This window comes from Delphinapterus leucas, chromosome 11, assembly GCF_059928025.1.
Source record: "Delphinapterus leucas isolate spDelLeu-1000000601 "Yukka" chromosome 11, BTC_Dleu_Yukka2, whole genome shotgun sequence".
In the NCBI taxonomy this organism is placed as follows: domain Eukaryota; kingdom Metazoa; phylum Chordata; class Mammalia; order Artiodactyla; family Monodontidae; genus Delphinapterus; species Delphinapterus leucas.
Genome location: NC_143139.1, coordinates 6,825,042 through 6,893,832, shown reverse-complemented (window position 1 = coordinate 6,893,832; position 68,791 = coordinate 6,825,042). Strand labels below are relative to the sequence as shown.

The 68,791-nt window shown below is 48.7% G+C and overlaps 3 protein-coding genes across 28 annotated transcripts; 2 read left to right on the top strand and 1 right to left on the bottom strand.

The window, feature by feature from the left end:
* Window positions 1-13,346: 13,346 nt before the first annotated feature.
* On the bottom strand, window positions 13,347-19,747 carry COPS7A (COP9 signalosome subunit 7A). Of its 4 annotated transcripts, none has more exons than XM_022577427.2 (8): window positions 19,636-19,747; window positions 18,950-19,154; window positions 16,966-17,041; window positions 16,653-16,741; window positions 15,354-15,580; window positions 14,600-14,705; window positions 14,339-14,490; window positions 13,347-14,189 (listed from the first exon to the last, which is right to left on the bottom strand). In XM_022577427.2, exons 2-8 carry the CDS (start codon window positions 19,109-19,111, stop codon window positions 14,150-14,152), a joined length of 852 nt encoding a protein of 283 aa, XP_022433135.1. In that variant the 5' UTR covers window positions 19,112-19,154; window positions 19,636-19,747; the 3' UTR covers window positions 13,347-14,149. The 4 variants fall into 4 exon arrangements, with proteins under 4 accessions (XP_022433135.1, XP_022433138.1, XP_089776355.1 ...); XM_022577430.2 differs by having other exon boundaries at window positions 15,354-15,556; XM_089920229.1 differs by lacking the exon at window positions 19,636-19,747 and adding an exon at window positions 19,609-19,626.
* Window positions 19,748-35,963: 16,216 nt separating this feature from the next.
* PIANP (PILR alpha associated neural protein) lies at window positions 35,964-45,638 on the top strand. 3 transcript variants are annotated; one of them, XM_022577421.3, is made up of 6 exons: window positions 35,964-37,707; window positions 39,855-39,914; window positions 40,158-40,669; window positions 41,417-41,498; window positions 42,291-42,512; window positions 42,825-45,638. In XM_022577421.3, the coding sequence occupies exons 2-6, from the start codon at window positions 39,898-39,900 to the stop codon at window positions 42,844-42,846; spliced, it is 855 nt and encodes a 284-aa protein (XP_022433129.1). In that variant the 5' UTR covers window positions 35,964-37,707; window positions 39,855-39,897; the 3' UTR covers window positions 42,847-45,638. The 3 variants fall into 3 exon arrangements, with proteins under 3 accessions (XP_022433129.1, XP_089776353.1, XP_089776352.1); XM_089920227.1 differs by having other exon boundaries at window positions 39,855-40,669; XM_089920226.1 differs by lacking the exon at window positions 35,964-37,707 and having other exon boundaries at window positions 39,548-40,669.
* A 2,258-nt stretch (window positions 45,639-47,896) lies between these two features.
* On the top strand, window positions 47,897-67,259 carry ZNF384 (zinc finger protein 384). Of its 21 annotated transcripts, none has more exons than XM_089920213.1 (15): window positions 48,103-48,358; window positions 49,263-49,322; window positions 52,185-52,275; window positions 54,103-54,190; window positions 54,690-54,741; window positions 55,687-55,757; window positions 56,047-56,284; window positions 56,521-56,568; window positions 56,772-57,105; window positions 57,949-58,041; window positions 61,541-61,765; window positions 62,464-62,646; window positions 64,105-64,183; window positions 64,954-65,112; window positions 65,680-67,259. In XM_089920213.1, the coding sequence occupies exons 6-15, from the start codon at window positions 55,692-55,694 to the stop codon at window positions 66,043-66,045; spliced, it is 1,791 nt and encodes a 596-aa protein (XP_089776339.1). In that variant the 5' UTR covers window positions 48,103-48,358; window positions 49,263-49,322; window positions 52,185-52,275; window positions 54,103-54,190; window positions 54,690-54,741; window positions 55,687-55,691; the 3' UTR covers window positions 66,046-67,259. The 21 variants fall into 21 exon arrangements, with proteins under 21 accessions (XP_089776329.1, XP_089776328.1, XP_089776332.1 ...); XM_089920212.1 differs by having other exon boundaries at window positions 52,185-52,294; XM_089920215.1 differs by lacking the exon at window positions 48,103-48,358 and adding an exon at window positions 48,781-49,036 and having other exon boundaries at window positions 52,185-52,294.
* Window positions 67,260-68,791: the final 1,532 nt, after the last annotated feature.

The window sequence follows — 68,791 nt, the reverse complement described above, 5'->3', positions numbered from 1 at the left end:
CCCCACGCGGGTCTTCAGAGGGGAGGAACTCGGGTCAGCAGCGTTCTTCAAAACCTCCAGCCCCAGTTGTTGAGAACTTGAGCCCAGGGAAGGAGACCAGGGAAGAAAACTAGCCTGGAACCTGAGCAGCATTGGACGGGCCCGAGGCACTCAAATTTCTCAAGACGCTCCTCCCTGCTCGACCCGGCTCAGCAAATGGGTCGCTGTGTTCCTCCTGGGGACTCTTCAGTGATGGCAAGTGCTTGTGAGAGTCCGAGGGCGGTTTCTGCTTTATAAACATCTTCTGTCCTTGTCAGTGGGTAAATCAAAGGCAAAAACAGCCTGCTCGAGGCCCCAGGTCCTCTCAGGGAAGGGGATTTTCCCCACGTCCTTGATGGACAAACAGATTCAAGAGGATTTGTCCATCCTGATGATGTAGAAGGCATAAGGAGCAGAATATAGAAATCAGAAAGGGTCTGAGTGTCTATAGAGTTTATTTCTGGGACATTTGAAAAAACTCACAGCCAAAGAGTTTCCAAGGGATAGATATTAACAGTCTTTGTAAACTATGACATCACACAAATGTTTATTTTTGAATTTTATATATATGTATATACACACACATATATGTCAATGTGTGTATCCATCTATTTATTTGTATTTATATATTTATGTTGTTGTTGTTATATGCCTTACCATTTTGACTTCTGTATAAGGTCAGAAGTCTGGCTCCATGGCGCAGCCTGGGGGGTAAGCATCAATCTATAGCAACTCTGAATATTAAAGATGGTTATATGTTATGTTGATCAAGTCGGAAGCTACTTTTCTGAAAAGGGGACTGTTTGATTTGCCTTTAGACCAAATTGAAGAATTCATGTATTAGAGCAGCTCTAACTCATGTTATGCTGCAATGAATTAAAGATAAATTTAAATTTTAAAAAAACAAAAGAGGATTTTTCTAGTCTCTCAACAAGCAGAGACGAAGGTGAGCTTGGCCAGCAGGCACCGACGTCCTATCCAGGGCAGGTACTGAGTCAGTAAACAGGCCACTAACGATGCTCCACCAGTGTCAACGGAACCAACCCAGTGGCTAAGAGAATCCAGGAATCCCAGAAGTCAAACAGGCAGAGGGAATTCCTCTCCGCCTGGGTCCTGAACTGGGGATGATGGAGCTCAAAGCGCCCACAGCCCTCAGCTTCCGGTGTAACCTGTGCTCTGTCCAGATTGCACATGGCTCCTCCCTCTGGGTGTGGGAGGAGCTGTTGTCAGTCCCTTGAAGAGGCGGCTCAGCCCTGCCACCAGCCCAGTCATTTGTCCTTGGGCAGGTCCCTCCCTTCCCTGGACCTCAGCTGTGGGGTCCCTACTCACGACAGCTCAAGCCCAACCTCTCAACCTGGATTCCATTCCCAGTGCCCATGCTCCTGGGCACAGTTCGGAGTAGGGGCTGGAGCAGGACAGGGGCTGCCCTGGTTTCAATCCAGGTGAGTCATCCAGTGCTTCACAGGCTTTCCCATTTGGGTCCTGGCTTCAGACACAGAAACCAACCAGTTTTCACCCCTGATCCCTGCTCTTGGGCGAGGACCACCCTGCTACCCAGCACGTATTCGTAGGGCCCGTGACAGCATTTTTCAGCAAGGGTACGTGGTGGGGCATTGGGTGTTAGCAAAGTTGAGTGAGACGCTCTAGAACCAGCCCCCTGGCCCTTTCCTGACCTGTCTACCATGTGGGGTGAGAGCCGGGGAGTAGACACAGGAAAGGACTCTCAGGAAGAATGCTGACACTTTACTTCCAGGTCCGCGTCCGGAACGGCCCCGCCTCATTCACAATGCCCACCCACAACCCCCCTCCCGCTCAGTCCTCTGCCTGACAGGTGTCCAGGGCACATGGCCACACTCGGACTACTTCCCCCACCCCAGAAAATTACAGGTTGGGAGAGGCTGATACTTGGTGGGAGGCTGTGAATTAGAGGAGTGGAATTACGACTACAGACTGGTACAAGCAAGCCCGGGCCACGCCGCTTACCTCTGACCCTGACGAAGAGTCTTAATCTCTCAACGTCGGTTTCCTGCTTTGTAAAATGGGCCTTCTTCTAGGCTCTGGTGGCAGTGGGGACATGGATTCATCCCTCAGAATTATGAGGATTGGGTGAGTTAGTACAGAGGAAGCATTTGACACAGTGCACAGGATGGATGTCTGATTTCGCCCCCATTACCCTGCCCCTGTCCTGCACCTTCAGTGCTCTAGGGTGGCCCTCACGCCGGGTTCCATCCTCAGGACCCCTGAGATACCTTCAGACACAGCCTCGAAATGGTCTTACTGGCTTTGCATCAGCCTCCGTTCTCCCAGCTACCGACTATTATCTTTCACCCTTTCATGCTTCACAGACCAACATGTAGAAATGTTTGGGGCTGTGCTGACCCAGTCCTGCTTGCAGTTTGGGAGTTTTCCCCTCCTAGGGTAACAAGGCCTCAAGTCCTAGTAACACCCTTTACCCAATGCCCCCTTCCTCTGCCCAGTGCCCAAGTCCTATAACCAGGTTACCCAGAGAACCAGGAGCTGATCCACAAGAAGAACCCAGGGTCTGGTCTCCCAGCCCCCATATTTCAAGTCCATTTAACTCCACAGACCTGTCCTGCCTCGATGCCCTGAGTTTTAGGAATGGGTCATTCCCACGCTGAGGGAGAAGCAAGGGTCAAGGATTCCTTCTCCCAGGCCACTGCAGTGGGTCGGGGTAAGGAAAAGTTACCCTTAACCTCTCTCCCTCTTAGACATCAGTGGGTTCTTCAGACAGGAGAAGCGGGAGCCTGATGTGGCGGCACTAGGAGGGAGAGATGAAGACGGATAGGCACAGGAGGCACCAAGAGGTGAGAAACGAGCACGGAGATGGGGCACAGGGAGAGACCTGGTGTAGCTGCTCCCCAAAGGAGCCTCCCAACTCGCCTCTATCCCCAGCGAGAGGCTGCGGGGGGGCAGGGCGCTGGTGTGGCTTAAGGGAAGGGTACCTGAGGGGCCAGGGGTGCAGAGGCTGGCAGAGCTGTGGTAAGAAGGTGGGCCTGAAGCCCCTCTCTGCAGAGTGCTGACGGGCTCTGAGCCTTCCCAGCCTCAGTGTCTGGCCTTAAACAGTATCTCCAGGGAGACAGGGAGAAGCAGGGAGTCCTTCCCCTTCTGGGCTCCGCCCCGCTCCCCACACACACACCCCGCCCCGCTCTGGACCATCCCTGAGAGGAGCTGGGTCAGCAGTCAGGGTCGCTTGAGCTTTTTCTCTGCCTTTTGTGACTCTTCTTCCCTGAAGGCTTATCTTGAAGATGGGAATAGGGTGCTGCCCTGGTTTCTCCCAGTATCCATCCCACCCTCGTCATCTTCTCTGTCACCTGCCACCTGGATGACTTGCAGGTTCTGAACAATTATCCCCAAGATGTTAGTGTCTTCCAGCCGGGAGACCAACTAAGTGTCTGAAGGTGTGCAGCCAGGACATTTGGACACATGAAGCTGGAGAGAAGCGGGCATGAGAAAGGGCCGCAGAGGTGGGATTGAGTCTCTAAAAGAAGGAGCAGAAATACCCTGGGAAAGGTCAAGGTGACACTGATGTGGGAAATGGTCTGATGAAAGTAAACAAAGCTAGATTCTTAGAAAACCACTGGTGAGGGACTTCCCTGGCGGTCCAGTGGTTAAGACCGTGCGTCCACACGGGGGGCACAGGTTTGATCCCTGGTCAGGGAACTAAGATCCCGCATGCCCCACAGTACGCCACCCCCCCCGCCACTGGTGAACTTAAAGATATCCTAGATTTGGGGTGGGGGGGGATTCCCAATTCACAGGGAATGTGGCACAGAAGGACAGAAGCTGATTCTCAATACAGATAGAACTTAATTCAAGCAAACCCAGTATATGATATAAATAGCAATGTTAGAGTTGAAATAGACCTCTGAGATCGCCTTCTCTGGACGTTCCCCAAAGTGGCGGCAGATCAGAATTACCAGCCCAGACCCACTAAAGCAGAATCTCGAGGTTGGAGAGAATTCCAGTGCAGCTTAGCAACGATTACAGATACCATCCAAACCTGCTCCCATTTTATTGCTAAGTGACAGGTGACTTGTTGAACACCATACAGCTACCTAGCAGCACTCAAGAGCCAGGACTCAAAGTCCAGACTGACACAAATGATACTAATATGCTGTACAGCATGATTCACCATGGGGGCCCTTTAAATAGAAAGTTCCTGGATGATTTTTCTTTTTTTTTTTTTGGCCTCGTGGCCTGCAGGATCTTAGTTCCCTGACCAGGGATCCAACCTGCTGTGCCCCCTGCATTGGAAGTGCGGAGTCTTATCCACCGGACCTCCAGGGAAGTCCCCCCACTTGATGATCTTTTTAAATTTCAAATTTATATTAACATTTACCCAAGTAATAGCATAGTGTTTAGAACGATGGATGCCGGTAGCCCAGCATGTCCGTTTTTTTCAATATTTTTTTAACATACAATAAAACTTCTGTGTGTGTGTTCTTTGAGTTTGAACACGTGCAGATGTGTGTAAGCACCACCGCAATCAGGACCACAACAGTCCCATCACCCCCAGACCCCCTCCTGCTGCTCCTTTGCGGCCACCCCTCCCTCCAGCCCTAACCCCTGGCAACTGCTGATTTGCCCACCATTGCTATAGTTGCGCCATTTCCAGAATGTCACATAATGAAATCATACACAGGCATAGCTTGTTTTATTGTGCTTTGCTTTATTGTACTTCACAGATACTGCGTCTTTTACAAATTGGACATTTGTGGAAACCCAGCATCGAGCAAGGCTGTCGGTACCATTTTCCCAACAGAATTTGCTCATTTCATGTCTCTGTGTCACATTTTGGTAATTTTGGCAATATTTCAAACTTCCTCATTGTTATTATATTTGTGATGGTGATCAGTGATCTTTGATGTTACTATTGCAAAAATATTATGAGTTGCTGAAGGCTCAGATAATGGTTAGCATTTTTTAGCAATGAAGTATTTTTTTCTTAAGATTTGTTTTATTTACTTGTTTATTTATGGCTGTGCTGGGTCTTCGTGGCTGCGTGCAGGTTTTTCTCTAGTTGCGGCGAGCAGAGGCTACTCTTCGTTGCAGAGCACGGGCTCTAGGCGTGCGGGCTTCAGTAGTTGCAGCATGCGGCCTCAGTAGTTGCAGCTCGCGGGCTCTAGAGTGCGGGCTCAGTACTTGTGATGCATGGGCTTAGTTGCTCCGAAGCACGTGGGATCTTCCCGGAGCAGGAATCGAACCCCTGTCCCCTGCATTGGCAGGCAGATTCTTAACTCCTGGACCACCAGGGTAGTCCCCAGCAATGAAGTATTTTTCAATTAAGGTATGTACATTTTTTTAGACATAATGCCAGTGCACATATAATAGACTAGAGTATAAACATTACTTTTTTATGCACTGGGAAAACCAAAACATTCATGTGACTTGCTCTGGAACCAAACCAGCAATAAAGGTATTGCCTGTGGTACGTAAACTTTTGAGAGTGGCTCTTACACTCAGCGTAATGCCTTCTAGATGCACTCACGTTGTCGTGTGTATTAATAGCTCCCTCCTTTCTATTGATGAGTACTATTTTACTGTGTGTTTATAGTTTACCCATTCATCTGTCAAAGAACATTCCAGTTGTTTCCAGTTTTTGGCAATTACGAACAGGAGTGCCATAAACAATCATGTACACGTGTGTGAACATGTTTTAATTTCTTTAGGAGTGAAATGGCTTGGGATTGCTAGGTCACATGGGTAAGTACATATTTAACTTTGGGAGAAAATGCCAAACTGTTTCCCAGAGTGGCTGCATCATTTTGCATTCCCACCAGCAATGTAAGAGAGTTCCAGTTGCTTTATATCCTTGCGAGCATTTGGTATTGTCAGTTTTTATATTAGGGGTGTGGGTATTCTTTTATTCACAGTGAGATATTTATAGACATCTCACCATTGGTTTTAATTTGTACTTCCCTGATGATTAATGATGTTGAACATCCTTTCATGTGCTTATTTGTCATCATTATAGCCTCTTGGATGAAGGGTCTAAGTCCTTCAGTCATTTTTTTCAAAATTGGGTTATTTTCTTACGGTTGTTTTAAGGGATCTTTGTATATTCCAGTTAGAAGTCTTCTGTTAGATAGGGATATGCAAATATTTTCTCCCATTCTGTAGTTTATCTTTTCCTCCTCTTGGTGTGGTCTTTTTCAAAGCAAAAGTTCTGAATTTTTTTTTTTTTTTTGCGGTACGCCGGCCTCTCACTGTTGCGGCCTCTCCCATTGCGGAGCACAGGCTCCGGACGCGTAGGCCCAGCGGCCATGGCTCACGGGCCCAGCCGCTCCGCGGCATGTGGGATCTTCCCGGACCAGGGCACGAACCCGTGTCCCCTGCATCGGCAGGCAGACTCCCAACCACTGCGCCACCAGGGAAGCCAAAAGTTCTGAATTTTGATGAAGTCCAACTTACCACCTTTTTCTCTTACGAATCATATTTTTGGTGTCATATCTAAGAACACTTTGCCTAACTCCTGGTAACTAAGATTTTCTTCTGCTAGCTTCTGAGAGTTTTATAGTTGTACATTTATATTTACATCTCTCTTCTTGGTTGTGTTCTGGTAGCTTGTAACTTTGAGATTTGGTCCATTTCATCTGAGTTGTTGAATTTGTGTGTGGAATTATTCGTAGTATTCCCTTACTAACATTTTAATGTCTGTGGGGTGTGCAGTGATATCTCCTTTTATTCCTGATACTGGTTATTTGTATCTTCTCTCTTTTCTTTCTCTCTCTCTCTTTCTTTTCTTTTTGGTCACTATGGCTAGAGGTTTATCAATTTTATTGATCATTTCAAAGAATCAATTTTTTGTTTCATTGATTTTAAAAAAAATATTCATTTATTTATTTGGCTACATCAGGTCTTAGTTGGTGCGTGAGGGCTCTTCGTTGCAGCGTGTGGGCTTCTCTCTAGTTGTGGCATGTGGGCTCAGTAGTTGCGGTGTGTGGGCTTAGTTGCCCTGCAGCATGAGGGATCTTAGTTTCCCAACCAGGGATCAAACCCGCGTCTCCTGCATTGGAAGGTGGATTCTTAAACACTGGACCACCAGGGAAGTCCCAATTTTTTTCTTTTTTGGTTTTCATATTCATTATATTCTGCTCTTGTGTTTTCGTTCTACTTGCTTTCTGCTTATTTTTGCTCTTCTTTATGTACCTTCTCAAGGTAGAAGTGCAGATTGTTGACTTCAGACCTTCTTTACTAATACAAGAATTTGATACTATAATTTGTCCTATAATCACTGCTTTAGATGCATCTCATATTTTGATATTTTGTATTTTCCTTTTTGTTAAGTTCACAATATTTTCTAATTTCTCTTGAGACCACATCTTTGATCTCTGGGTTTAGAAGTGTGTTGTTTAGTTTCCAAGTGTTTGGCAATTTTCCTGTTATCCTTCTGTTATTGATATCTAGTTTTAATTACATTATGGTCAGAAAATATACTTTGTATGACCTTAAGTCTTTTAAATTTGCCGAGGTTTGTTTTATGACCCAGGATATAGTCTATCTTGGTATAATAAATGTTCCAAGTGCACTTGGGGGAAAAAAGGGTTTTCTGTTGTGTTGGGGGAGTGTTCTATAAATTTCAGTTAGTTCCTATTGGTTGATGGCATCATTCAGTTCTATATACTTCTAATATATTCACTGATTTTCTGTTTACTTGTTCTGTTGATTACTGGGAGAGCAGTTTTGACATTTCTCTTTTACTATAATTGTGGATTTGTTCATTTTCTCCTTAATATCTATCAGTTTTTGCTTCATGTATTTTGAAGCTCTGTAGTTAGATGCAGAGACATTTAGAATTATGTCTTCTTGGAAAACCAAAGTTTTTATCATTGTTCTTCAATGTTCTTCTTTATCCCTGGTAATTTTCTTTGCTCTGAAGTTAATTTGTCTGATATTACTACAGCCACTTCAAGTTTCTTTTGATTAGTATTTGCATTGTACATCTTTTCCCATCCTTTTACTTTTAATCCACCCATGTCATACTTAAAAATGGCTTTTTTGATGGCAACATATAGTTGTATCTTGGTTTTTTTAATCCATTTTGATAATTTCTGTCTTTTAATTGGTGTAGTTAGGCTACTTATATTTAATTATTATATTTGGATTTATTTCTATCAACTTATATGTATCTGTTTCGTCCTCTGTTTATTTTTATTTTTTTTAAGAGTTAATTTATTTTTTTTTCTTTTGCTGCACGTGGGCCTCTCACTGTTGCGGCCTCTCCCGTTGCGGAGCACAGGCTCCGAACGCTCAGGTTCAGCGGCCATGGCTCACGGGCCTAGTCGCTCCGCGGCATGTGGGATCTTCCCGGACCGGGGCACGAACCCGTCCCCTGCATCGGCAGGCGGACTCTCAACCACTGAGCCACCAGGGAAGTCCAAGATTTAATTATTTATTTACTTTTGGCTGCATTGGGTCTTTGTTGCTGCACGCAGGCTTTCTCTAATTGTGGCGAGTGGCGGCTGCTCTTTGTTGCGGGGCGAGGGCTTCTCCTTGCGGTGGCTTCTCTTGTTGCAGAGCACGGGCTCTAGGCGCTCGGGCTTCAGTAGTTGTGGCTCACGGGCTCTAGGCGCTCGGGCTTCAGTAGTTGTGGCTCACGGGCTTAGTTGCTCCATGGCATGTGGGATCATCCCAGACCAGGGCTCAAACCCTGTCCCCTGCATTGGCAGGTGGATTCTTTTTTTTTTTTTTTTTTTTTTTTTTTGCGGTACGCGGGCCTCTCACTGTTGTAGCCTCTCCCGTTGCGGAGCACAGGCTCCGGACGCGCAGGCTCAGCAGCCATGGCTCACGGGCCCAGCCGCTCCGCGGCATGCGGGATCTTCCCGGACCGGGGCACGAATCCGTGTCCCCTGCATCGGCAGGGAGACTCAACCACTGCGCCACCAGGGCAGCCCCTGGTCCTCTGTTTATAATTCCACTATGTCTACATTCCAGCCTTCTTTTGGTTTACTTGGATACCATTTAGTATTCCACTTTAGTGATTTTTTCACTAATTTTTAAGTGGTTGCTCTAGGGCAGGATTGGCAAGGTTTTTCTGTAAAGGGCCAGATAGTAAATATGTTTGGGCTCCGCAGGCCACACAATATCTGTTACAACACACAATTCCGACACCATAGTGTGGAAGCAGCCACAGATGATATGTAAATGAATGAAGTGTAAGTATGTTCCAATAAAACTTTATTTACAAAAACAGGTAGTGGGCTGGATTTGGCCTGTGGACTATGGTGTACTAACCCCTGCTCTAGGGATTATAAAATGCATATGTTCACAGTTCACTGAGAATGTGTATCTCACCAATTCCTTTTAAGTGTAGAAACTTGACCATCACCCAGGTCCCTTTGCTTTCATTCCTTTGTGTTGTAGCTGTCACACGTGTTACACCTAAGAGACTGAAAACCCCATTCAGTTAAGCTGTTTAGGTGAGATTCATGCTCACTCTGCAGGTGAGCCCGGGAGTTCCCACAGAGCTCAGTGGGGCCGTTCTCTTGGTTTCCCTCCTTTCTGCAATATCCTGACACTCTCTGGTTCTCTGGGGCTTCCCTTCCCAATCTTCTGGCCCAAAGTTGGGCTAGAAACTAAAGTTTCTCTACTCTGCTGGGCATTTCTCACTGTGTGTCTGGGCCAAGCATCAAGAGAACAAAGAAAGAAAAAAGCAGAGGGGGTTTGCCTCACACTTTTGGGACCAGAGCTCCTGTGGTCAGAGAGAAGGGTTCTCCTCCCTAGAGTTAAGTGCCTGCCAGGCCACTGTTGCTGTCATTGTGCTGCCGCCACCATGGTATTCCCTGGGGCTGGAGGTGGGAGAAGGGAAGAAGAAAAACAGGGGATTTCCCCACTCACTGACCCTTAGGAGTCCCTTTCTGCTCCCTAGATGTGCAATAGAAGACTCCAAAGGGAGCTCTTTCAGTTCACACCTCATGTACACTTCTAGGTTTGGGGCTGTCTTTGAGTCTAATCTGGGCAACACTGGAGGGGGGGAGGGAATGGTAAACCCACCACCCGTTTAGCAGAACTTTGAATTCGCGTGGCTTGCAGGACCCCAGTTCCCCGACCGGGGATTGAACCCAGGCCCTCGGCAGTGAAAGCATAAGTCCCAACCACTGGACTGCCAGGGAATTCCCTACTTTGTTTACTATTTACCATAGATCTCGGATAACTGCTCCATGCATTCTGTCCAGCAGCGTGAGAGAGACAGGGTGGTGTGTGCCTACTCCACTTATGATCTGTGTGACCCTAGGCAGGTTACATAACCTCTCTGTACCACTTCTGTCATCTTTAGAAGGGGATAATGGTGATATTAATCTCAGAATGTTGTTGTGTGTATTAAATGAGTTTATATACCTTAAGCACTCAGAACAGTGCTTGATCACAGTAAGCACTTAATATTATTTATTAGTAATAAATAATATTATTTATTATTAGAAATTATCATAGAAATATTGGAAAATAGAGACAGGCAAAAAGACAAAAATCACCCAAAATCCCAATGCCCAGAAGTATAACATATGCATTATGGTTTGTATTATTTCAGATTTTTCAGTCAAGATATATTTACCAATTGATTGGACAGATGAACAATACGTAAAAGTATAGGACTGGATTCCCCACGCATGCCCCACATTACACATTTCATATTAGGGGAGCTGCAGTAGTCCACAGGATGAAACCTTTCTGCTTCTAGGCCTTCATCCCACTTTTCTTCCCACTCAGATTGCTCATCCTCCCTCCCCTTTATCAGGTTAACTGCTACTTGGGTTTCTAATTTCAATTTAAAGGTCACATCCTGGGAGGAGGCTTTCCTGACCCCAGGCAAGTAGATCCCCTGGTAAGCGCTTTCATGTCACCCTATACTTCTTAGTACTTATCACACTTCTTTTAATTATATAACAATATACTTAAGAACCTCAGAGACAGGACAAGTCCTCTCTCGCGCCCTGTACTCAAAAGTTTCACCTTTGCTCATCATTCTCTTCCAGATGGTGACCCAGGGCCTCTTCACCCGTCCTCCAAGGCCCTGCAGAAGAAGCCTTTTCAGCTGATCTAAGGTGGCACTAATCTGGGCAAGTCTGCTTATATAAATGGGACATCACAGCTCAGAGCTGAGTCAATGAGGGTAGTGAAGTCCCATTTCCAGTCCAATCCCAGAGATTCTAATTCAGTGGGAACTGGGGTCCAGGAATATGCATTTTCAAAAGCTCCCCTGATAATTCTGATGCCGGTGGACCAAAGAAACACTGCCTGAGGTAGGAAACTTCTGACATGCCTTCCAATGATCCCTGCCTTCTGATAGTCACTAGGCTGAACCTGGTGACTAGTAAAATTGATGGGATGTTTCTTCCGTGATTAGGTTACAAAAGACTGATTTCACCTTGCTGATATCTTCTCTCTGGCTCTTGCTCTGATGAACGGGGCTGCCTCTGACATACGGTCAGCCAGGGAATGAAGTCCTTAGACTGACCACCTAAAGCTGATGCATCCTGCTGACAATCACTGGGTGTGCCCGGAAGTAAGTCCTTCCTACTGGAACCCTGAGATGAGACGCCCTCGCTAACACTGTGCTGTAGCCTCGGGAGGGACCCTGAAAACTCAGCAGAGAACTTAGTTGTGCCGATTCCCGGACCATAGAAACTGAGATAATAAATGTGTGTTGTTTTAAGCCACTAAGTTTCAGGGTAATTTGTTACACAGCAAGAGAACTCATACACTGCCTAGACTTGCCCCGCTGAACTCCCTTCTCTCCACCCATGTTGGAAGTTGAACCTAAGCAGAGAATTTCTAACCCCTCTTTAACAGGATCGCGTGAAACATTGACTATAGACATTGCCTTTGCTCTTCTTGTGCATAAAGGTGCGCCCCAGTCATGTTTTTTAGCTATGGAGACTTTGTCTTTACCTTCTAAGTGGCACCTGTTTCATGTGCACGAACTCTGAATTCACAGGAAGCCAAGTTCTCTTCCTCTTCCTCCCTACCATAGTGGTCCAGCCCTGAGCTCCTCTGAGATTGCTGTACAGTAGGGATCAGCATGTGAGAATGTGCAAGTGCCCTAGGCTTGGTTATGCACGGAATCCCTAAATCCTGAACCAAATTCCATGGTCAAAAGCAGCCCCCAAATACTCCACTCCCCCATCTCCAAGCCTTGGGAGCCAAGAGCCCTGTCTTTGTAAATCAAAGACAAATTGCATGTTCATGTCCCTGGGGCTGTGAACGGCGCCTCTCCCTCTTTGGGTGGAGGACCAGGCAGTCCCAGCCCAGCCCACACCAGACTGTAGAGACACCCACGGAAGGCCGGCACTAGACAGATCAGGGCAGTTGTGGAGTCAGGGCTGGAAGCAGCTTACAGGCAAATGAGATACTAAAGTTCAAGAGAAAAATGGGGCCTAGGCAGGGAAAGGGGGCACAGGCTCGAAGCACCAGCAGTTAGTGACTTCTGCACAGTGGACGGTGTGGGAGGAAGAAGGGGTTTATTTCAGAGACTTAGACTCAAGATGCAACAGGCTCAACAGGCTAGCCTAGGCCAAAGCTAAAGCGAGAGGCCAACAGTGTCAATTCCCGAGACAGGGCCCACTGGACTGGTCCCATTAAGTCTCCGCTGTCCTGCAAGATAACTGGCTCACCCGGACCACTTTTAACCGAAAACTCGGGATCTACCCCCACTTCCAATTCTACAACTGACACCTTTAGGACCAGTAAACAGTAGTCTGTCCTACATCTCCACCTAGAGGACAGCACAAGCTCGGGAGGGCAACTCGGTCAACACTGGGACCCTCAGGAGGCAATCGCCTCTCATGCACGGGCGGGGGCGGGGGGGGGGTAGCTGTCCCTTACACTAGAGCTTCCCAATTCTAGGGCGTGCACAGCAGTGCGCTGAGCCAAGGAGACTAATCCTCCCAGCATGCTGCTTGGACGCTCTGCCTTGGACGGGGACAGGAGCCCGACTGCTGCTTCTTACTGAGGTGGGAGAGTCCTGTGTGGTACTGATGCAAAAACTGAAGTTTACTATCAACTCTTCCGCCTACAATACTATAAGGTGGAAGGAAACAGGCTGAACTCAAGCTCCTTGAGAGCAGGGACAGTGCCCATCGCTTTGGACCTCCAGAGCCTACCACATGCTGGTGCTCGGTGAGCATCCCCTGCTTCTTAAAGAATGCCGAGATGCTGAGCCAATCTGGCCAGAGTCAAACGGCCCACGATCTAGGTCTCCAGTACCTGGTTCTTTTGTTTTTCCGGCACTTTGCTTTAGAGTGGACTGGGAATGAGCCTTCTTCCCATCCACAAACACCAAAGACAGAAGACACCCAGTTCAGGGCGTGTTTGTAGATAGACTTCTCATAGATTTATTTCTGTGTCATGTTATATATAGATATACGTATATATACTCTTTTTATACAATCTATATCCCCTGCCCTTCCACACAAAACTCAGAGAAGGAAGTGTAAATCCTTCCAGGATTGCCATCAGGCTTTCTAAGACAGCCAGGGCCAAGAAAGGACCATCTCACAACAGCTCAAGAAACAGCTGCCCTGAGGCTCTGGGGTCATCGAAGCAGCAGCGCTCCCAGGACCCAAGGGGAGGAGAGGACAGGAAACAACTGCAGTGACAGGATTCTAGGATGTGAGTGTCCAGTGACTCCTAGAAGGGCTCCCAGAACTCTCAGGGTGGGAATAAAGGTGGGAGCCCTATGGCTCTTCAGATGCTGCCCAAACAGGCGGCTGGGCAGGAGGCTGGGCATGCAGGGCTGGGGCGGAGGAAGGGGAAGGGATCACGTGTGGGTTATGCTGGAGACACGGCAGCCCCACCCACTCAGTGACGTATAATAAACAGGGACAGACGCTGACTCCTAAAGAAATAGGGGAGGGAGCGTGGCAGGAAGAGGGGACAATGGGACACACAAGAAAGTTACGTGAAACAAAAAGTACCAACAAAAACACGACTTGTACTTGCCTCCCCCCAGAGACAGTGTGGTCTATGCCTGGGGGTGTGGGAGAGAAGAAGGGAGGTGACGGGTCATGAACTAGGTTATCAGCTGGCCAGGGGCACAGGAAGGCTCTCTGAGGACTCCTAAGGGGCAGGCAGGCAGCTAGGACCCCACATCCCGGAAGAAACGACAGTCCCTTCAGTTCGACTTGGACCAAATCTTGGCGCTCCCTCGGAGCCTGGCAAGGGGAAGAGAGAGAGAGAGGCTGCAGGGAACCCCCTCAGCGCCGCAAGCTCCCCCGTTCCCGACCCCCACGCAGGTGACTGGAGGAACGAGGAAGCAGCAGCAGGGCCCCCAGACGCCGGCGGCTCCGCCGCAGCCGCTCACCCCTTGCCCTTCGAGGCTTTCTTGCTGGGCTGGCGCTGGTTGCTGCCTGGAGCCGGTTCCCTCAGCTCCGTCAGGTGCTGCTCGGGCTCCTGAGACGTGGCCGCGGCGGCGGCAGCTGTTGTGACTTTAATGGTTTTTTTCAGGTTGGCGACCTACGAGGATGAAAGGAGTGGGGAGGACGAGGAAGGTTCCAGAACCTGCCAGCCCCTGCCCACGTGGTCTGCCTGCGGCCGTCACTGCCCGGGACGCCCGCCTGCTCACCTCGCTCTCAATGTGCTGCTTCAGGCCCAGCTGCTGCTCCTTGTGCTGGTTGGCGCGGCTCACCTGCTCCTCGATGCCTGACAGCACCACCTCGCAGCCCACACACCTGCGGGAACGAGGGTCAGCAGAGGAGGGCTGTGATCAGGCTCACGAAAGAGAGACTCGCAGACACCCCCAAGCCCGGCCATCCAGACCGCTGTCTGAGTCAGAAGCCTTGCCAGGGCACCGGGGAGCCACCTGCGACAATATTCCCAGGAGCCAGCAGGACACTCAGGTAAGATACGGGAGGAGAGAGAAGTGCCCGGAGTGATGTGCAAGATGGGAGTAGGAACTAAAACCAAAACAGGGTGGGGGAGGCAAAGAGGAAAAAGAGGAGGTGTCTTAACAAGCTCAAGTCAGACAAGAACACAGAAAACAGAAGCGGGAGAGGCCCGTGGCCTGTGGACAGGGCTGCTCACTGACCAGGGGGCTGCATGCAGCCGGAGACACGTGATCCACACCGCAGGGGGTGCGCTCAAGAGTACCACCCCCTCCCTCCCCCGGTTACTGCATCGAGGACGCGCCTCCCGCCTCCTGCCCCCCAGGCCCTCCTCCACTCTTTTTCTCCCTCAGAAGCCTCTGGAGGAACGAGCTCACTCCCCTTCATCCTCTTGGGTTCCACCTCTGCCTCCCGGCCCAACTCGCCCCCCTCCAAAGCATCCCTCCCTTTCTTGGGGCGAGCAGGGAAGGGACGGCGCCGGGACACAGGTCTCACCACTCCTGCAGGGTTCGGGCGATGGCACTGAGGTCCTGGCGCTGGATGTCCCGCCCGATGCTGTAGTCCACCTCCAGCCGCTGGTTGCGCTGGTCCAGGGAGCCGCGCAGCACGTCGGCGTACACGGCCTCGATGACGAGGTCTTCCAGCTGCCGCACGTTCCGCAGGGCCAGGGCCTCCAGCAGCTCTGCATATGGGATGCACTGGGGCCCGAGGGCGGGCTGGGGCTGTGAGGTTCCGCAGCAGAGAAGGGCTTCCAAGGTCCTTCTTCCCTCCTTCCCCCCCGGCTACCCTCCGCGCCTACTCCTAAATCGTTTCCTCTAAGAGCCTGGTTCTAAGGTAAAATAAATAAAAGTACTCCCACCTGAGAAATAACGTGAGAAGAACAATCTTACATAAAAGACATATGCTCCCCTACTCCCTTCCCTCCCCCACCCCAGGGTGACATCTGCCCGGATGTCCATCCTCTGGCCCAGCTCAGGACACAACACGGACCTGGTCAAGATGAGCTTGACATAATGGGAGGATGTGGTGTGGGAGAGGTCTGGAGCTACTCTGTTTACCATTTATACTCTGTCTACCTCCAAAGAGGCACCTTGCAGCAGACAGCCCGGTTTAAGTAAAACCATGAGCACACCGAGGGTCAGTAACAACTGGGAGACGCAGGCGGGCGGAGGCGGAGAGTTAACAAAAACAGAACCCAACTGGATATACAAAGACACTTCTGGCTTATGTATTTCTTTCTTTCTTTTGTTTTTTTTGGTCACGCCGCGCAGCTTGCGGGATCTTAGTTCCCCGATCAGGGATTGTTGAACCCGGGCCACCTCAGTGAAAGCGCCGAGTCCTAACCAGTGGACCGCCAGGGAATACCCTGGGTTCTGTGTTTCTTATTTTAGCAAACAGAAGCTGGCACCTCCCCAGAAGAGAGAGCTTCGTTCCAGCTCTGGATGCCGCGGCTGTCTGCAGAGGACTTTACGGCGGGGGGAAGAGGGGGCCGCTGAACGACAGTGAGCGGTATCCTAGTTGCTATTCTGACCCCAAACATAAAAGGTGTTTTAATTAGAACTTAAGTTGGTTGAAAAAGAAAAACAAAATAGAAAACTAGGAGAATAATATTCAGCCCCAAAGGCCGTAGGTAACAGAGTTCAGACACAGACCCTGGAGGGGCACGGGGCGAGGCAGGAAAAAGCAACACGGTGGTCAAAGGCTGTCCAAGTGCCATTCCCTTCAGATGGACCCTCGAGAAGGGAGATACAGAAGGGCTCTCTGTGCCTCAGGACTGGGGGGACTGTCACTCACCTTGACTTTGGCAGCCAGGGTGACGACTGACAGGTGTCGAAGCTTATTCTTCTGAGCCTCTGTGAGTGGGGGAAGATTCCGGGCTTCAGCTAGAAAAAAAAAAGACAAAGAAATCCTGATTTCACATTTGTGGAAAGCCCTAGCCTCCTTCCCGTGCCTTTTTTTTTTTTTTTTTGAGTTTTCCATGCCAATTCAGGTCTTGACCCTGACCCTGTGTACTTAAGGGATCTAAGTCGGGTATCCCAGGAATTTCTTCTAAGTCCCTCGGTAAACTGCCCTTCCCCCACCTCCAGTCTCCAGCCCCTCCTGTTACCTAAGTAGTCAGCATACGTCCCATAAGCAAACACCGTGAGCAGCCGGAACGTGGAAGCAAAGTCACTCTCAGCCAGCTGTGAGAACATGATGGGAGAGAAGAAGTGACAGGAAGGGCCTCTCTCTCCACCTTCCCAGCCTTACCCAGTTTGAGCTCCACTTTGTGGCCCCAGTCTTCCCCTCCAACATTAGCTTCCCAGCTCACCGAAAGGAGCTCTCTGCCTCTCTGACCACTCTCCCCACAGGAAGGCCTCACTTCCGCCTCCAGGCCTTTGTTTACACTATCCCCCAATCCGCAATGTCCTCTTGCTCCATCTGCCTCCAATTCCTACCCTAAATTCAGAGTTGAAAACTTTCAGTGTTTAGTATCTAACACACGCACACCATGCACACCCCCCAAACACTGCAAACTGTGTTGTCTGGTCCTTAGAGTATATTTAGCATTTCTGAATTTGAATACCTTTAGGGGGTCTGCTGTACCCTCCAATTCACCAAAGACTTCTGCCTCAGCCTCACTCCCTTCACGGCTGCACGAACTGAGCAGGCACTGGGATTTGTGGCCTCTGCTTCAGACCGGCCTCACCCGGGAGCTTTCATCACCCAAGCCGGTCCACCCAGACCTCCTCTCCTACCACTGATCACCCACTTAGTCAATCGAAGCCCACCTAAGGTTGTTACCTAAGAATATCTTTCTTTTCAACAAGATTACAGATGTGGTCTCTGGTATCCCACTTAGGTCTAGCAGAGCTGTGCATGTAAGTTGGCTCTGCTGATAAATACTTGCTAAATAAATGATTTACACATGGATATCCATTCATCTTCTCGCTGCAACTGGAACGTAAGTTTCACAAGGGGAGCACTGTATCTTGTGCTTTTCTGGTATTCCCAGATGACTAGCAGAGTGCTGACAGGCACCCAAAACACACTTCTTTTCCTTCACCCTGATTCTCTTTAATTCCACTGCAGAGGAGAGCAGGGAAGGAAGGCAGCCAGTTTTCTTTGGACCAAAAGGATTCCATAAGGCTAAATTCATTGACTCAATCACTGGCACTCAAAAACCTAACTCATACCTGTCCACCTACCACTGTCATAACATCTCAGGGCTTCGGCTGGCGTCACCCATCTTGGCAACCTACTCACTGGGCTTTAAACTCTTAACTCTGCCACTTCCGTGTGAACAGTTCTCTCTGCTGTGTTCCTAGCATCTTGCCATGTGTCTTTGGGAAAAAGATAACTTCTACCTTATCAAACTTAAGTGAATTAGCATATGGTGCAAACGGGAGAGAACAGGTCATGCCAATTTCACATTCATTCATTCCTTCCACTTGTACCAGACTTTATACTTTCCCATAATCTCATCTGATTTCTACAATAGTGAGGGGCAGTATCAGGTCCTTTTTTTTTATGAGGTACGCGGGCCTCTCACTGTTGTGGCCTCTCCCGTTGCGGAGCACAGGCTCCGGACGCGCAGGCTCAGCAGCCATGGCTCACGGGCCCAGCCGCTCTGCGGCCTGTGGGATCTTCCCGGACCGGGGCACGAACCCGTGTCCCCTGCATCGGCAGGCGGACTCTCAACCACTGCGCCACCAGGGAAGCCCTCAGGTCCTTTTTTTTTTTTTTTTTTTTCCTCAGGTCCATTTTTAAAACACAATTTAGGCCCTAAAATAAAAGTGACCTGATCAAGGCAATATGATTATTAAGAGCTACGACACTGATGGAGACAGGCTAGAATCAGGTCTCCTATTCTGAATCACAGGCTCTTTTGCTTAAAAATGAAAAATACTGGGTTTTACAGATCATTCATCTCCAAAGGGGAATTAAGAGGTTTGCTTGCCTACTTACTTCTGCAAGCTGCCAGTTAATAATCACCATATTCTTGTTCAACTGAATGGTTATGGGGTTGCAGAATGAGCCCTGCCCACCCGTTCTCAAATTCAAACTTTAGCCCCAAGCCTCCCTGGGTGCTATCCAGGCCAAGAACCCACCTCTCTAACATTAGGCATATCCAGCAGTTCCCCAAACACGTAGACACCAGGGGCCTCCAGCACCTGGTGGATGAGAGTGGCCAGCGCTGCCCCCTTGGCCGACTTGGCCAGGAGCAGAAATTGCTCCTGGTTCTGCCCTGTCACCTTCACCTCGGCACTCATGGCTGCACTGAGCTGGGGGTACCTGGGCTCAGGAAGTCTGGAGCTGCAAGGAAAGAGGATGTGAAGCTGGAGGTTCCTGAACTGGGGAGGATGGAAAGCACAAGGCCTAGGACCTCTATTGCAGAGGCACTGAGCCACTTTTGCAACGAGGAATCAGAGATGGAGCAGTCTAACCCTTGGATCTAGGAATCCTAAATTCGGCCACTTCGATGGCAGCCTGGCTGACACAGGGTTGCCACGCCCACCTCCCCCATCTCTGGGCCTACCCCCAAGTCCCACCAGTGCACCCCACTGAACCCCAAGGCACAGGTCTTAGTGGGGGGAGGAATGTCACACAGTGTCCACCCCAACGACGACGCTCCCTCAAATCGCCACTGTGCCCCGCATGTGCCCCGAAGCACGTGACCTCACCCTCGGGATCCTTCCACGTGGCTCCGCCCCCTCCCTTAAAGAAGCCGCCCAGGGACCGTGGGCTCCCGCCGGCTGCCCCGTCGTACTCTGGGTCAGACCCTGCGGACAGCTACCTGGAAGCTTCGTCTTCCAGCGTACCGGGCGGGGCCACCGCTCCGTCACCTCCGGCAGCTGTTCCCAGCCTTTCCTGCCAACTCCCTGCAGGGCCGCTCTGGCCCCTAAACTCTATGGCTGGCTTCCGGCCGTACTTCCGCTCTTACGGGGCGGGCTTCGGGCGCGACATGCCCCGCCCTTTCCTCTGACTGCTGAAGCTCCCGTGAGCGAAGCAGGCGTTCTGCCCTCTGATTGGCTGTTGCAGAAAGAAGGACGGGCGCCTTTTCTTCGGCTTTTTTCAATAAAACTTTATTCTTGGAAGAGTGCTAGACGCTAAAAGCGGAGGGAACTCCAGGTCTCAGGCCGGTCCCGGCAGTTCTAAGCTGCTTGAGATCTGGACATCTGGCTGCACGGGGTGCCTGAGGCGAGATGAAAGCTGTGATCGTAAGAGAGGGGGAGGAGGAAAAAAGCCTGGTGGGATGAGGAGGTGAGAGGACGGGGACAATCAATAATAGAAGTTGAGCAGCAGAGATCACCTGGGTAGCGCAACCACTCATTTTTTTGGAGGATCTAGAGAAAAGAGTGGACACGGTAAAGGAAATAGTAATAGCTATAGCATGTATCGAATGCTTACTGTAGGTCAGGCATCTTTTAAAATTAAAAATGTATCCCGCTGAATCCTCGTAACTTTACAGCATCCCCACTGTGGCTCCAGAACACCACCTGTCATGATTACCACATGTACTTATAGGGTGATGCTTTCCTACACATTGACTTTTTTAATTCCCGGGAAGGAAAAAAACACTAGGTGGAGGGAAGGCATATATTGTTATTCTCATTTTATAGATCAGAAAATTGAGGCTCATAAGAATTCATAGTTTTCCCTGGAACCCATGTCTTTTCAAACCTGGAGCCAACTTTCCAATTCACTGTGATACTTTAGGGGAAAAAATAAATAAACTAACATTTCTATAGTGTTTTTTATTTCATCCCGGGCTCGCAGAAAGTCAAACGAGAGCAAAGTTAACAGTGTCTTGGAGCCTTTGTGTGAGGCACTGAGCTAACAGCTTTACTTCATTCATTTGATGCTTATAACAATCCATTATTGTTTCCATTTTCCAAATGGAAAAACTGAGGCCCAGGGAAGTTAAGTAATTTATAAGTACTGGAAAGATAAAGGGAAAAAGAAGATAACTGAAAAAAAAATCATAGAACTGGTAGACTGCTGGAGCTGAGGGGACTTTAAGCTCAATGTTTATGGTCCACATGGCTTGGTTCATGATACAAAATGAGAAACAGAAACAGGGAAAGGACAAAGAGAAGGAGAAGAATAAAATGAGGAAGAAGAGGCAGAGGAGGAGAAAGAAGAAGAAGAAATAAATGAAAGAGCTGATACATGAAAGTGAGGAGAAGGAATCAAAGGCATAATAAAGCATCCAAAGTTTGAAGGAACCAAAGAATTAATGAGTCCAACCTTATCCATTTAAAGAGGGAAGGAAAAAGAAAAATATAAGGAAAGAACGAGAAAAGAGGCAATATATATTCTATTATGTGCCAGGCCTTTATTTGTTCAACGTTTTAACGACTTTTATTATTATTATTATTTGGCCTTGTGACATGCAAGATATTAGTTTGCCAACGAGGGACAGAACCCTGCCCCCTGCAGTGGAAGCACAGAGTCTTAACCACTGGACTGCCAGGAAAGTCCCTTAAAGACTTTATATTTTTAGAGCAGTTTTAGTTTTATAGTAAAACTGAGAGGAAGGTACAGAGATTTCCCATATACCCCCTGCTCCCACACATGCATAGATAACCTCCATTATCAACATCAGACACCAGAATGGTACATTTTTTACCTAGGATAAACCTGTATTGACATATCGTAATCACCCAAAGTCCATAGTTTACCTAAGGGTTCACTCTTGGTGGTATACATTCAGTGGGTTTGGAAAACTGTATAATGACATATATCCATAATTATAATATACAGAGTATTTTCCTTGCTGTAAAATTTTTCTGTGCTCTGCCTACTTATCTCTCCCCGCCTCCTACCCCTGGCAACTACTGATATTTTTGTCATCTCCATAACATTGTCTTTTCCAGAATGTCATAGAGTAGGAATCATACAGTATGTAGCCTTCTCAGATTGGTTTCTTTCACTTTAAGTTTCCTTCATGTCTTTTTGTGGCTTGATAACTAATTTCTTTTTAGTGCGGAATAGCATTCCATCGTCTGGATGTACCACACTTTGTTTATAAATTCACCTACTAAAGGACATTTTGGTTTCTTCCAGGTTTGGGCAATTATGAATAAAGCTGCTATAAACATCCATGTTCAGGTTTTTTGTATGGACATAAATTTTCTACTCCCTCAGGTAAATACCAAGGAGCCCCATTCCTGGATCATATGGTAAAAATATGTTTAGTTTTATAAGAAACTGCTAAGCTATCTTCCAACTGGGCTGTACCAATTTGCATTCCCGCCAGCAATTAGTGAGAATTCCTGTTGTTCCACATCCTCACCAACATTCGGTGTTGCCAGTGTTCCAGATTTGGGCCATCCTAATAGGTGTCTAGTGGTATCTCACTATCGTTTTATTTTGCATTTCCCTGATGACATCTGATGTGGAGCTTGCCATCTGTATATCTTCTTCGGTGAAGTGTCTGTTAAGGTCTTTGGTTCATTTGTTAATTGGGTTGTTTTCTTATTTGTTGAGTTTTAATCGTTTTTCATATATTTTGGATAACAATCCTTTATCAGATGTGTCTTTTGCAAATATTTTCTTCCAGTCTGTGGCTTGTCTTATAATTCTCTTGATATTGTCTACCTCAGAGAGGAAGCTTTACATTTTAATTGTCTACCTTATCAATTATTTCTTTCATGTATAATGTCTTTGGTGGCATATCTAAAAAGGCATCACCATACTCGAGGTTATCTAGGTTTCCTCCTATGTTATCTTCTAGGAGTTTAATGGTTTTGCACTTTACACGTAGGTCTGTGATCCATTTGAGTGAATTTTTGTGAAGGGTGTAAAGTCTGTGTCTAGATTCTTTTTTTTTTTTTTTTTTTGCAAGTGGATGTCCAGCACCATTTGTTGAAGAGACTATCTTTGTTCCGTTGTATTGCCTTTGCTCCTGTGTCAAAGATTAGTTGGCTAGGGGTTTCCCTGGTGGCGCAGTGGTTGAGAGTCCGCCTGCCGATGCAGGGGACACGGGTTCGTGCCCCGGTCTGGGAAGATCCCACATGCCGCAGAGCGGCTGGGCCCGTGAACCATGGCCATTGAGCCTACGCGTCCGGAGCCTGTGCTCCGCAACGGGAGAGGTCACAACAGTGAGAGGCCCGCGTACCGCAAAAAAAAAAAAAAAAAAAAAAAAAAATTCGTTGGCTATATGGGAGTCTATTTCTGAGCTCTCTATTCTGTTCCATTTATCTGTTTGTCTATTTTTTCATCAATGCCACACCATCTTGATGACTATAGCTTTATAGTCAGTCTTGAAATCAGATAGTGTCAGTCCTCCATCTTTGTTCGTCTCCTTCAATATTGTATTGATTATTCTGGGTCTTTTGCCTCTCCATATAAATTTTAGAATGGTTTTTGATATCTATAAAATAACTTGCTGAAATTGTGGTTGTGATTGTATTGAATCTATAGGTCAAGTTGGGAAGAACTGATATTTTGACAATATTGAGTCTTCCTATCCACGTACTTGGATTATTTCTTCATTTAATTAGTTCTTCTTCGATTTCTTTCATCAGAGTTTTGTAGTTTTCCTCATAGGTCTTTTACATGCTTTGTTAGATTTATACTTAAGTATTTCACATTTTTTGGTTACTAAATGACATTGTGCTTTTAATTTCGAATTCCACTTGTTCATTGTTGGTATATAGGAAAGCAGTTGACTTTTGTGTATTAACCTTTGTATCCTGCAACCTTGCTATAATTGCTTATTAGTTCCAGGAGATTTTTGTTGTTGTTCATTCTTTCAGACTTTATACATAAATGATTATGTCATCTGCGAACAAAGTCAGTTTTATGTCTTCCTTCCCAATCTGTATACCTTTTCTTTCTTTTTCTTGCTTTATTGCTTTAGCAAGGATTTCCAGTACAGTGTTGAAAAGGAATGCTGAGAGGGGATATCCTTGCCTTGTACCTGACCTTAGAAAGCTTTGAGTTTCTCACTATTAAGTATGATGTTAGCTGTGGGGGTTTTTTTTGGTCTGTGTATGTTGTTGTTGTTCAACTTTTTATTTAACCTTTACAACCCTTTGAGGTGCACATTAATATCTCAGTTAACCTGTGAGGACACTGAGGATCACAGAAGTTAAATAATTTGTTGAAAGTCACCAGTATAAGTGATGGGACTGAGATCAAAATGCAAGTTTGTCTGACTCCAACACTGTGCTAAGAAAGAGAAGAAAAAGCAGAAATGAAAGAGAGAAGAGAGGAGGGAGAAAGAGATAGTCTGAGATCTAGTCCTGATTCATTCAGCTTTACACTAGCTATGACCTTAAAGCGAATTGTGCCATCTTGTGGTAGCTCCTCTTCAGTATCTGCAAAGTAAGAGATTAAGGCCAGCTCTGATTCTGATGTTTTATGGTCCCGTGAGAGAGAGAGGAATAAGAGAAGAAAATGAGGGGACAATTGATAAGGAGAAAAGGAGAATTTGGAGAAAGAAAGGAGGGGTGGTGGACTAAAGAAGTGAGATTAGAAAGGGCAGAGAGAGAAGAGGAGGAGGGGTAGATATGAGAAAGAGAAGAATAGAAATAAGGAAAAAGGGGAAAGTGGGAAGAAAAGTAAAGATCTCCAAGGGAGGATGGGAGCTAATTAAACTTAAGCAAAGATTAGGATGTAACATTTATTCATTCATTTATTACTAAGTGACAGTTATTTACAAGGCCATGTGTCGGTGCTGTGTTTTTAATGCTAAGGGTAGAAAACAAGATGCACTGAAATAAAGCTAGAGAAGCTGTCTGATGTCTAAGAAGTCAGACACATAATAAAATATTCATCAGTGGTTCAGAAGAATATATTTAGCACCTCTTATTGTCAGGCTTTTGTTCTAACTACTAGGGATATAGAAAACATAGCTGCCCTCTTGGTGTTTACATTCTTGTGGTGAGACTCAGGCAGTAAATACATAGGTCCACACGTAAGTGGTCAGGAGCAAATTATGAAGCAAAAAAAACAAGGAAGGGGGATGGGGAATGCAAGAGACATTTGCTCTTTTGTATTCGTAAGGAAAGGCCTCTCTGATAAGGTGACAATGGAGCAGAGACTTTAAAGAAAGAAAAAGGAGCAAGTCATATGGATTTCTGTGGGGACAGTGTCCCAGGCAGAGCAAACTACAAGTGCCAAGTCTCTGAGATGAGAACATATTGATGAATATGAGGAACAGCAAGGGGGCCTGTGGCTGGAGCAGAGTTGAAACAGGCTGGGACCTGGGACCCTTTGCTGCAGTGCTGCAATGCTTGCAACTGGACAAACAGCTCCTGGAGCTACAAGATATAAAGAAACTATAAGGGACTAAAAATAACCATGTGCAAGCACAGTTGGGACAAATTATGAACAAAAAGATACAAAAAGACCCAAAAACTCAACTGCCACTTCACTTCTGCAGAGCCAGGAGCAAAAACAGGGTACTGTGCACGCCCCCGCCCCCTGTACAAAACACCACCCAAGGGGTGAGCAAAACACCTAAGCCACCACTCTGGCCTGACCCCCTGGGACACACCCCTACCATCGCCTTGTATAAGAAACCAGCTCACCGCCCCCTTCGGGGAGCGAGCAATCAAGGGAACCTGCTGTTTGTTCTCGCTACCTCCTGAGGCTGCAGGAGCCCCAGTAAAGTCTTGCCTGAATTTCTTGTCTGGCCTCTAGTCAATTTCTATTGATCTGATACCCTAGTCGGTATCAGAGTGAGAAGGGAGAGAAGTAGTGGCTGAGGTGGGAGAGAGAGCCGGGTGGCCAGGTCATATCAGGCCTTGTGGGTCATGGTAAGGACTTTGGCTCTTACTCTGGGTGAGATGGACACCAGTGGAGGATTTGAGCAGAGGAGTAACAGGATCTGACCCATATGTTTAAAATATTGTGATGCTGCATGGACAGAAACAATGAGTTTATTTACGAGGCTACTCCAATGATCCAGGTGAGAGATTGTGGTGGCTTAAATGAAGGTGGTAGCAGTGGAGGTGAGAAGTAGTTGGATTCTGAATTTAATTTAAAGCTGAGGTGAACAGAATTTGCAAATGGATGAGACGTGAGGTGTAAAAAGAAAAGAGTTAAAAATTACATCCTACAGGCAAGCTGCATCAAGCTTTCAAAGTGCAGATAATTTTAACCTTATATAAAATTTTCCAGAAATTAGGAAAAGAAAGGACAGTCCATAACTCATTCTATGGGGCCAGAATTACTTTGATAGCTAAACCAGAAAAGGGTAATACGAGAAAGGAAAATTGCAGGCCAATCTCACTTATTAACAGAGATACAAAAATCTTCAATAAAACAAGAGCAAACTGAATCTAGCAAAATGCAAAAAAGATAATACACCAAGAGTAACTTGAATTTATGTCAGGAATTTAAGGCTAGCTTAATATTAGAAAATACATTCATTTTATTCATCACTTTAGTAGATTAAAGGAATAAATCACACAGTCATCTCAATAAATACGGAAAAAGCATGTGATGAAATCAACATCCATTTGTGGTAAAAAAAAAAAAAAAATTTTTTTTTAGAAAACTAGAAGGGAACTTGTGGGAGTTCCCTGGTGGCCTAGTGGGTAGGATTCCAGACTTTCACTGCCGTGCAGCCAGGGTTCAATCCCTGGTTGGGGAACTGAGATCCTGCAAGCCACACAGTGTGGTCAAAAAAAAAAGAAGAAAACTAGAAGGGAACTTGTAAATCTGATAGAAGAATGCCTGGTACCACCAATTCTATTTAGTCTTGTAACAGGGATCCTAGACAGAGGAGTAAGAAAAGAAAGAAAAAAGGGTAAAATAATTAGATTAAAAAAGAAATGAAGCAGTTATCATTTACAGAAAATGTCAAAATGTGATTGCATATGTAGAAAATTCAAAAGAATCTACAAATAAGTTATTAGAATAAGAGTTTAACAAGGTTGCTTAAGAAAATATAAAATCAATTAATATATTTCTATATGAGCAACAATCAGATGACGAATGATTTTAAAACTTACCCCTTGCAATACTATGAAAAATATCAAATATCAAGGTATATATGTAACGAAACATGAGTAAGACCCATAGGCAGCAAATTATCATTTATTGTGAGACACTGAAGACCTAAAATAAATGGAGAGATATTTCACATCCATAGATTAGAAGTCTCAATATCATGAAGAAGTCAGTTCTCCCTGAAGAGATTCATAGATTCAGGACAATCTTAATCAAAATCCCAGCAGGCTTTTTGTGAGTGTATAAAACTGACAAACCAATTCTAAAATTTACATGGAAATGCAAAAGGCAAAAAATAGCCTCTTGGAAACGAACAAGACTTGCTTTACCAGACACCAGGACATAATTACAAAGCCACAATAGTTAAGATAGTGTAGTACTGGCACAAGATAGATAGATAAATTGACCACTAGAACATAATACAGAGCTCAGAAAGATATCCACGCATACCTAGACACGATTTATGATAGATTTGCACATTTGAGCGGGAGAGAAAAGACACACATTTCAATGTTGCTGTGACAACTGGGTATCCATATGAAAAAATAAAACTGAACCCCTATCTCAAGCCATATACAAAAATCATTCCCTACTATGCTACAGACTAAATGTAAAAGGCAAATTAAAAGGGTTTTAGAAGATAATGTAGGGGAGTTCCCTGGTGACCTAGTGGTTAGGATTCCAGGCTTTCACTGCCAAGGGCCCCAGTTCCATCCCTGGTTGGGGAACTAAGATCCCACAAGATGTGTGGCATGGCCAAAAAAAAAAAAGATAATGTAGAAGAATTTATTCATGAATTCAAGGTAGGGAAATCGTTCTTAAGACAAATACACTAACCATAAAGGAAAAGACTGATACATTTGACTGCATTAAAATCAAGAGCATCTGTTCATCAAAAGACAAACCACAGAAGAGAAGGAAGAATTTGTAACATTATCACCGACAAAGGATGTGTCCAGGATGTATAAGGAACTCCTACAAATGAGTAAGAAAAAATCCTAACCATAAAAATTATAAATGTGAACTGAAGAGTTGAACTAGCAATTCACAAGAGGAAATCCATAAGGTCAACGAACATATGAAAAGGTGCTCAACCTTATTAATAATTAGACAGATGTAAATTAAAACCATAATGAAATATCGCTGTATACACCAAAGTAGCCTAAACTAAAGTCTGAAAATATTGTGTTGACAAGAACATGGAGCAAGAGAAACTCTCCTACACAGCTAATGAGAGGACAAGTGGTTCAACCACCGTGGAAAAGCGTTTAGCATTATCTAATAAAGTGGAAGATGCCCATCTATGATGCCGTAATTCACTGCTACACGTATAACAAATACACGCAGTATTATTACATGTGTATCTTCAAAAGCAGACAAAAGGAACTATATTGTTAAGGCATGTAGATACATACAGGGAAATTATTAAGAAAATCAAGGAAGTGATTGCCATAAAAGTCAAAATACTACTGATCTACCGTGAGGAGGGAATGGTATATGTTGGAGTAAGATCACAGAGGTCCTTTTTGAATACTGGCAAGACTCTTCTAGTTGGCCTAGATGGTGGTTACATGAGTATTCCCTCTCTAAGTATTCCCTTTATAACTGTTCAATATACTTTATGTTCTCATTGCATTTATCTTTGTGTTATATTTCACAATAAAAATTGGCTTTGAAAAGCATTTAATTCAACAACCACATGTGACAGAACTCTTAGCAAACTAGGAATAGAAGGGGGCTTCCTTAACTTGATAAAATTTCATAATAATTAAAAAAAAACTACGGCAAACACCATTCTTACCGGGAAAACGCTGGAAGTGTTTCCTTTAAAAGCAGGAACAAAAGAAAGAAGCCAGATATTACTGTTTGTGTTCAACATTGTACTAAAGGTCCCAGGCAGCACAAGCAGAGAGAATTAAAGGCACAGCATTGGAAAGGAAAAAGCACACTGCCATCATCTACAGATGACATGACTGTCTTTGTAGAAAATTCCAAGAGTCTATAGAAAAATTAGTATACATAAAAGGGAGCTTATTAAGGTGGTTAATAAGCTAAAATCAACATTTAAAATCAATTGTGTTTCTATATACCAGCAAAAAGCAATTCGAAATGCAATCTTAAAAAATACCATTTACCGTAACAGAAAAGCAGTAAAGTACGTAGGAATAAGTAAAACAGAAGATGGGCATTATCTGTATGCAGAAAATGATACAAGTTCATTGAAAGACATTAACGATCTAAATAAATTGAGAGATACCCAAAATCCATGATAGGAAGTTTCAATAACAAAAAGGTATTGGGCTTCCCTGGTGGCGCAGTGATTAAGAATCCAGCTGCCAATGCAGGGGACACGGGTTCGAGCCCCGGTCCAGGAAGATCCCACATGCCGCGGAGCGGCTGGGCCCGTGAGCCGTGGCCGCTGAGCCTGCGCGTCCGGGGCCTGTGCTCCGCGGCGGGAGGGGCCGCAGCGGTGAGAGGCCCGCGTACCGCAAAAAAAAAAAAAAAAAAAAAAAATGTCACTGAAAGAATGAATCAATCAGGAATATGAGAAATAATTCATAATGACCCAAAGTCTTCAGTGTAAAAGTCACTTACACTGCTAGTGAATATTCACTTGATAAATTTGACCCACACCCATCATATCCTCAGGATGAAGCTGGGGATCACTGGGGCCCAGGATTTGCACACCCTGCCTGACATGGCCCGGTTTGAATCCAGTGTGCACCGTCTTTCCCTGCCACTGGGAGACACTAGGAGGAGGGCTCGTTCACTGTCTTCTGACCTCGGAATGAAGGGCTGTCAGGGACAGACAAGCAGGAGGGCAGTCACTGCAGATGCTGGTCAGAACAGCAGGTTTCCTTCCGGGAGGCGAGTGTGTCAGGCTAATGATAGTAATAACGCAGGGGATGAGGCGTGAGAGTCTGGAGGGGCAGGGGTGTAAGCAGAGACTTGGCTTAAAGCATTCTGCACAGGGAAGAGATCAGGGAGAGCAGGCAGACAGACCGGAAAGGCAGGTGGAGAGCAGAGGAGAGAATGAAGAGTTTGGAGTGGGCAGGGGTCCCAGGTGAAGTTCGCTAAGCAATGAACATTGAGCATCTACTATCTGTCAGGCGCCAAGGAAGGATACAGGGTAAACAAGGCAAATGAGGTCTTTGTTCTCTGGTGTATGTGGGGGTGGGTGGGATCAGACAATAGACAGTAAACAAATATAAGATCATTTCAGACAGTGATGAGTTGGAAAAACAGCGAAACATAACTAACGAGACACAGTGGGTGGCTGAATGACAAGAGGGAGCCAACTAGGTGAAGATGCGGGGGGCAAAGCATTCCAGGAAGAGGGGATGAAAAGTACAGGGGTGCCAAGAGGATAATTTCAGATGTTTAGAACATCAAGAAGTCTGACCTGGCACGTTGTTTGAATATTGAGGAGTAAGAGCTGGAGGGCCTCTCCTAACAAGGAGTTCAGATTTACTCCAAGCACAATGAAAAGCCACTCAAATATTTTAAGCAGGCAAGAATATGATACAATTTAGATTTTCAAAACATTACTCGAGGGCTTCCCTGGTGGCGCAGTGGTTGAGAGTCTGCCTGCCGATGCAGGGGACGCGGGTTCGTGCCCCGGTCCGGGAAGATCCCACATGCCGCGGAGCGGCTGGGCCCGTGAGCCACAGCTGCTGGGCCTGCGCGTCCGGAGCCTGTGCTCCGCAACGGGAGAGGCCACAACAGTGAGAGGCCCGCATACCGCAAAAAAAAAAAAAAAAACAAAACATTACCCGAGGACTACCTGCTCTTTGGTGGGGCTAATGGCGGACTCTGGGAGGGCTCATGCCAAGGATCACTTCCCAGAACTTCTGCCTCCAGTGTCCTTGTCCCCGTGGTGAGCCACAGCCACCTGCTGCCTCTGCAGGAGACCCTCCAACACTAAGGGCAGATAAGCCAATATTTCCAGTTAAAGGTGCTTATCCCCAGTGCTGAACTTTCTTTGGAGGAATCCAATCAAAGGGGCTTGGATCCACAGTCAAATCACTGCCCACAACTGGCGAAAGGTGACAGGGAGTGTGAAGAGTTCTCCTGTTTTGAAAGGAATCTCAAGAAAGAATGGCTGAACTAAAAACCAAGCTGACATGAAAAGTGGGGCCAGGAGGAGGGATAGCGACAGGACATTCTAGAGCCTCCTAGGGGCTCTTATCAGGAATAGATGCATTAGAGGGCAGACAGCAGAAGCAAGAAGAACAACAATCCTGCAGCCTGTGGAACAAAAGCCACATTCACAGAAAGATAGACAAGATGAAAAGGCAGAGGGCTATGTACCAGATGAAGGAACAAGATAAAACCCCAGAAAAACAACTAAATGAAGTGGAGATAGGCAACCTTCCAGAAACAGAATTCAGAATAATGATAGTGAAGATGATCCCAGGACCTCAGAAAAAGAATGGAGGCAAAGATCGAGAAGATGCAAGAAATGTTTAACAAAGACCTAGAAGAATTAAACAACAAACAAACAGAGATGAACAATAGAGTAACTGAAATGCAAACTACACTAGAAGGAATCAATAGCAGAATAACTGAGGCAGAAGAACGGCTAAGTGACCTGGAAGACAGAATGGTGGAATTCACTGCTGTGGAACGGAATAAAGAGAAAAGAATGAAAAGAAATGAAGACAGCCTAAGAGACCTCCGGGACAACATTAAACGCAACAGCATTCGCATTATAGGGGTCCCAGAAGGAGGAGAGAGAGAGAAAGGACCCGAGAAAATATTTGAAGAGATTATAGTTGAAAACTTCCCTAACATGGGAAAGGAAATAGCCACCCAGGTCCAGGAAGCACAGAGAGTCCCATACAGGATAGACCCAAGGAGAAATACGCTGAGACACACAGTAATTAAACTGACAAAAATTAAAGACAAAGAAAAATTATTGAATGCAGCAAGGCAAAAACGACAAATAACATACAAGGGAACTCCCGTAAGGTTAACAGCTGATTTTTCAGCAGAAACTCTACAAGCCAGAAGGGAGTGGCATGATATACTTAAAGTGATGAAAGGGAAGAACCTACAACCAAGATTACTCTACCCGGCAAGAATCTCATTCAGATTCGATGGAGAAATCAAAAGCTTTACAGACAAGCAAAAGCTAAGAGAATTCAGCACTACCAAACCAGCTCTACAACAAATGCTAAAGGAACTTCTCTAAGTGGGAAACACAAGAGAAGAAAAGGACCTACAAAAACAAACACAAAACAATTAAGAAAATGGTCATAGGAACATACATATCGATAATTACCTTAAACGTGATGGAATAAATGCTCCAACCAAAAGACACAGGCTTGCTGAATGGATACAAAAACAAGACCCATATATATGCTGTCTACAAGAGACCCACTTCAGACCTAGGGACACATACACACTGAAAGTGAGGGGATGGAGAAAGATAGTCCATGCAAATGGAAATCAAAAGAAAGCTGGAGTAGCAATACTCGTATCAGATAAAATAGATTTTAAAATAAAGAATGTTACAAGAGATAAGGAAGGACACTACATAATGATCAAGGGATCAATCCAAGAAGAAGATATAACAATTATAAATATATATGCACCCAACATAGGAGCACCTCAATACATAAGGCAACTGCTAACAGCTATAAAAGAGGAAATTGACGGTAGCACAATAATAGTGTAACACAACAATAACGCCTCACTTACATCAATGGACAGATCATCCAAACAGGAAATTGATAAGGAAACACAAGCTTTAAATGATACAATAGACCAGATAGATTTAATTAATATTTATAGGATATTCCATCCAAAAACAGCAGATTAAACTTTCTTCTCAAGTGCGCATGGAACATTCTCCAGGATAGATCACATCTTGGGTCACAAATCAAGGCTCAGTAAATTTAAGAAAATTGAAATCGTATCAAGCATCTTCTCCGACCACAACGCTATGAGATTAGAAATCAATTACAGGGAAAAAAACGTAAAAAACACAAACACATGGAGGCTAAACAATATGTTACTAAATAACCAAGAGATCACTGAAGAAATCAAAGAGGAAATCAAAAAATACCTAGAGACAAATGACAATGAAAACACGACGATCCAAAACCTATGGGATGCAGCAAAACCAGTTCTAAGAGGTAAGTTTAAAGCTATCCAAGCCTACCTCAAGAAACAAGAAAAATCTCAAATAAACAACCCAACCTTACACCTAAAGGAACTAGAGAAAGAAGAACAAACAAAACCCAAACTTACCAGAAGGAAAGAAATCATAAAGATCAGAACAGAAATAAATGAAATAGAAACAAAGAAAACAATAGCAAAGATCAATAAAACTAAAAGCTGGTTCTTTGAGAAGATAAACAAAATTGATAAACCATCAGCCAGACTCATCAAGAAAAAGAGGGAGAGGACTCAAATCAATAAAATTAGAAATGAAAAAGGAGAAGTTACAACAGAAACTGCAGAAATACAAAGCATCCTAAGAGACTAATACAAGCAACTCTATGACATAAAATGGACAACCTGGAAGAAATGGACAAATTCTTAGAAAGGTATAACCTTCCAAGACTGAACCAGGAAGAAAGAGAAAATATGAACACACCAACCACAAGTAATGAAATTGAAACTGTGATTAAAAATCTTCCAACAAACAAAAGTCCAGGACCAGATGGCTTCACAGGCGAATTCTATCAAACATTTAGAGAAGAGCTAACGTCCCTCCTTCTCAAACTCTTCCAAAAAATTGCAGAGGAAGGAACACTTCCAAACTCATTCTATGAGGCCACCATCACCTTGATACCAAAACCAGACAAAGATATTACAAAAAAAGAAAATTACAGACCAATTATCACAGATGAATATAGATGCAAAAATCCTCAACAAAATACTAGCAAACAGAATCCAACAACACATTAAAAGGATCATACACCATGATCAAGTGGGATTTATCCTAGGGATGCAAGGATTCTTCAATATATGCAAATCAATCAATGTGATACACCATATTAACAAATTGAAGAATAAAAACTATATGATCATCACAATACATGCAGAAAAAGCTTCTGACAAAATTCAACACCCTTTATGATAAAAACTCTTCAGAAAGTGGGCATAGAGGGAACCTACCTCAACATAATAAAGGCCATATACGACAAACCCACAGCAAACATCATTCTCAATGGTGAAAAACTGAAAGCATTTCCTCTAAGATCAGGAACGAGACAATGATATCCACTCTCACCACTATTATTCAACATAGTTTTGGAAGTCCTAGCCACGGCAATCAGAGAAGAAAAAGAAATAAAAGGAATCCAAATTGGAAAAGAAGAAGTAAAACTGTCACTGTTTGCAGATGACATGATACTACACATAGAGAATCCTAAAGATGCCACCAGAAAACTACTAGAGCTAATCAATGAATTTGGTAAAGTTGCAGGTTACACAATTAATGCACAGAAATCTCTTGCATTCCTATACACTAATGATGAAAAATCTGAAAGAGAAATTAAGGAAACACTCCCATTTACCACTGCAACAAAAAGAATAAAATACCTAGGAATAAGCCTACCTAGGGAGACAAAAGACCTGTATGCAGAAAACTATAAGACACTGATGAAAGAAATTAAAGATGATACAAACAGACAGAGAGATATACCATGTTCTTGGGTTGGAAGAATCAACATTGTGAAAATGACTATACTACCCAAAGCAATCTACAGATTCAATGCAATCCCTATCAAATTAGCAATGGCATTTTTTATAGAACTAGAGCAAAAAATCTTAAAATTTGTATGGAGACCCAAAAGACCCTGAATAGCCAAAGCAGTCTTGAGGGATAAAAATGGAGCTGGAGGAATCAGACTCCCTGACTTCAGACTATACTATAAAGCTACAGTAATCAAGACAATATGGTACTGGCACAAAAACAGAAATACAGATCAATGGAACAGGATAGAAAGCCCAGAGATAAACCCATGCACCTATGGCCGACTAATCTATGACAAAGGAGGCAAGGATATACAATAGAGAATAGACAGTCTCTTCAATAAGTGGTCCTGGGAAAACTGGACAGCTACATGTAAAAGAATGAAATTAGAACACTCCCTAACACCATACACAAAAATAAACTCAAAATGGATTAGAGACCTAAATGTAAGACCAGACAGTATAAAACTCTTAGAGGAAAACATAGAAAGAACACTCTTTGACATAAATCACAGCAAGATCTTTTTGGATCCACCTCCTTGAGTAATGGAAAAAAAAACAAAAATAAACAAATGGGACCTAACGAAACTTAAAAGCTTTTGCACAACAAAGGAAGCCATAAACAAGACCAAAAGACAACCCTCAGAATGAGAGAAAAGATTTGCAAATGAATCAACGGACAAAGGATTAATCTCCAAAATATATAAACAGCTCATGTAGCTCAATATTAAAAAAACAAACAACCCAATCCAAAAATGGGCAGAAGACCTAATAGACATTTCTCCAAAGAAGACATACAGATGCCCAAGAAGCACATGAAAAGCTGCTCAACATCACTAATTATTAGAGAAATGCAAATCAAAACTACAATGAGGTATCACCTCACACCAGTTAAAATGGGCATCATCAGAAAATCTACAAACAACAAATGCTGGAGAGGGTGTGGAGAAAAGGGAACCCTCCTGCATTGTTGGTGGGAATGTAAATTGATACAGCCACTATGGAGAACAGTATGGATGTTCCTTAAAAAACTAAAAATAGAATTACCATATGACCCAGCAATCCTACTACTGGGCATATACCCAGAGAAAACCATAATTCAAAAAGACACATGCACCCCAATGTTCACTGCAGCACTATTTACAATAGCCAGGACATGGAAGCAACCTAAATGCCCATCGACAGAGGAATGGATAAAGAAGATGTGGTACATATATACAATGGAATATTACTCAGCCATTAAAAGGAACGAAATTGGGTCATTAGTAGAGACGTGGATGAATCTATAGACTGTCATACAGAGTGAAGTAAGTCAGAAAGAGAAAAACAAATATCGTATATTAATGCATATATGTGGAACCTAGAAAAATGGTACAGATGAACCGTTTTGCAGGGCAGAAATTGAGACACAGATGTAGAGAACAAACGTATGGACATCAAGCGGGGAAAGCGGCGGGGGGTTGGGGGTGGTGGTGGTGGGATGAATTGGGAGATTGGGATTGACATATATACACTAATATGTATAAAATGGATAACTAATAAGAACCTGCTGTATAAAAAAATTACTAGATATTGTGAAGACTAGTTTGTAAAGGGCAAGGGCAGAAGCAACAAGATTATAGCAAGATTATAACAATGATGGAGAGAAGGAGATGAATTCAGGACATATTTTAGATGCAGAGCTCACAGGACTTGCTGATGAATTAGATACACGGTGGGAATCAGTGAGAAAAGGGAAAGGGAGGAAGGATGTTTCCTAGGTTTTTAGCCTGAACAAGCAGAAGCCATCATATCCCCAGATGGGGAACACTACTGGGAGAGGAATGGATTGGTTGGGGGCAGCAGTGGTAATTCGAGACATCTATTTGAGCCATAGGAGCTTTATATGGCTATTAGGCATCCAAGTGGAGATGTCAAGTAGGCTGTTGGATAAACGAGTCTGGAGCGCTGGATATAAATTTAGGACTTGCTGACATTTACATAGTATTTAAGCCCTGGGACTGGATGACATCACTGGACAGAGAATGTGGAACGAGAAGGGGGCCAAGGACTAAGCCCTAGCAAGTTCTCACATTTAGAGGTCAGGCAGAAGACGGAGAAGGAAAAGCCAGGGAGGATGAAGGGAAATTAGAAGAGTGTAATGTCCTAGAAGTACAACTCAAGTAAAACAGGGTAACCTGAAGTGGGGGCGGGTAGGACAGGATGAGAGTGGGGGCAGGGGAAGCCCATTTAGATAGAGAGGTTAGGGAAGGCCTCGCAGAGGAGGTGACATTGGATCTAACTGAAATTTTAATCAAATGAGTGAATCATTGTGAAAAGCCAGGGTAAAACATTCCAGGCAGTGGGAACAGCAAATGCAAAGGCCCTGTGGCAGGTTAAGCCCTTCTAACTGTAGTAACATAGATCAGGTCCAGTGTGGCTGGGGCATGAAGAGTGTTAGGAGGGGCGGGGCCAGGTTATACAGGGCCCTGTAAGTCACGGTGAGGAGTTTGATACTCTGAGCGCAAGAAAAGCTGAGTAATGCAACTCGGTCTACCTATTTTAAAGATCGTTTGGTTTGCTTCGGGGAGAATGCATTGCAGCAGGACCAGAATGGAATCAGGCGATCAAGCTGTTGGGATAATCCAAGGTCTCCACTCCCACCCTGACCCCGACCTCATCCCCAGCACTCAGCACTCTCCAGCAGGGGCGAAACAGAGTTGGGGTCACAGAGCTTTGGGTGGCTCAGAATCTCAGAGATTGACCGGGGCAACCAAGGGTGTCCATGGAGGTGGGGTGAAGGGTGGAGAAGCCCGCCACCGGAACCCGGGGAATCGGACGGTGCTCACCCTCCGCTGCCCTCTCGCATTCTCCACCTGGGACGCAGCCGGGCGCGGCTCCCCAGGCGCGGCAGCGGGAGGGTTAAACCATGCGGGAGGGGGAGAGGCGGAGACCAAGCGCTCCGAGCTGCCGCGCCGAGCCCCGCCGGGCCGAGCGCAGCCCGAGCCGAGCCGAGCCGAGCCGAGCATCTCCCGCCGCCGCCGCCGCCGCCGCCGCCGCCCCGCGCCCCGGGCGCCCGCCCCCACCCTCTACAGCACCCCGCTGCCCTCAGAACCCCCCGACCATGCCCAGTGCCCCACACGCTCCCGCGACCCCCCAGCCCGGCGCAGCCCCGAGCTCCCGCAGCCATCGCGCCGCCGCGCCAGGCATGCAGGTGAGCGAGAGGAACCCCCACGCCCCCGCCCGAGGGAGCCCGGCCCTGCCCTCCCCGACTCCGCGCCTTTCGCCCCCCGCCCCTCCAGGCGCGGTCCCTCGCCCGGCTCGAGCCTCCAGCCCGTAAGCGCGCCTTCCCCACCACGCTTTCCTTTGCTCCATGGGTCCCGACTCCATCCTGCCTTTCTGGCGCAGCGGTCGCCGTCCCCGCCGCTGCCTTCCTCCCGCCTTGGGCTCAACCCCCGGCTCCTTGCATCCTCCAGCCTCGGCTTCCCTTTCTGCTCTCGGCGCTCCCGCCCGAGGAGACCCCTCGCCTACCTCCTGGTCCTCGTCCCCCGCCCCCCTTATCGCTTTCCAGCCCTGTCCAGGGAGCGTGGGCCTGTGGGAGGGGTGGGCTCGCGGCCGCGCTGGGGATGGGGCCCGGTTCCCCCAGCCCGAGGCTCCCGCCCCACCCCCAGCTCGTCTCCTGCGCACAACAGGTCGGTGAGGAGCGAGGGGAGGGTGGGGTGGCGCGCCAGCCAGGGGACTTGGGGCTTCCTGGACGGGGTGACTAAGGGGTGCGGGGTCCGGGGACTGGAGATGACGTTGGTTGGGGAGGTGGGATGCACAGGCGGAGAGGCGAGTGGGTCCTGGAGTCAGCTGGCCACAGACGTCCCTGGGAGCCCTTTTCCCCTCCCCTGGCTCACACGCCTTCCTCTGTCCCTGCAGCATCGTTCTTTTCCCGGTTCCGTCTCCCTTCTTCCCACCTGGCCCCCATCCCTGCCTCTCTCCGTAGCTCCGTATCCCTTTCCGTTGGAAGAAACAATTTCCATCTCCTCCATCTTTGCTGTTCCCGTTTTCCGTCCCCCGTCCCTTCCTTGTCTCATGTTGTCCTCAGTACCATGTTCTCTCCTTTCCCCCTTCCTTCCTCCCCATCCCTGGTCCCCTCCATCCCTCTTCTCCCTTCCCCTTCCACGATCTCCACTTCCCATCCTGCCTGGACCTTTCCTTCCTCCTCCTCCTGCCCTTCCTCCTTCTTCCCCGCTCCTGTGACCGCTTCACCCTCTCAGCTTCCCTCCCTGACCTTTACTCTCTGATCTCCTCTGCACCCCCCAGTCCATTCTTTCAGGACTAGCTAGCCCCCTTCATCTGCTTCCTCTTCACCTTTCTCTTCCCTTCTCACGCCTCACCAGCCTTCCCTGTCTCAGGCCATCATGCCTTCACATCTCTCCCCACAGCCCACTTCCCCAATCCCTTCCCCAGACTCTCCCACCTACTCCCCTGTTATTCTCTGAGAGGGTTTAATGTCCAGATTTAGACCCAGAATCCAGAGGACACCAAGTGTCATATCCTCATTCACTGGGGAGCCTGCTGCCGCAGCCTGGATCCACCACCCTCAGCTCTGAGAACGTGTCCTCCTCTTTCAAAACCATCCATCCCGATTCTCCTAGGACTCTTTACCCAGGAGAGCTACATTTGAGGGGGTGGCCTCTCCCCAACTCCACCTCCCCTCAGAGGGCACCTATGCATTTGGATGATGGAACATTGAGCAAATATTATATTCTGTAGTTTTCCTCCCGCCCACCTCTCTCTTTCTCTCTTTCCTTCCATCCCTCCATCTCCTGTTCCCCTGCTCCTGAAGGCGAGATTCCTGGGGCCATTCAATCATAAGAGAAAGGCCTCAGACAACAAGTGGGGTGGGCAGGCGGGGATGCTCCCCCTGTGCAACCACACACGTTCACACACTCACTCAGATTGACTTCCTCTTCCCTCCCCCACTCAGACTCCCTCCCTCCCTCGGTAGGTGCTCAAGGAATCACAAGGTTCTTGGCTCTAAATTAAGATCTAAGAAAAGCTAGGAGCTGTGGGCAGAGGAAGTGAGACGGAAGGAAGCCAGAGAAGTGAGAGTAGACCCTGGGGTGGGGAGGTAACAGAGACCTGGGAAGTTGTGTAGATAGGGGCTGGGGACTAGACAGGGGACCACTCTGGGGGTTCCCCTCCCCGCTCCCCACCCCCCGCAAGAGGATGCTAGGCAGCCGTGGGTCCTGAGTGGCAGCAGCATAGCTGGCAGCCACAGCTGGGAGGGGAGATGGAGGTGAGTTGGTGGATGAATGAGCTGGGGAAGTACTCAGGGCAGGGTTGGGATGTGACGACCCCTCTCTCCCCCAGTAAAGGCTGAAAACCTGGGTCATCTCTGAGGAAGATCTCGGACATGGAGTCCAGAATGTGGTAAGTCTGGCCCAGCAGGTGAAGCTTGGAAGCCACTTTCCCTGGGGTCTTGGCCCTTTCCCTCCTAGGCCCACCCGGGGCCTTCCATCCTGAGGGCTAGACCCTAGGAAGATGGGAAATGAGACCAGTCTTCCCAAGGCCCACCTACTTTTTGCACAGAGTCTTGGAAGGAGGCGGCCTGTCCTCTGCACACATAAGCCCAAGATGGCCTTGGTTTCACCCGCTCTCTCTCTCTTCCTGCAGGCCTGCGCTGCTGCTGTCCCATCTCCTCCCTCTCTGGCCACTGCTGTTGCTGCCCCTCCCACCGCCTGCCCAAGGTTCCTCCTCCTCCCCTCGGACCCCACCAGCCCCAGCCCGGCCCCCCTGTGCCCGGGGAGGGCCCTCAGCCCCACGCCATGTGTGCGTGTGGGAGCGGGCACCTCCACCAAGCCGCTCCCCACGGGTCCCAAGATCACGTCGGCAAGTCCTGCCGGGCACCTCGCCCCCAGCCACCCCATCAGGCTTTGAAGAGGGGCCACCCTCATCCCAGTACCCCTGGGCTATTGTGTGGGGTCCTACAGTGTCTCGAGAGGATGGGGGGGACCCCAACTCTGCCAATCCTGGATTTCTGCCCCTGGACTATGGTTTCGCAGCCCCGCATGGGCTGGCCACCCCACACCCCAACTCAGACTCCATGCGGGGTGATGGAGATGGGCTTAGCCTTGGAGAAGCACCTGCCACCCTGCGGCCAGTCCTGTTCGGGGGCCGCGGGGAAGGTGAGTGGGAGTTGGGGAGGTTGGTAGGGATTTGGGGGTGGGGAGGCTGGCTGAAGACTCTAAAGGAAGCAACAGAGGTCCTGCCTGTTAGCTCCTTCCACAAATGTGTCGGGCACTAACGCTGGCACGGGAGGCCGAGATGAAGATGCATCTGAGCCTCAGAGGAGCTCAGGTCCACTGGAGAAGACAGATGTGTAAACACTCGGGGATGAGTCAATGTAATAAATTCTCTAATGGAGGTGTGCACAGCATGTTTTTAGGCAGAGAGAGAAGGGAGAGACTACTTCTGCCTGGGGATCAGGACACCCTCCAAGAACTGACATTTAAGCTGGACCTTGGAAACAGTGGGAGTATTCCAGGCAGAGGAAATGAACGAGCCCTTCAGGGTGACATCTCGGCTCAGGGAGCGCTGAGACGGGGCCAGTGGTCTGGGGGTGGGGCCAGGGTGGAGATGGACGTTTCCAGCCCCTAGTTTCTGTGCAGAGAGAGAAGATCTCTATGACCTTGGAACCTCCTCCTCATCCCATATATACAGAAGATTTGGGGAAGTGGAGAAAAAGGATTTGGGAGGAAAAGAGCTGAAAACTCTGTGGAAAGCCGATGATAAAAATAAAGCGGGGAGGCTCCAGAGAAGCAGAAAGAGTTGGGCAATGTGGCTTCAAACGGCAACGCTCCAACCCAACCTCCAGCCTCTCTCAGCTCCCTCCACCTCAAGCCTCCCTAAAAATTTCTCCCTACCCCAAGCAGGTGTGGACCCTCAGCTCTATGTCACAATCACCATCTCCGTCATCATTGTTCTCGTGGCCACTGGCATCATTTTCAAGTTCTGGTAAGCTGGGGTGGGGGGAGGAGATGCTGGCATCCCATCAGTGTTTGGCTACATTTGGCTGGAAGGAGGGAAGGAGCCAGGGCGGCGGTTTTGCTGGCGGTGGGATAGGAAGTGGTGGGTTAGGGCAAGATTTTGGGAAAAGGTAGGAAGGATTCGGGTGGGGGAAGCTCTGAGAAATGAGTGCAGATTCCTTCTGGGGAAACACAAAGGTGATGGGAGAGGGGGGGAGTCATTTGTGTGCACGGGGGCTTTGGTGGCCAGCCCTTGTCCCCGTATCCTGCACGACCCATTCTGCAGAGCCCCTTCTTAAGGCTGCCTGGGGAGGAGGGAGAAAAATCCGAGCTTCCTTTGCACACACTTAATATCGGGTCGCTCAGTCCTTCCCACTTTACTGCAAGAATCATTAGACTCAGGCGTCCAGGTCATTAGCTGACTTTGAACTAGAACTAAACCTGCCAGGCGCCTGCTGCAGAGGTTTGAAATGGCTCTGCTGGGTGTGCGTGGGGGAGAGGCGGTTCTGGGGGACTCTGTGTGTCTGTGGGGAGGAGCTACTCATTCTGTGGATCTGAACCAGGCGAGAGGGTGGCTTAGATTCCCGAGCCCCCTGGCGGGGAGAGGAAGTGGTTTTGTGGACGCGGTCTCAGGACACGGGGCTTAGGGACCTGTTAGAGGCTGGTTTCTCTGCTGTAGGATGTTGCGGGTGCCTGAGGGAGGCTAGGGGTGGCCAGCGCTGGAAGGCCAGGTTGGGGGCTTCCTGAGTGTGTGAGAACCTCTTTCCTTCCGGGGCACCAGCTGGGACCGTAGCCAGAAGCGGCGCAGGCCCTCTGGGCAGCAAGGTGCTCTGAGGCAGGAGGAGAGCCAGCAGCCCTTGACAGACCTGTCCCCAGCCGGGGTCACTGTGCTGGGGGCCTTCGGGGACTCGCCCACCCCCACCCCTGACCACGAGGAGCCCCGAGGGGGACCCCGGCCTGGGATGCCCCAGCCCAAGGGGGCTCCAGCCTTCCAGCTGAACCGGTGAGGGCAGGGCAGAGGGCTGGGAGGGCGGGCAGGGGAGGCACCTCGGGGCTGCGACTGTGGGTTTGGGGCGCTCCCTCCCGGGCGGGTGGAAAGGAGGCAGACCTGCCCCCCCACCCCGGGAGACTGGACCCCTCCTCACCGGGGCACCCTTCCATCTCCCGCTGTCTGTGGATCTGCGTCCTGTTCTCATGCTGCCATTTAACTCCAACTCTGCCCTCCTAAACTTGATCCCTTTTATTTCTTGGACTGCCCTCACCATTCTGGCCTGCCTCTTGGTTCCTGACGGTGCCCTTTCCCTTTTCCTCTCAGGATTCCCTTGGTGAATCTGTGATCCCCCCCAAGCCTGGGCTGCCACCAAGCAGGGGGCCAAGGGGCCGGCACAGCCCCCATCCCGCTGAGGGCAGGGCGGCTGTGGGCGCCTCGGAACACTCGCTAGCCCGCGGGTGAGCGCACCTGCTCAGCCTCCTTTAGGTGGGGGCCTCACATATCTGTGGCTTTTGGCCCCCGGCCCCGCCCTGGCACACTCACATGAGAGCCTTGCACACTCACCTCTCCCCTCACGAGCCACTGCACACACTCATGCTCTTGTACGGCCAGTCTCCCTAGCCACGTCTCTCCCCTCCGCGGATCCCTCACGTCCTCCCTTTCGTCTCACACTGTTTCCTTTGTCTTCTCCCCCGTCCCACCCCATCACTCAGTGGCCCATCACTCAGAGGTCAGTGGGTGACTCCCGTGGACTCTCGTGTGCATGTCCCGGCCCCGCGCTGTGGCGTTGTGTGTCATGCTCACACTCTCGCCTCATGAACACTCACTGATTGAGTTTCTGTGGCCCCTGCATGCTGCCCCGGAGGTGGGTGGGAGGTGAGCTGGGGGCTCCATGGGCCTCCATCTGTCGCGGTCCCATCCCGCTCCGCGTCACGTGTTTCGCTGTCTCCCCCATCCCGCTCCGAGGGCTCCCTGTGGGAATGGGAGTACTGAGGGCGCAAACTCCCACCCCCTCCACTGCTAAATTCTGTTGTCTGGGAGATGGCTTTTGGGGAGTCACCCGCTGCACTACATGAGAAAGGGGCTCCCATGTGCCCTCCCCTGCTTCCCGAGTCCTTCTGTCTCGTCTGTCCTGGCTGTCTGTGTGTGTCACTCTGGAATTCAGAGCCCCCTGAGCCAGTCCTCCACTTGCCGGCCTCCCTGAGGGCCTCCGTAACTCCACCTAGGCTGCCAGGGACCGGAGCCAGCTGGTTCAAGGCCATCGGGAGCTCTGCCTCCCAACCCGCCCCTCCCTCCCTCCCTCCCTCCTTGGTTCCTCCACTCTCCCTCCTTTTTCACCGCCCCCCCCTCAGGTTTGTCCTGACTTCTCATGGCTTTCCCACCTTCCTTCCTACTTCCCTCTCTTACCTGGCTCCTATGCTGTGATATATATTTTTGTATTATCTCTTTCTTCTTGTGGTGATAATCTTGAATTCTTGTGGGATGTAAGTTTCAAAATTTTCAAATAAAGCCTTTGCAAGATACCTGAGTCCCCTGGTTCTGCCTTATGAGCCCCACAGAGAGAAGAGGAGGAGGGGCGATGGGCAGCTAAGAGGGAAGAAAAGAAGGATGGGGGGGGTGCGGGTAACCCCTCCGGACCCGATGTGACCTGGCCTGCTCTGACCCGGGGTTGGGATTCGGGGGCTTTGACTCGGGATGGAATGGAAGGAAGAGACTCTGAAGGGGGCAGTCTTGACAAGGAGCAGCCGGAGCAAGAGAGAAACCGGAAGAGTGGTTTGTTAATTGCTAGAGAAGGTCAAGAGAGACCACGAAAAAGGAGGTAGAAGAAAAGGGAAACTTACGTAGAAGCACAGGCGATGGCGCAAGCAAGAAAAGGAAGAGGAGAGCGCTGATAGACACATGGAGGTTGAAGGGCAAAAGGAGAAGAAAAAATGGAGCAACGGGCAAGCGATGAGAGGGAGCCGCAGTAAAGAGGCTGGCTGCCCTGCTTGCTTTATTTGCAGCCTTGCTCCCTCACCCGCCCCCACCCACAGCTGCCCCCAGAAGCCCCGCGGTTAGCTCTCGTTAGCTTTCCCCGCTCTGCCCTCTCTGAGAGGCACTGCTGGGGTGTGGGCGTGGAATCGAGGGGTGCGTTTGGAGGAGGGAAAGCGGGCTGCCCAGCTGGGATCAGTCACCTCTGAGCCCCCAGTTCTAGGTCTGGCTCTCGTAACAGCCCTGCAAAAACCCACACGGCAGCCTCTCAGCTGTTGCTAGGTTCTGTTGCCATGGTAACCACCCAGGTCCCATTTCTCCCCACACCCCCATCTGTGCCCCACTTGCTCCCTGGAAATGGGGGCGCTCCAGGGAGGAGAGGAGATGGTCACGTGCAAGAGGGGGGCTGCCCTGGCCTGTGTTGGCCTCCATGTATTTATTTTTGCAGTTAGAATCAGGAATGTCTGTGGATCTGTAGGTGGGTGCTTTAGGGGTTGGGGCGCTTTACTGCGTACTCAAGTGAAGTGTGGCTGAGTCCACGAAGCACACAACAGTGAGCGAGGTGGAGGGAGTGTATTTCTCAGGATCAGAGCTGTTTGTGGGTTCGGGTCATCAGACTCCCTAAGAAAAAGAAGAAAGAAGCAGATCCGGGCCAAGGAGTGATGAACCAGCTAAAAGCAGAGGTGCGAGGCAAACATTCTGCTGAGGCGGGCTCAGCGTCAACCCAGTGGGACCTGAAGAGACCCCAGCCTGAAGCTGGTGGAAGGGAGAGGGCTGGATGAGACCTGAGAGTGCAGGAAGAGGTGCTGCTGGGTTGGGCTGGAGGCAGTGAGGGACGGACCTGAGGAGGAGGGGGAGGAGGAGGGGGGGAGGAGATTGACGGGAGAGGAAGCCTCATTACCCTTTCCCTTCCTTCCCCACAGGAATCTAGTCCTTGTCAGGTGGGGGTTGGGGGGAAGAGGAGGCGCAGAAGGGGAAGAGCTGAAGTGCCCGGACAGCACATGTCTCTTATCACCTTCCTCTTCAGAGGGACGGTGTGACCCCAGGGCTCATCCATATGCAAAAGGCACACATGAAGGTCCCTAATGAAGAGGGACTTAATTATCACCTCATTAGACTGCTGTTTCCCTAAATTTAAATAACTTAAAATACACCAGCAAGACACAGGAAATTCTTACCTGTTCCTTCTCCCTAAATGCCCTCCTTCCCCATGGAAAGTCAGATGGCAGGGAGAGACAGAGGAGAAAGATGTCCGAGTCTTCTGAGTTGTCCTAAAGGAATGATCCCAAACTAAATCCCATTGTAATGCTAACCAGGAAGAGTCAGGAGGCCCTGGGGAAGGATCCTAACTTTATCTCATGTAGTCTTGAAACTGAAACTATGGGGCCTCGGGAGGTCCTCAGAAGGCTCCAAGTGGCAAAGGAGTCACTGCTTAGTCACAGACCAAGAACACAAACAGTGGCCATACTACCCCTTTGCTTCTTGGAGGCCACCCATCACTACTGGGACCCGCATCTCTCATCTGTATGCTTTCTTTGCCTCCTGAGCTGTGCATCAAATGACTAAGCCAGGCTTCTCTTAAGCATTTTTCTGGAATGCTTACCATTGTGGCTCAGACCAAACCAGGGAGTGGGGAAGCCCCCAGGAGGAGGGATCTCCCAGGCAGAGCGCAGGGTGTGGAAGTGATTCAAGATGGAAACAGTGTGCCAGCTGGAAAACCCCAGGCTAAAATTAACAGCCCTCCTCCCCCTACGCCCCACATTTATCTCTCTAAAGCTTTTCTCTAAGGAGTTCAAAGCACTAAAACTTGCTTCTTATAGCAAGGGCAGCAGCAGGGTTGACAATTGGAGACACCGAGGCCCGGGGGGGTGCCAGTTATTGTAAATAGGAGAAGAACAGAAAGAGAACCAGAACTTATAGTGATTACCACCATTTTGCTCCCACTTTTCTATCTCTGCCCCCAAAGTCAAGGTTTCTCAAATCATCGATCTCTAACCCATACAGTAACTACGTCTGGTCACATCTGCGCCCTTAAGACCCTTATCCTATTGTGTCACTATTGGGTTGACACAGACAGGTTACAGAGTCACAAAATGTGATAAAGAGAGCGGACGCTTTAAAAAAGATACAAATACATATCTTCTATTTAAACATTTAATTGGAATTTTTATTTTTAGGTGTCTTTTGCTACTTCCTGGGGAAGCTGTGACCTTGGGGAAAATCACTTAAGTCTTCAGAGTCTTATGTTCATTATATGTAAAATTTGGCATTACAGTTATTCCTATCGGGGTTATTTTGATCTCTAAGCAAGGAACTATTACTGTTAATAGGAGGCACTTTGATTCTGTTTCACTCAAAATAGAGCTGAGCCCAGAGGGATTCTGGTCAGATCTGGGACAGGCTGGTGGCAGCATTCATTTACTCAAATAGCATGTATTTATTTAGCATCTACTGTGTGCTCAACAAAGCAGTGGGAGGGTACCATGTATGAGACAGTTTCTCCCGAGTTGCTGACAAACTTGCTGAAGAGTCACATATATGAAATAGTTAAAACAGCCAAAAAAAAAAAAAAAAAGGTACGGACTAAATGCTGTGGAAATTGAGAACGAGACCGTTGGAGCAATCAACGAAGGCTTCCTGAAAGAGTTCACATTAATTGTTCATTGATGCAACAAACGTTTACCCACTGCTTACTAAGTGCCAGGCTCTGAGGATACAGCAGCGAACAATTCAGAGTCCTTGCCCTCGTGGGGCCGATATTCCAGTGAGAAGAGGAGGACATCCAGCAATATAGAATCAGGTAGAGGTGAGTGCTATATTTAAAAGTAAAGCCGGGTGAGTAGGAGATAAAGATGTGGAAGAGGGCCACAAGAACTTAGAGACCAAAGCAAAGAGAGTAAGGGGTGTGGTTAGGCAGGGGTCGGATTCTGAGGCCTGGGGGGGGGGGTTAATTTGTCACGCTTTGGGCCTAAGGAGGGACCTCAAGAAAACTACTGACACATCCTTTTCCTTTCTTTCATATTCAAAGCATTGAGACCTTCTGGAGAGTATGTAAGAAAAAAGAATGGTAACTCCCTACGTCTGCCTATCGCCCCTTGAGGGAAGGGAACCAGGACCCGTCTTTTAAGAATCCATACCGCCCCTCGTACCTTGATGCATAATTCATGAACCTGTCGCGTTTCCACCCTCCCACTTCCCCTGAAGTCCCTTCCGGAAACCCGGAACCGCAGTCGTGAAGGTTCGGCTCCTGCCCTTAGAGCAGAACCCACCTTCACTTCCGCTGTGGCGTCACATCCCTGGAGGGTATACCGCGTCCCCGGGCAGAAGCTACTTCCGCCCCTACTTGTCGTAACTTCCGCCCTGAGTATGCTGGAGCGCTAACCGCGCCGGATGTGCTCTAGCTGCTCCCGGAAATGACTCGACCTTTGCATTTTCACCCCCCCCTTTCCCCATTGCCGCCCCCCCCACATTGCTATTTCCCTCCCTCCCCCCTTTTCGTTTCCGGCGCTCCCGCCTTCTCTCAGCCGCGGCTCAACTCCGAGCCAGTGGGGGGAGGGAGGGAGGGAGGGGGCGTGGAGGAATCGGGGTTCTCGGGAGCACGAGCTGCGGCACCACTTCCGGGTGAGTGTTAGGGGAGGGAGGGAGGGAGGGGGCCACCCACTGCCTAGCGCCCCCGCCCTGCGGGTGTCTCGCGCACGATCCGTGCGTGTGAGTGTGTGGGTCTGCCTCGCGCCTAAAGTGCGTGCCCGCGCGCTCGCCTGGCGCTATCCCCCTCCCCTCGCCCCCTCCGGGTCCTCCCACCGCACTCTGCTCCCTCCTTCCCAGCAAACGCCGCCCCTCCCGCTCTCTGGCTCCGGCTCTGGCGCCGCCGCAGCCGTTGCCGCCGGGTGAGTCTCGCGCCGCTGCAGCCGGCGCGCGCCGAGCTCTCTGCTCCTTCCCCCTCCCCTTTTCCTTGGGGGGGGGCGGGGAAGGGGGGGTCCACGATGGGACTGTACGTGTGTCCGTCCCGGAACCGGAAGTGGTTGTGGAGGAGCGGGCGATGGGGAGGAATGGGGGGGTTTAGGGGGCGGGTGTCTGTCTGGTGGGTGGCAGAGTTCAGCTCCCTGGAGAGGAAGGAGGGGCGTCCCAAAGAAGGGTCTTAGAGGGAGGGGTGGTGGGCGACCTCAGGAGAAGGCGCCCAGGGGCTGTCTCAGGGCAGCGAAGGTGTTTGGGGGACAGCCGGGGTCTCCAGTAGCTAGACCACTGTGCAGGGTGAGGGAGGTACTTCTTGGCGCAGGGCCTTGGGTAGGCAGGGGCGAAGTCCTCGCGGCGGGGGGGGGAGGCCAGAGGAAGTGCCTGGGCCTGAACTGGCACTGTGCCTGACACAAGGGCTTGTGCATCCCCCCCGGGTCCTCAGCTTTGCCTTCTGAGCCAATCCTTGGGAGGCAGGGACGCTTCTCTTCTTCCAGCTCTTCTGTTCTCTAACCGTCCCCACACACCCCCGCCCCCGCCTCCGGTTACCTGCGGCCCCGGGAGACCAAGAAGAACCAGTGTCTGAGCCCAGGGGTGGACCCCACGCACTGGTGGTAGAGTTCATCTTAGTTGCTGGGAATTGGATGTATTTCCCTTGTATCCACATAGCGGGTGGCCCTGCACTGCTGTCGTTCTGTCCTTGCATCTTTGGATGGTTGGTCGGGGGTCCGCCTGCTTTCTGGACTGAGTGCTGGTGGTCAAAGAATTCCTGAGGTTCTCCACAGTTCTCCGGTGGCTGCACCCTTACCGGCCCCTGTAACCCAGACAATTTGTTTACAGAAAGTTCAGGAGCCCTGGAAAGGACAAGGAATAAGACGACAGGAGGAAGAGAGAGAGAGGGTAAGACAATTTGGTGTTAATGGCTTTTCCAGTTTTGGGGGGCGAAGGGGTCATAATCAAATGGCCCTTTTGCGGACAGCATGACAGAATTGTTCAAGTAATAGCAATTGTAATACTGGTGTTTGCTGTAGGAGAAAAATCAGCCTCTTCTTATTATCTCTTGAGGATACCCAGGAAGTTTTGTGCGAAAGTTGGCACTGTACCCCATCACCTTCCATGCCCACCAGTCCTCAACAAGAATGAGTTGTGAGATGCTCAAGTGAGCTCACTAAGCAGTGTTGCATTGTGTCCAAAGGAGAAATTTATTCTGCTTTGGAGATAAATGGGCCCTAGTTGCCATTGTAGCCTTTGTGGCATACCTAATGGAATTGCTTTCTCGTGTTTGGAACAAGCAGAACTGAGTTTAGAGTGGAGTTTGTATCCTTAACGTTGCATCAGTGTTTGGAGTGGATCTGGTGAGTGATTAGAATCCGTGGTGTGATGTTATTTGAATTTGACGTGGCAGGGTGAAGTTTGGGGGAAAAAAACTGATTCGTGGGTAGTTTGAAATAAAATGGATAAAACTGTATGGAGTAGACTCCAGAAGTAGCTCTGGAAGAATTCAGAATATGAGGTTTGATGGTGATTGAGTTTTAGGTTGCCTGAAAATGACAATATATCAACTCAAGAGAGTTTGAGTTCAGAGCTTATAATCTTAGAGGTGTCTTCTGAGAACCAATTCCAGGCTGGTTTATAAAATTTATTACCCATAGGTTTCTGAGCCAAGTTGGTGATTAAATATTAGGTGCATATTCCCTCTTCTCCAGACTTTTTTTTTGGTTTGTTTTTTCTTTCCTGCCTCACAATGCGCAGGTCCGTCAGTTAATAGTGGAACGGGCAGGACAAGGGGAACCACTATGGCGTTCTCCCTGCAGGGTGCAGGTACAGTGGTCCAGTGGTGCCCAGGGTAGAAGGTGCTGGCTCAGATTGCCAGCTTTGTGGTGGTAGTGGTCCTGTTGGTCTCTTTGGGCATGGTGTGATGGTCTTTCCCAGTAGAATTGGGATAAACCTGTTCTCAGTTATTTTGTACTTGGGAGAGTTCACAGTAGGAAGTCCCCAGATCCTATTGGGATGGCCCTTCTTGAATGCCCTTAGGACCTGAGAAAAAGATTTGTTTCCTAACTGAGGAGAAATGGTCCTGTGTGTTTCCTCACTTCAAGTCCTTAGCTAATATTGCAACCTTTCTGCAGTTGTGCATTTCGGAACAGTTTTTCTCAATAGAGTGTCCGAGATCCATGTGTCAAGTTCTTTCCTTTTTTCTTTTTCTTAATAATTTTTTTAGTTTTGACTGCGTTGGGTCTTCGTTGCTGCGCGCGGGCTTTCTCTAGTTGCGGCGAGCAGGGGCTACTCTTCGTTGCAGTGTGTGGGCTTCTCATTGCGGTGTCTTCTCTTGTCACGGAGCACGGGCTCTAGGCGCGCGGGCTTCAGTAGTTGTGGCTCGAGGACTCTAGAGCGCAGGCTCAGTAGTTGTGGTGCACGGGTTTAGTTGCTCCGCGGCATGTGGGATCTTCCCAGAGCAGGGCTCGAACCCGTGTCCCCTGCATTGGCAGGTGGATTCTTAAACACTGCGCCACCAGGGAAGCCCCTCCAGTTCTTTCTGTAGTTGAATTTGAGTTGGTTGTTCTTTGCATCTCTGTTTCTTGTTAGTGTTTCTTCTAGTTGGTGATTAGTAAGCTGGGGGCTATAGATCTGATACTTTTGGGTGGTTCCTTTATAATTATGTGGTCTCTATGTAATTTCTGCTAATTGTCACGAATAGTCCTCATCACATGGAAGTGGTCTCTAACTCTCCTCAGGAGTACTTTGAGCATTTTATTCTTTTTCTTCTGTGTGTTGTCTCCATCTCAATTCCATGTGCTTTATGAATTTTTTAGGGGTTTGATACTCTTCCATCCTCTACCCAAGTAGAAATTTAGGAGAGTCGTAAATTACTCAGAGTCATTTACTGATGTAGGGCCTAAACCTAGATTCTGGAAGCTTTGATTCCTCGGTCCATCCTCTGGCTACTAAATTGGGTTGGTGTATTTCATGATTTCCTAAAGGTTGGTTGTGTGAGAGAATGTTATTTTCTTGAGAAAAGAAAACCATGCTTTATTTTGGGGGGAAAAAATGTAAAAATTGTAAGTACCAGGAAAGAAGTGGTGGTCTTCAGTACTTCTACGAAAACTTCAATGCTGGAGGCAGTGATGTCTTTATCCCTGGATGGCTGGTAGCACTGGGGAAGGATGAACAGATGGACAGAGCTCTGGTGCAAGAGTTCAAGTCCTCCTATGTGTTTCATGGACGTAACTTAATATTGTCTTTTTTCTTCACCTTCTCAGTCTTCCAAGATTTCTTTTGAGATTGGAAAAGGAGTATGTAGTTCCTGAACCTCTTGAAAGGAAAATGCTGTCCAACTTAATTATAGTAAACGTCCCTTCTTATTGGAGAACAGCAGAGGCATGGTGCGGTAGTAAAGTTGGAATTAGAACCCAGATTTTCAGTCTGCCAACATCATCTTTCCACCTACTGTGTTTTTCCTTCTCTCCTGAGCTTTGGGGCTATAATAGAAGCCTGCCTCTTCCTTCCCAGTCTAGGGTAAACCCCTTCTGGTTTGTTTTTAATGTGTTGGCATAATCATCAAAACTGATGCTCTGTGGGGAGTTCCTGGTGGCCTAGTGGTTAGGATTCGGTGTTGTCACTACCATGGTCTGGGTTTTATCCCTGGTCGAGGAACTGACATCCCGCAAGATATGCGGCGTGGCCAAAATATAAAACAAACAAAAGAAAACTGGCACTCTGTGTAGAGATGAAGTTTCCCTGTAATATCATTACTTTCTTCAGGTTTTAAGAATGTTCATATGTGCGTACCTGGACGTCAGGATGGTTTGGTGGGCGTTCCTCCATGCGTGATAGAGAGTTGAAAGGAGAAGTGGTAAGACAACAGTTGGCAGGTATTTGAGTGAGCTGGTGCCAGGGCACCCTGTGACACAACCCCAGGGGGCGCCATTTACATCACATTCTGGCATCAGGACAGTGTTGACCCTTTCTCCGGTGTCATCCTGCAGGCGGATATTGCATCCAGTTGGGCAAGCAGGGCTCCCCGTGCACCCCCTTTTGGGCTGATGTATTTATCAGGAGCCCACAGACACGTTTATCATTTTGTCCTAGGAGCGGCTGTGGTTCTGATCTTCAGCTTCGTTCTTTTAAGAACCAAAGCAGAGTGAGAGACTGGGTATCCAGGGAGGTGGAGGGGCCTTTTCTTCTATTTACCCCTTCTGGACAGGGGTAATTCAGACCCCATCATTCTAAAATCAGTTATCTTGGTGGCCAGGTGAGGTTTCACTGGATGTGGACAGAGAATATCATCTTTCACTGCATTTTGCTGTCATTGAAAACTTCATTTTTGGTGTTTGCTTTTTTTTTTTTTGGCAGCCATGCTGTGGCTTGTGGGGTATTAGTTCCCTGACCAGGGATTGAACCTGGGCCCTTGGCAGTGAAAGTGTGGAATCCTAACCACCAGACCACCAAGGAATTCCCTGAAAACTTCATTGTTGAAAGCATTTATTGAGAACTACCTGAAAAGTATATAGTCCATTTCTGGAAATAGTCTAAATTTCGATTTGTGAATCAAGCCCCAGCATCAGAGAGCATGTACTTGGGTTGGTCTCCTGTAGGACCCTTTTCTAGCTTGCTCTTGGTCCTGGGTTCAGATCCCTGTTCTGCTATTTACTGTTTGCCTCCAGTTTCCTCATTTGAAGAATGGGTAACACAACATTATAAATCAACTATATTTCAGTAAAATGTTTTTTTAAAGAGAAAGAAAAATAGGGGTTGCACTATCCCGCTTCATAGAATTGCTGTGGGATTAAATGGCGCGATGGTTGTAAAGTGCTCAGAACGGTACCTTGAACACAGTGGGCTCTTAATAGATGCTAGTGGTGGTGGTGATATTGTCCTCCAAGTCACTTCGTGCCCCTTTGTAACAACCTACAGGCCATGTTTGACTCAGAAACTGCTTCCCCTGAGCCCCTGGCAGGACACTAAGAATGGATGTAGTTTGGGCATGGGGAGGAGCCTTGTTCGCCAGAATCCTGAGGACAGCCTTATTTTCAGGCTCTCAGTTCCTCCCTCCTAAATTTTCACATCCGTAATGCATTTACTTCCTTGTCTCTATAGGGGGATAGTATGATTAGATCCTCCTTTCCTTTACTCTCCAGCCTGATTCTCTACTGCATTTCCACCACAGCCGCCACCCTTGTTGATTTCATGCATCTCAGCTAGAAGGTTAGAGGGATGGGGGCTGTGGGTCCCAGTTGGAGCCCTTGGCTTGGCTTTCAGGGTCCGTATGCGAAGTCTGCTGCCACTCGGTTCACCAAGTATGGAATTGCCTCCTGGGTGATGGGTCCTGTCTTAGAACCTGGGGGCAGTTCAGGATGTGGCCCCTGCCTCCCCCAAAGCTGGGCAAGATCGGGTCCCCTTACACTGCGATCTCACTGTTTCTCAACATCCATTGCCTCCGGAGGGCCTGAGGCTCAAGGCCCTTTACAAAGCTGGCAGGGAACTGGGTGGCACCCGTGTGGAGAGTGTCTGGTTTTACTGTGTTTATAACTTGGGAAGCAGGATTGGTCTGTGCCTGACCCTCAGGGCATTTAAAGTTGAGTCTCATTTGTGTGAAGCTGTGGTAGCCACAGATTTGCTACTCTACTTTGCTACTTTTGGGGAAAAATAGGCTGAAATTCAGTTCTGCTTCCCTTTGTAGGTTTTATGAAAATTCAGAGTGTTGTTCAGTAGAGCAAAAAATGTGATGAGACTTCTGGAGAAGGACCAGGAACACCGTTACATTTAGAGTGAGATCTTTTGCTTCACCTCCTTTGCTGAAGAACTTTCCTGGTTTCCTTAGTCACTGCTTGAGACCCAGTTTCTCTGCCCAGTCTACCCACCCATCTGTTAGAATCCCTGGTGTCCACCTGCAGCGTGTCCTCAGTGGGACCATGTGTGTGACCAGGCTACAAGTCACAGCGTCCTGTAGTCCTTCTGCCTCTCCTGGAGCTTGGAGCTTGGCCGCTCTTGGCCCGGAGCAGCACCGCGGTGTTAATGTTTATTCCCTCACTTCCCCTTCCCACCCGTGTACTCCTCCCGCTTCACCTGCCTCTGCCAGCCTGGATCTCTCCTGGTCCAGGCTTTTGGGAAGCTACTCTGGACCAATAGCCTGCAATTAAGCCTTGTTAGGAGAAGCGATCAGAGTATGAAAATGAGTGGTGGGATGCCTGGGTTCCGGACCCATCTGTGACTTGCAACATGATTCTGAGGGATTCCTTTTCTTGCTCCTTATTCTTCCCTCCCCAGGTTTTAAGCTTACTTGTCATCCGCGTACAGAGGAGAACTTGAACTCTTAGAGGTATAGTGTTTGAGAACTACAGAGGAGTCTGGTAATGTGTGTGTGTTCTGACCCACCATTGTCCCTGTTCTAAATCCCTTTAGGTGGAGATCTGGGGTGCTGGTGCTGGAAACAGTCCCCCCTTTTTTTTTGGCCGTGCCATGTGGCTTGCAGGATCTTAGTCCCCCGACCAGGGATCGAACCCGAGCCCTCGGCAGTGAAAGCGCAGAGTCCTAACCACTGGACCGCCAGGAAATTCCCTAGAACCCCTTTTAAAACTGGTAACTCCTAGGTTCTTACTGGTCAGTCCAGTGTGTGTGGTACCCAGTGCAGCATCACAGATGTTCTCAGACCTTGGTGGGATCCATGGGGCGTGGTCCCCAGATATCATCTGGTACCCCAAAGACCTTGATTCTGATTCTTGCCAATTTCATTCTTTAATTCTCTTGGACATTTTGTATTCTGGCCTAGAACCTTTTCAGGCTACAGGGAAATATAGACATGTCAGTTGGAACCCTTGAAATTGTTCATTTCAAGGAAGATGGATTTGAGGGGTGAAAGGAGAGGAACAATGACAGGTACCCTGGCTGTTTTCAGGCCGATCGGTGACCTGCTTTGTGTGGACCTTGGGTCCGAGCCTTCCTCTCTCAGGACTTCAATTTCTCTTTTTGTCAGCCAAAGAAAGAAATACCACTTCTGTTTATTTGGGGTACAGGAAACATTGTGTGGGTAAATGAGATGTGTGTAAGTTCTTTCACCAGCACCTGAACTGGGGTAGCCTCTGTTGGATGGGGATGTAGTGGTGAGTGGCTCTGACCAGAGGGACTAATATGCTAGATCCTGAGGCCTTGACTCCTCTCTCCCAGCCCTGTGGGAGGAGACCCGGAGCTCCTCAGCGCCCCTTCGCCCTTGCTCAGCTGCTTCAGATGATTCCTGAGTGTGATGTGGTCTCGTTTCCTTCTTCAGGTAGAATGGAAGAATCTCACTTCAATTCTAACCCGTACTTCTGGCCTTCCATCCCCACGGTCTCAGGACAGGTACGTGGTGTTTGGTTTTTTGCTTCTGCTCCACTGGGTACTTTTTTCAGCTCTGAGTAGCAAGTCCTGTTACCGTGGACACTGAAGCAAGATAAAATCCCATGCTGTTTCGCCAGGCCCCCCATCGTTGAGAATTACACAGTGTTTCTGTTCAGCTTCTCTCTGGAAGCACAGATACTAACCACCCGCCTTTTGATCCCCACAGAGGATGGACAGTGTGAGGTGCCGAGGGAGCAGACAGACTCGGGACTCTCCCTCAGAGGCCACTGTCCCGTTCCTTTTCTTTCAGATTGAGAACACGATGTTCATCAACAAGATGAAGGACCAGCTGTTGCCAGAGAAGGGCTGTGGGCTGGCTCCACCCCACTACCCCACCTTGCTGACAGTGCCTGCCTCGGTGTCCCTGCCCTCGGGCATCAGCATGGACACAGAGTCCAAGTCAGACCAGCTGACCCCACATAGCCAGGCATCCGTTACCCAGAATATCACGGTGGTCCCTGTGCCGTCGACAGGACTGATGACCGCTGGTGAGCACCCTCTGCTCTTCTCCAATCTGAGGTGTTGATCCTCCACGATCAGTACCCCAGGCTGGAGGGCGCCAAGGACATGGGGAGTGGGATGTGTGTTTGATTACTCAATCAGATTTTTATTAAGTGCCTACTGTGTGCCTAGCAATGCGCTAGGCATTGTGGGCGATACAAAGAAGTAGAAGATGCGGTCCCTGCCTTTGAGGAGGTGACATTCTTTCCTTCTCTGAATCAAGGAGTCTCCTGTTCTCAGAGGTGGAGAAGAGAAGGGAGTCAATCAAGGGGTAAATCTCACTGTTACTGGGGGCGGGGTGGGGACAGGGGTTAGGAGACCATTGTCTTTCTACAGGGTTTGGGGTTTCCTGTATACTCTGGGCGGTGGGGGCGGTGGTGAGGGGTTAAATAGACCATGATCTGGGGAAAATGACGTAGGACTAGGATCCGGACTGGGCAACATGACACCATCTCCTTTTTCTCACAATCCTAGGTCCCGGCTTGGTTATCACATCCCCCTCAGGCTCCCTCGTGACCACAGCCTCGTCAGCTCAGACCTTCCCCATTTCGGCTCCCATGATTGTCTCAGCTCTTCCCCCTGGCTCACAAGCCCTGCAGGTGGTCCCTGACCTCTCTAAGAAGGTAGCATCGACCCTAACAGAGGAAGGAGGCGGCGGCGGTGGTGGCGGCGGCACTGTGGCCGCTAAGCCCCCCCGGGGCCGAAAGAAGAAGCGGATGCTGGAATCGGGGCTTCCCGAGATGAACGACCCTTACGTCCTCTCCCCTGAGGATGACGATGACCATCAGAAAGACGGCAAGACCTACAGGTGAGGATCAGAACCGGGCAGGGTGGGGTGCGGTTCTCTCAGCTTCCCTGCCCCCATCGGGCTCCGCGCTCCGGCAGCTTCCGCCTCGGATCCACGTGCATGTCAGGTGTTCTGTTGAGGGTTAGGACGGTGGAGCTTCTGGCCCTTCTCTGGCTCCTCTTCCCCAGGATGCAGACCCATTTCACCCCTTCCTTCTTTGAGGTCTTCAGCATTGACTTATTTTGGGGTGACGTAATGGAATTTCTTTCTTGTAATGAGGCTTTAGACTGGGTTTGAGACTCTTGTCTCCAGCTCCTTTTTGGTTTCTACATTTTCCATTTCTGTTTTTTCAAGAAACATTTCTGGTAAGCCCCTAACCTTAACCAGTGTGCTATCCACCGGTTCTTGGGCCGTATTTGAGCATTGAGCCTGCCTGACCCTGCATGGTTGGGATGATGGGAGGGGTCTGTATAAAAAGGTGGAACGAATAGGATACCTCCCCTTCCCCCTGTGGAATATATGCTTGTGAGATGGCTATTTTCTCACTTTCTCATTCATGGAAGTTCTTTTGATCCTCTACTTCCTTTAAGTCGTCCATTGACAAAAAGCATTATAAGCATATTTGCATGTGGTACTATACGAAAATAATTACATATCTAAACTCCCTGCCCTTTGAAAGGTGGAAATCTTTTAATCCCCTTGAGAACCGTCAAGGGCCCTAGTGGGTTTGGGGAGTCTGGTCCCAGTGTACAGAGTGGAATAGCCACCGTCACAGCTTTGACACAGACAGGGGTAGATGTGCATGGCTGGGAGACTGGGTCTGTCCTTAGTGTACCGAGATGGGCAATGTTGTTCCCATTTTAGGAGCGAAGGGAACTGCGGCACAGGAAATGGACAGAGCCTTGGGCTCATGGATTCAGTTCCCGGCTCCACCACGAACTTGCTGTGTGACCCTGGGCAAGTCCTTTTCCCCTCTCTGGGCCTCAGTTTCCTCATCTGTAAAATGGGGAGAATTCTGTTTATGCCTCCCAGCTGTTGGGAGTTATATATCAAATGAGATTTGAAATGTTGGAAACTTCGAAAGAGATGAGAAATAGTCATCATTTAGCATTTACTTTTATGTGTTGTACACTTCTACCATGGAGAGTTCAGAGCGTTTAAATCCGTCTTTGTAAGTCAAAATGAGGGGAGTGTTGCTATGCAGAAAGTATTGAGCACTGCAGAATTCCAGCTCATAATCTGAAAGTTCACTGCAGCTTTATTATTACAGGTGTACCCCACTTATACAGTAAAAGTGTTCCTGAGCAATGTTTACATCATATCATATTATAAAGGTACTTGACAAGTTTGGTTCATTTAAAGGTATCATGCATTCCATAAAATGAAAATCCCTTTTAAATTTATATTGTAGAAATTTGGATTTTTATGTGTTGGCTTAAAGTGAGGTCATTGTGACATGGAGCTACACCTGAACAAGACCGGTTGTTGCAGGAACGGTGGGGGGGCTCCCTGACACTCTGTAGGGCCCTTCACGTGGATCAGCGTCATCTGGTTCTGCCAAGGTTTCTCTCTCTTAGTCTTCCGGACCCACATTAAAGCTATTTCTGGACTTGCCACACTGTGCATATGCAAAGAAATGTGAATGTACAATTGGAGGGCAGCCCTGATAGGATTTTCCACACACTACCTCCAGGTGACTAAAGAGAACTCTGAATTTAAGGGGGATTGATTATGTTATAGGTAAATGGAATTTCTTCAGAAACTCAGAACTCTGAGGCTCCAAAGGAATCTTTTTAATCACAAGGAGTCCCTGTTTCGATACAGGTGTGGGTCAACCACATCCATTCCTGTGGTCTGTGGCATTTGACTGGGTATTGGGGGAACTGGGTTCTTTTTCTCTGGGCAAGTCAACTTATTTCTAGTAAAATTTGAAGACCAGTCATGGCCCTCATCTATCCTGTGGAAATGTTTTGAGGGAAAATCAGAGTATCTGAAAGTGTTTTTGAACATCTTAGGGAAAAAAGCATTGATAATTCACTTCAAAGCGGTTACTGTAACCAAGGCCATTGCCTTGCAGGCCTCCAAGGGAGCACCCTTGTGGTGTCGGGTGTGAATGGTGCCCCCTGGAGCTGTGCGCCCAGCGACACGGCCACTGCCCAGGGCCACAGCTCTCCTAACCGGGTTTCTTTCCCAGCACCTGACATCTTGCATTAGGCTTGTACTTATTTGGCTTCTCTGTAGTTTCAGTGTTTAAACATTCCTGGCTGATGATAGGATGGTCCAGCTCCCCCTGGATGCCTCTAGTGTGAGGAGTCTTAAGCTTAGGTGAGAATGAGTCACTGTTTGCCCTTTGGCAAATTGCTTTACCTTTCTGAGCCTTTGTGCTCCTTTCTGTAGAACAGGGATCGTACTTGCCAGGTTGTTTTAAGGAGCGGAAACAATGTGTTTAAAGGACCTGATTGGAGCCCGGCAGCGTCAGGCACAACAACAGGTGGCACCTCTCTTACTACCGTTATTACTGTGTTATTGTTATGATTATCCTTATTATACTCATACCTCTGGAGACAGCTCATGTTGTTGCCAGTCCGTTATTGATGAGTTTAAGTTTTGCAGATTCTTCCCTCGTTGAAAACTTTGAGGAAGAGGGTTATTTTCTCTTCTATAACTAATTTCAGGTTAAGGGGTGCAGTTATGTGTTCAGCATTCACAGGCAAACTAATGAGGTTTTGCTAGAGCTAAAATCACTCCACCTGTCTGAGAAATCTTAGTGGAGGGAAGCTATTTTGTAACTCTAGTGCAGTTCCTCTCCAAGTGACAATGTGTCTAGTTTTCTAACCTCAGTTTTAGTGAAATATATAGTAGCAGTGCTGCTAACATTAATGCAGTTTTATTGTTAGAGAATGCTTGGCTTACCATTGACTATCCTGGGTGTTTGCTGGCCCTTTTGGGGGCAGTTATTTATCTCTCCATTTTACAGACCAGAAAATTGAGGTCTAGATTGATGAGCAAGCCTGTAACTGAACCCTGAGTAGAGCCCCGGTGTCCAGACTTCTGTTGGCTGTGTCCTTTGGACCCTGCTAACTATAAACAGAACCTCCCACCCTCCCACACAATGGTTGGGCATCCCAGACAACAGCCAGGGGTTGGTAAACAGGTAATCAGATTTCTTTCAGAATTATCAAGTGACTAGAGAACTAGAAATTGGCCTCAGTGATTGGATTTTTAATGGAAGCATTAATACAGGAACCATACCCCCAAGTAACAGTGGTCTCTTCTCTGAGGAGCTCAGAGTTCTTTTTAGTCTGCATCTCAGTTATTCTCTGAATATTCTCTTGGGACCAGGAAAAAAGCAGAAGTCACCCTTCACCATCCTAAGCCCCTCCTAGAGAGAGAAGTTGGGGGGGGGGACCCAGAGAGGAGGGACTTGCCCCAGTGGCCTGGCTTTTACATTGTGTGCTGGTGAGCTGTTTGAGTGATAGGGTTCCAGCTCACATATAGATGGCTTTTGCCCAGTAAAGTCTGAATAGTTGTGACTTACCTTGCCCACAGGCCTCCTTATTTGGCATTGTTGGGCAGTATCAGAGCAGGAAGAAGGATTACCAGCTCAGATGATGCATGAAAGTGTATTCAGATGATACTGTTGTCAACCCGAAGTGTTGGCATTGAGCTAGGAAAGAGGAAAGGTTTAGCGGGGAAGCTCGGTATTTTGCCAGTCTTTTTTTTCTCCTTCATATTTGAGGGATACAACCCACTCCAGCAGTTACCTTGGCTCGTTGCAGAAGTAATTCTCACTTGATTGCCAGGGGGCCGGGGGCCGGGGGGAGTCGGTGGAACATCAGATCCAGAGTGGAGGCCGGACATGTGGTTTGGGAAAGCCCCCTCCAAATAACCCTGACAATTCTTAACCTCATCCCTCTAGAAATCACTGGCAAAAAGGAGAAAATCTGAGAGAAGACAGTTATCTGAGGAGACAGGAGAAAAGTCCTCTGAGGAATCTAGTCAGTTTGTCCTCATTGTCACCTCAGGAGCTTGAGGATTACCTGAGGGATGTACTTTCTCCACGGGAAACTGGGGAAAGGGGTTCTTTAGAAGTCTGAAGTCAAGTTACAGGCAGAAGGAAGACAGAGGCTAGGTGATATTCCTGGTCCGGTGAAAGCCGTGTCAGCCCAGGGCCTGTAATAAGATTTTCCTGTCTTACCTGGTTGAATTCTTGTTTATGTACACACTTAGGGAGTCCAGGCATTTCAGCAAACACTTATTAAATACTTGTGTTGGGCTGTATTAGAAGGGCAGACTGTAAAGATAGATAAAATAGAGCTCCTCCTCTCGAGGGCCTCGCGTTGTCGCTGGAATAGAAGAGAGATCAGATAGGTTGGCACCTTTGGAAGTGGAGGGGCGGGTTCAGCAACGCCCTCACGGTGGGCAGGGTCCTAACCGCTGCCCTCCCTTGGCCCAGGTGCCGGATGTGCTCCCTGACGTTCTACTCGAAGTCGGAGATGCAGATCCACTCCAAGTCACACACCGAGACCAAGCCCCACAAGTGCCCACACTGCTCCAAGACGTTCGCCAACAGCTCCTACCTGGCCCAGCACATCCGTATCCACTCGGGGGCCAAGCCCTACAGTTGTAACTTCTGTGAGAAGTCCTTCCGCCAGCTCTCTCACCTCCAGCAGCACACCCGGTAAGGCTGCTTTCAGTCTCCCCCCGACTCCCTGCCGTGGACCCCTCACCCCGAGGCCACGTGGCCCACGCCTCCTCTTTTCTCCACATGTTTTCATTTGTCCCTTTCAACTCTGCCCTTTGGGAGCCTCGATTCTCTCCCACTGCTGTCTGTGAAAACTAAACTGCGTATCCCTGCAGCTTGGGGGTGGTGCCTGGAACATTGTGCTCTCCGGTCCCAAGGTCTGCAACGATTTATGTGGCTTCTCTCTGTGTCTGTGTTCGGAAATCTGCAGAGCAGGCCCTGCTTTTACTATATGCGTCAGTTCAGAGCCAAGGTGTGCATTCAACCTCAGGTCAATGGGGGACAGGCGGTGTTGGTCTTTGTTCAAATTACTGTTTGGAAGCAGGGTGTCTGTGGTGAGTGTGTAACCTTGGCACAAAGCAGAGGGCTGACGAGACCGAAATCTTTAAGGTTACAGGAGCCAGGGGTGCAGCTCTTCATCATCTCACTGCCATTCTAGCCACCGACTTAAGATGAGCAGCAACCTAGATGTGGGTGTCCTCTTCACGAGCCTCTCCAGGCCGGCGCGGGTTTGTGGGGGAGGGAGGAAGGGGTGCTCTCATCCGTCAAGCAACATCATTTCACCCAGCGGAGAGCTGAGCCCGTGGTGTCGAACCGCTCCCTCCTCCCCCCTTCCCTCCTCTCCTCTCCGGCAGGATCCACTCCAAGATGCACACGGAGACCATCAAGCCCCACAAGTGCCCGCACTGCTCCAAGACCTTCGCCAACACCTCCTACCTGGCCCAGCACCTCCGTATCCACTCGGGGGCCAAGCCCTACAACTGTTCCTACTGCCAGAAGGCCTTCCGCCAGCTCTCCCACCTCCAGCAGCACACACGGTAAGGGAGAGTGGCGGGCTACTGCCCCCGCCCCGCTGGCATGCCCTCCCCACCCCCGCCCCGGACACACACAACAACCCGCATGCGGGGGGCGGGGGAGAGACCCGGCTGGAGGAGAGAGCTGGCCGGAGGAGAGCACAGCTGGCATCTGGGAGGAAGACCAAGCAAGACTGGAGACGCAAGTGGATGCTCAGAGAGCCTTTCTGGGGCAGAAGCAGCGCCGAGGAGACACAGTGACTGTGGGACATTCCCTGATCCGAGGGAGGAGGAAACTCACTGGGAGCAGAGCCGACGTTTCCTTCCCTCATTTCCCTCCCTGGAGACACCTGTGCACACATCCTGCAAGATTCTCGATGCCAAAGCAGGGCCATTTGGTCGGAGAAGACCATGCCTCTAGCCCTTAGGGCACCGATTATGAACGGGAGGAGGTATAATCAGACTTCAGCTGGGTACCAACTCAGCGACACCTACAGCACCAAGCGAGGCTCCAAGGGATGCCAGGGGTACAGGAGAGAACAAAGCGCAGCATAAATGTTCACAGAGAACCGGCAAATGAGACGAAAATGCTCCTACTCCGTAAGGATGCGTACTTTGTCCCGTGAATCTGGAGTGGCTCGGAGGTGAGCCTGCCTCCTGGAAGAGCTGATGGTCTCCTTCAGTGGGATCTCAAGTTGAGCTGGAGTCCAGACTCCTGCTGGCTACAGGTCTCCTCTCCCGGCTGCTTCTGGAGGTGGCAATCCCTCTTAAAGTGGTCCGACAGCTTGCTTCTCGAAGAGGAGGAATCGGGCTTTTCTCACAAGGAGACGTGTCCTGCGAGGTTTTCAGGATTTCATACCCGGGATCTCGAAAAGCACCTGGTCACAGAGATGCTTCTGAAGTCCCTGCCGAGGAGCAGGGGTCTGCCAACTTTCAAGTCCTTGGCTCGTCTCAGCAGAGGGCCCTATAGTGTTTGGAAAGAGGTCAGATCAGTACTAAACTAGGCATTTCCTGCCGTTAGGGGCTGAGCTGGGAAAAGCCCCAGGGAGCTTCCACCAGCATCGATGTTGCTGCCGCCCTTCACAGTTCGCATAACTCTGTGCTTTTCTTTGACCCCAGAACTTGCTCTGGGATTGGTGCTAAGGCTGAAGGGGTAGTTTCTGGCTGTATGTTGGGGGCCAAGGGAGAAGTGTTATGTGTTTCTTTTTTCTCGCCGTGTGTTTATCTCACGTTTCTGAACCCTCGTGAGGGCCGGTGACTGTAGGAGCTGCCTTGGCTGCCAAGCCCCCGGCCCTCCGCCAGCAGAGAGGAGCCCAGCTTGAGCGGAGTGGTGCGGGCAGCGAGCAGTGGTCGGGCCCGCTGGCCTGAGCCGGCGTCTCCTGGAGACCCGCCCTGTGCTCCCAGAGGAGGCCTGTTAAGGCGCTGGTCCCTGAGCGGCCTTGCTGATGTCCTTCCCCTTTCTTCTTCTCTCGTCCCGTGCAGAATCCACACCGGGGATAGGCCGTACAAATGTGCACACCCGGGCTGCGAGAAAGCCTTCACACAGCTCTCCAACCTGCAGGTAGGTGTTCCACCCTCCACACGAGGCCTTGAGTCTAAGACTTGGGGTCACAGTGCCGTTTGACCAGTACAGTGGTTCTCAAGCTTTTTCAGGCCGCTTTACGTTCTTAACAGTCACTGGGGAGCCCAAAGAGCTTTCGTTGATGTGGGTACCACCTAATTACGTAGACATTAGGAAACTGAAAAACTATTTAGTCATTTGTTTAAAAATAACAAACCCCATTGTACATTAACATAAATAACATATCTCTTAACCTCCCTCCCCGCAAAAAGTTTAGTGAGAAGAACGGCATTGCTTTCTGTTTATGCACGTTTCTCTAATGTCTGGCTTACCAGAAGATAGAGAGATTCTCTTGTCTGCTGCGTTCAGTCTTTACGATATTACACGTCGTGTAATCTCTGTATAGTCATGAAAGAATGAGAGTGAAAAGGCAAACGGTGTCTTATTATTATTATTATTTTGAAAATAGTTTTGACCTTGCAGGCCCCCTGAAAAGGTCTTGGTGTCCCCTGGCAGTCCCCATGCCTCCCTTTGAGAACCACTGGACTAGTGGGACCAGGCGTAGCCGCCATTCTGACTTTAAGCATCCTGCAGGATGCTGCTTCCCTTAGCTGGTAGCGTCTGAAGTTTCATTTGAAGCAATTTCTGCTGCCTTCGGACGTAGGAGAACCCAGGAGGCCTGGCGCCCAGCCCAGGGCTTTCCATTAAGGTCAAGGAGGCAGGAGGGCAGAGTCTGGTGCAGCCGTCCTGATTTCTCCTTGTTTTCTCAGTCCCACAGGCGGCAGCACAACAAAGATAAACCCTTCAAGTGCCACAACTGTCACCGGGCGTACACGGACGCGACCTCGCTGGAGGTGCACCTGTCCACGCACACGGTGAAGCACGCCAAGGTGTACACGTGCACCATCTGCAGCCGGGCGTACACGTCGGTGAGCGCTCGGAGTCCCCCCCCACCCCGCGCACGCGGCTTCACCCCGCCTTTCCGATAAAGAGCTGCCGCACTGAATACACCCCATCCATCCCTGGCTCCCCCTTGCCGGGATCAGTAAAGAGAACAGAAATTGAACAGACGCAGAGCTGAGGATTTGGGGGATGCCTGGTCCCTTAAGCCTATAGCGATTGCTCAGCAGTGATCCTTCATTTTACTTAGACACAGGACAAAAGAAAGCGTCTTGAAATTGTGAGAGACGAGAGATTTCAGTTAGGTGTTTTCCATTAGACTCCAGAAAAAGGTGGTCAGGTTGTTCCATTCAGAGATCTTTGAGAAAGTGACAGCTTTCCCCGTGCCAGTTGAATGCCCACGGTTACCCTAAAGGTCCCCCCCAACCTTGTCCACCCGGTGCGAGCACTGAAAGTGGCTCATGGGGAGAACCTGCGTGGCTCCAGAGCACCTCTGTATAAGTGTCGTTCTGTTCAAGGTAACAGCCCAGGGTGCTGGTTACAGGGAGCCTCCTTCCTTCTCTTTCTTCCCTCAACCCCTCTTCCATCCCCCTCAGGAAACGTACCTGATGAAGCACATGCGCAAACACAACCCTCCTGATCTCCAGCAGCAGGTGCAGGCGGCGGCGGCGGCGGCGGCAGTGGCCCAGGCCCAGGCCCAGGCTCAAGCGCAGGCCCAAGCGCAGGCCCAGGCCCAGGCCTCCCAGGCTTCGCAGCAGCCACAGCAGCAGCCGCCACAGCCTCCGCACTTCCAGTCCCCGGGGGCGGCCCCCCAGGGCGGGGGTGGCGGGGACAGCAACCCCAATCCCCCGCCCCAGTGCTCCTTCGACCTGACCCCCTATAAGACGGCAGAGCACCACAAGGACATCTGCCTCACCGTCACCACCAGCACCATCCAGGTAGAGCACCTGGCCAGCTCGTAGAGACCTGTGCTGCCGCCCCCCGGGGAGAGGGGAAAGAGGCTCTGGTCCCTTCTTTCTCCAGCTCCTCTTGGTGGGAAAAGTCCTCTTCTTCCTTGACAGGCCACGGCTCCATCTCCTTGGGCCTCAGGCATGGCCTTCTCTCACAGGATACCATCCTTATTGTCTCAGCTCCTCTTCCGAAGGGACGTCAGCCCTCCTGAGTGGCAGAGGAGTACTGAGCTGGTCGCGTAATCCAGCAGCCTCCCGCCTAAGCGTAGCTTCTAACATCGGGGGTTGGTGCTCAGGGGAGGGGTTTGCTATGACCTCATAGAGACTTTTCCAGCGTGGGCACTTACTCTCTCCTCACCCTCGTAATCCTCCAAGCTCGGGCTGACAGAGGACTAGAGGCTGGCACTCCCAGACGGCACAGAGGAGGGAGCCCTAAATGCAAGCAGCCTCCTGTTCTGTTCTTGCCTGCGAAAGAACAGAGGTTCCTCCCGTGCCCCTGTCCCTGGGAGCCGTTTTCTTCCCCTCATGATCTCACTTCACTTCCTACCTGATGCTGGAGGGAGGTCTGGGGCGGGTCAGACCCCCTTTATTTGTAAAGGGGCAAGGGCCGAGATGTGGTCCCCAAGGGGCCGGAGATCCCCAAAATGGCCGACGGTGGCTTAGAAGTGTGGGTTATGGTTTTCCTTGGAGCCTCTCCCCTTCTCTGCCAGCCGAGGCCCTGTGCTCAGTCTCCCCGTCCCCAACCTAAGGAGCTGCGGGTTCTTTATGAAACCCCACGATAAGGGGGCTGCAGAGAAGGGAGAGTTCGGGGCAGATGCAAGGACTGGACTTAGCTCCCTAGGTGCCGCGGTCAGTTGCCGGACACGGATTTATATATAAATATATATATATAAATATATATATACCCACTCATCACGGCCATCTTTGTTGTAACCATTTCTGTGTTTATAAATGCATTATCTCTGAGAATTTTCATATTTGATGTTTATTTTTGTCCCTTTTGTTTTTCTCCACCCTGTCTTCTGGCCAATGGCATTTTTATTTCCTTTCGTCTTTTTTTTTTTTTTAAATCATGGCAGATTTCAGAGAAAAGAGAAAATGGAAAAAAAAATCAGGAAACCAGTTGTTATAAAGTAATTTAAAATGAGGAAAAAAAAGAAAAACTTATGTACAAAACCAAGGGGTGTTTTTAGAACCTTGTATAGAAATAAATTCGTGTAAAAGGATCAGAGGCAGTGGAGCTACTGATGTGAGTATAAGCGTGGGAAACAGCCATTTGGGGAGACTTTCAAGGCCAGTACTAAGGATTTACAGTAGAGTGTGCGAACGGTAAGAACGAATGCTGTGTGATGGGGCTGTGTGTGTATCCCTAGCCATAGAAGGGCACGACTTTGAAATCTCTGAAGTGAAATCTTGGTTTATGAGGGTTCCTACATGCAAATCCTGCTGTGAGGACTGTGTCGCCTAAGGTGTAAGAGCAGGGTTCAGTCGTGTGTTAACAAGATACCTCGAAGCTCTCCCTATCCAGGAAATGGAAGCACGGCCTCCTGGAAGGACCTGCACTGCTGCCAGAGCATCTGTGGGCTCAGTGCTAATTCCAGCTGGCATATCCTGTGGCACCTAAAACCAGAGGTTTCCAGTGGTGGAACCCATAACCGGGATTGAAGAATGAAACAGGACAGTTGTAGTGCTGAGGGGCAGAGCAGGGGCGGGAAACCTGGACTTCCGCCCTGGCTCTCCCATCAACCAGTGTCGGCCGCAATGCTTCTTCAGCTGTTAAATGAAGGGATTGGGCTAGATCACCTCCAAGATTCCTGAAAATTAAAAATCTTTTAAGCACTGAAAAAGTTGTGACAAAGCTCCCACGTCTGACAACGTGGCCGTCCTGTGTGGGACTGCTGGGCAGCCACGCTCATTAGCTGGTGGCGTGTGGATAGGCAATGAAACAACACCTCTTAGCTTTATGGCTCGGGCTCTTGTGTGGGCATCCAAGATAGTCTCAGTCCGTGGTGTGATACTAACGACTGTATCACATATGACCGAACGTGCAGTGTGTGTTTCCTGCATATTTACTACGTTTCCCCCCTGTTCTCACCAACTGTTGAATTGACATTGAGAGCCCTACCTTCATCACGGGTATTATTACAACCAGCATCTCTTTTGAAGGGTACCCCCACACTTGAACAGCAACACCCCTATGAAGCAAGCAGGATTCCAGGCATTTTGATAGACAAGGAAATAGGCACGGAGATTAGATAATCCAAGGGTCTGCCGCTTGCAACTAGAGGGGCGTCTTCTAGATTCTATTGCTCTATCTACCACCTGCTCAGTAGTAAACCTGGGGTTTCACCTTGCCCTTTTTTACATATTTGAGCTAAAATATGTGGCTGAAATGTTTCATTGAAAACCTGCCATGTGGGCGTTCCCTGGTGGCCCAGTGGTTAGGATCTTGGGCTCTCACAGCCGCCACCCGGCTTCACTCCCTGGTCGGGGAACAAACCGCAAGCCGCGGCACAGTCCAAAAAACAAAAACAAAAACAAAACCCCAAACCAAAACCTGCCATGTGACATTAATACTTATTAAGAACGCGTGATTTGGGGTGACAATGATCTCCAAAACGGTCTTCCTAACACTCTCCGGCTCTGGGCGTTGAGTTCTGCGTCCCTGGTGTGGTGGCGGCCTGTCGTGCACTTGGTGGCTTTCCATCCGGACGAGGAGCGTAGTTGTCGCTGTGATGTCGCGGACCAGGGTGATAGT

Excerpts from the sequence above, each read along its gene's own strand:
- COPS7A (XM_022577427.2), bottom strand. The coding sequence starts at position 19,111 with ATGAGTGCCGAGGTGAAGGTGACAGGGCAGAACCAGGAGCAATTTCTG. Across the intron at positions 15,581-16,652 it reads CCCTGGCTGCCAAAGTCAAG|CCCCAGCCCGCCCTCGGGCC; the intron begins GTGAGTGACAGT and ends GGAACCTCACAG. Across the intron at positions 14,706-15,353 it reads GCCCGAACCCTGCAGGAGTG|GTGTGTGGGCTGCGAGGTGG; the intron begins GTGAGACCTGTG and ends TCGTTCCCGCAG.
- PIANP (XM_089920227.1), top strand. The coding sequence starts at position 40,033 with ATGAGACCAGTCTTCCCAAGGCCCACCTACTTTTTGCACAGAGTCTTG. Across the intron at positions 40,670-41,416 it reads GTTCGGGGGCCGCGGGGAAG|GTGTGGACCCTCAGCTCTAT; the intron begins GTGAGTGGGAGT and ends TACCCCAAGCAG. Across the intron at positions 41,499-42,290 it reads GGCATCATTTTCAAGTTCTG|CTGGGACCGTAGCCAGAAGC; the intron begins GTAAGCTGGGGT and ends CCGGGGCACCAG.
- ZNF384 (XM_089920202.1), top strand. The coding sequence starts at position 55,692 with ATGGAAGAATCTCACTTCAATTCTAACCCGTACTTCTGGCCTTCCATC. Across the intron at positions 58,042-61,540 it reads AACTTGCTGTGTGACCCTGG|GTGCCGGATGTGCTCCCTGA; the intron begins GCAAGTCCTTTT and ends CCCTTGGCCCAG. Across the intron at positions 65,113-65,679 it reads GCAGCCGGGCGTACACGTCG|GAAACGTACCTGATGAAGCA; the intron begins GTGAGCGCTCGG and ends CATCCCCCTCAG.